Here is a 72089-nt window from a genome sequence, read left to right on the forward strand (position 1 = left end):
GAAAAGGAGCTCACTGGCATCAAAACGCCAGTAAAGGTATCATTCTGGGCATTAAACGCCAGAATAGGCAGCATTCTGGGCGTTTAACGCCAGAATTGGCAACATTTTGGGCGTTCAGAAAAATGCCCAGTGAAGAAAGATTTCAGGCGTTTAACGCCAGCCAGGGTACATGGCTGGGCGTTAAATGCCTAAAATGGCCACCAGATGGGCGTTAAACGCCAGAATGGAGAACAGCTAAAGGAGAGGTAATTTCGTTTTCAATTCAAATTTTTTCAAATTTTCATGTTTTAATTCAAAATTTTCTGCATCAAATTAGCACAAACATTCATTTTTCAAGTTCCATTCTCAAAAATTAATAATCTCATAAAATCTTTTTAATTCTTCTCCAAATCTTTTCAATTCTTTTTCAAAAATCCATTCATCTTTCCAAATCCTTTTCAAATTTTTTTCTCTAATTCATATTATCTTTTATTTTCTATAAGCATAAACAAAAATTCAGATTTAACTTCCTCATATCTTTTTCCTATCTTTTAAATTTTTTTGAAAAGAATCTCATCTTTTTCATATCATGTTTATCTTTTATCAATCATATCTTTCAATCATATCTTTTCTTTTTTTTTTTTAATTTTCGACCCCATTCCCTCCCTCCCCTTTATTTATAAATTCGGCAACCCCCTTTTGGTTCATCATTGGACTCCTTCTCTCCATCTATTCATCTTCTTTCTTTCTATTTTGCTTGAGGGCAAGCAAAGCACTAAGTTTGGTGTGATTTCCGTGATCCCTAAGCCAAAACAAACAAAGCTCATGGCTCCCAAAGGAAAACAAACCACTTCAAGAGGCAAGAAAGAAGGCAACTCAAAGCCACTTTGGATGCATGAGAAATTTTGCACCAAAGAACATGCAGACCACTACCTCAAAATACTATGCAGAAGATCAGTGATCCCGGAAGTTAGATTCAATATGAAAGAAGATGAATACCCAGAGATCCAAGAGTAGATTCAAAACAGGGGCTGGGAAGTCCTGGCTAATCCTGAGATACCTGTTGGAAGAAACATGGTCCAAGAATTCTATGCAAATTTGTGGATGACAGAGAAGCAAAGATTAGAGGGAACTGCTTTCCACACCTTCCGGACTATGGTCAGAGGGAAGATTATTTACTTCCACCTTGACAAAGTAAGAGAAGTTCTTAAACTTCCTCAACTGCAAGATGATCCAGAGTCTTTTAATAGGAGAATGGCCAAGGACAAAAAGCTGGATCAAGTTGTAGAGGACATATGTCTCCCTGGAACCAAATGGATCACCAATTCAAAAGGTGTCCCAAACCAATTAAAGAGAGGAGATCTTAAACCAGTTGCCAGAGGTTGGCTGGATTTTATTGGGCGCTCTATACTCCCAACCAGCAACCGATCTGAAGTCACTGTCAAGAGGGCAGTGATGATTCATTGTATTATGCTAGGGAAGGAGGTAGAGATTCATCAGTTGATCCCCATTGAAATTTACACAATTGCAAACAAGGAATCCACTGAGGCCAAATTAGCCTACCCAAGCTTGATTAGTCTACTATGCAAAGATGCGGGGGTACAGATGAGTGTGGATGAATTTATCCCAATTGAACGCCCAATCACCAAAAAAGTGATGGATGGACCTCAAATTCAAGATAACCCCATCAATAGGGGGACGCATGAACTCCTTCCAGAAATTTCTCAATTTGACTATTGGGCTCGCTTAGAAGCATCTGTCACCAAGCTACAAGAAGCTGTGAATCAACTCAAAGAGGAGCAGCAGAATCAAAACAGCATGCTTTGTAAAATTCTTATAGAACAAGAGAAACAAGGGCGTGAGATACAGGAGCTAAAGTGCCAGAAGTTGTCCCTTGAAGAGCCAGGCGTCCCACAAATTGAAGAAGCACTTACCTCTCCTAATGCAGGTTGTTGAGTCCTAACTCTGTGATAACTTTTGTTATTAGAGATCTATTTTAAGAGTTACATGAGCATTAGTATTAGAGTCATTTATTTTTATGTCTTTAATTTCCTTTCTTTTATTATTATTTGTCTACTTTTATGTTTATTTTATGTCTTATTTTTATTTCATGATCAATAAAATTAAGAGTCCATGTCTTAAGGTTATGAATAAATTCCATGAATCACTCACCTTTCTTAAATAAAAAATGTTTTTAATTACAAAAGAATAAGAAGTGCATGATTTCGAATTTTATCTTAAAGCTAGCTTAATTATTTTGATGTGGTAGCAATACTTTTTGTTTTCTGAATGAATGCTTGAACAGTACATATTTTTTATATTGTTGTTTATGAATGTTAAAATTGTTGGCTCTTGAAAGAATAATAAAAAAGGAGAAATGTTATTGATAATCTGAAAAATCATAAAATTGATTCTTGAAGCAAGAAAAAGCAGTGAAAAACAAAGCTTGCAAAAAAATGGCAAAAAATTCAAAAAAAAAAGAAAGAAAAAGAAAAAGCAAGCAGAAAAAGACAATAACCCTTTAAACCAAAAGGCAAGGGTAAATAGGATCCAAGGTTTTGAGCATTAATGGATAGGAGGGCCTAAAGGAATAAAATCCTAGCCTAAGCGGCTAAATCAAGCTGTCCCTAACCATGTGCTTGTGGCGTGAAGGTGTCAAGTGAAAAGCTTGAGACTGAGCGGTTAAAGTCGTGGTCCAAAGCAAAAAGAGTGTGCTTAAGAGCTCTAGACACCTCTAACTGGGGATTCTAGCAAAGCTGAGTCACAATCTGAAAAGGTTCACCCAGTTATGTGTCTGTGGCATTTATGTATCCGGTGGTAATACTGGAAAACAAAATGCTTAGGGTCACGACCAAGACTCATAAAGTAGTTGTGTTCAAGGATCAACATACTGAACTAGGAGAATCAATAACACTATATGAATTCTGAGTTCCTATAGATGCCAATCATTCTGAACTTTAAAGGATAAAGTGAGATGCCAAAACTGTTCAGAAGCAGAAAGTTACAAGCCCCGCTCATCTAATTGAAGCTAATCTTCATTGATAACTTTGAAATTCATTGTATATTCTCTTCTTTTTATCCTATTTTGTTTTTAGTTGCTTGAGGACAAGCAACAATTTAAGTTTGGTGTTGTGATGAGCGGATAATTTATACCCTTTTTGGCAGTATTTTTACATAGTTTTTAGTATATTTTAGTTACTTTTTATTATATTTTTATTAGTTTTTATTCAAAAATCACATTTCTGGACTTTACTATGAGTTTGTGTATTTTTCTATGATTTCAGGTATTTTTTGGCTGAAATTGAGGGACCTGAGCAAAATTCTGATTCAGAGGCTGAAAAAGGACTGCAGATGCTGTTGGATTATGACCTCCATGAACTCGAACTGGATTTTTTGGAGCTACAGAAGCCCAATTGGTGTGCTCTCAATTGCGTTAGAAAGTAGACATCCTGGGCTTTCCAGCAATATATAATAGTCCATACTTTGCACGAGATTTGATGGCCCAAATTGGCGTTCAAATTCAGCCAAAAAATTCTAGCGTAAAACTGGCACCAAAGCTGGCGTTTAACTCCAGAAACAGCCTAAGCACGAAAAAGCTTCAATGCTCAGCCCAAGCACACACCAAGTGGGCCTCAGAAGTAGATTTCTGTACTATATGCACTTAGCTACTCATTTTCTGTAAACTAAGTTACTAGTTTAGTATAAAAACTACTTTTAGATATTCATTCAGTACCTTATGACATTTTTACACTTCATATTATATTTCTAACGGCATGAGTCTCTAAACCCCATGGTTGGGGGTGAGGAGCTCTGCTGTGTTTCAATGGATTAATACAATTACTACTATTTTCCATTCAATCACGTTTGATTCTATTCTAAGATACTCATTCGTACTTCAATCCGGAGAAGATGATGATCCGTGACACTCACCATTACTTTCAAATCTATTAACGCGTGCCTGACAACCACTCCCATTCTATCTGAGCTCAACGTAGTCATTGGGCGACAGCTTTAGTGTGTATCTCTTGGGTCTCTGATCCACAGACCGAATCCATGATATCAGAACCTTCGTGGTAGAGGCTAGAACCAATTGACAGCATTCTTGAGATCCAGAAAGTCTAAACCTTGTCTGTGGTATTCCGAGTAGGATCTGGAAGGGGATGACTGTGACGAGCTTCAAACTCGTGAATGTTGGGCGCAGTGACAGTGTGCAAAAGGATAATGGTTCTATTCTGACGCTAGTGAGAACCGACAGATGATTAGCCGTGCGGTGATAGCGCCTGGTATTTTTCATCCGAGAGGATCATACAACCTACCATAGAAGGAAGCCATGCGTGTTGGAGAAGAAGACAGTAGGAAAGCAGAGATTCAGATGACAGAGCATCTCCGGAACCTCAGCCTGTTTCTCATTACTGAATCACAAGTACCATTTATTTTATGTTACTTAATTTTCATAAATACAATCACTCTTATCATTAATCTCCTAACTAAGATTTACAAAATAACCATAGCTTGCTTCAAGCCGACAATCTCCATGGGGTCGACCCTTACTCACGTAAGGTATTACTTGGACGACCCAGTGCACTTGCTGGTTAGTTGTGCGGAGTTGTGAAAAGTGTGATTTACAATTTCGTGCACCATTTATCTTGTGTTTAATTGAGTGGTTTTATCAAGTCTTTACCCACTTATACATATGATTTGCATGATTTTATAATTTCTTCCTAGTTTTATTCTATGGTTGAAAACTTGCTTCCTAGAGATCTTTAATTTGTGTATTTTAATTCTCCTTTATACCATTCGATGCCGTGATCCGTGTGTTAAGTGTTTCAGGCTTTATAGGGCAGGAATGACTTAGAAAATGGGGAGGAAGTTTGCAAAAATGGAAGGAACACAAGAAACTAAGGAGATGACCAGCAAGCATCGACGCGCACGCATGGCTCACGCGTGCGCGCGACATGGAGAAAATTGTAGCGACGCGTGCGCGTGCCTGACGCGTACGCGTGGATTGGAGTCTGCACAAGAGACGCGCACGCGTGGACGACACGTACGCATGACAAGGAAATTAGCCAAATGACGCGCACGCGTGAATGATGCGTACGCATGACCTGCGCGATCTGCAGAATTAACAGAAAACGCTGGGGGCAATTTCGGGCCGCGTTTTAACCCAGTTTTTGGCCCAGAAACACATAATAAAGCCAGGGAACATGCAGAGACTCAACACATATTCACACATTCTCATTAGGATAGTTTTTAGGTTTTAGATTTGAATCTAGAGAGAAATTACTCTTCCTCTAGGTTTTCTTTACATTCATAGTTTATTAGTTTATTGCTTTTGCTTTTGGATATTGAAGAGTCATCACCTCTGTTGAAGATACCATTCTAGTTTGTTTCTTTACTTACTCTTTTATTTATTCCATATTCTTAATTCTTGTTTAAAGTGGTAATTGGATTATTTTCATGGATTGTTAATGCAAAGAATTACTTTCACTTTTAATTAATTTTTAAATCCCTATTTTATTCAATTTATCATGTCTTCTTCTTATATTTCTATAAGCGTTATATTCATGTCAATGGAGTAGATTCCCTACTTGATTAAAAGGAGACACTTGAGTTGGAAGGCTTAAGTGATGATTAAACTGGAAGTTGTTGGCTAGTTCTGTATTTACTAACGCTAGACCTTCCCAAGGGAGAGGACTAGGATTTGCGAATAAGAGTTAGCTCAATCACTTGACTTTCCTTTATTTAGTAAGGGTTAACTAAGTGAAAACAACAACCTTTTTGATACTACACTTAAGAGATCCCAACAAGGATAGAACTTCCAATTAATCATTCCCCCAGTCAAGGCTTTTTATTTAGAATATTATAAATCTCTTTTAGTTTTTAATGCTTTAATTTACAATTATTTAATTGACCATTTCCCAAACTCAAGCTCTCTTGGAAACTCCTAATTAATAAATTAGCATCCTTTCTTGCAACTCGTTGGGAGACGACCTGGGACTCATACTCCCAGTATTTTTATTCTAAATTTTGTGACAACCTTTCTAAATTGATGAGACGGATTTTAGCTGGTTAAGAGCTATACTCGCAACACTGTTCTTATATTACAATCTCTTAATTGGCCTAACTTCTGCCACGCATTAAGTAGTTTGCTTTCGGGGTTAGGAACGAGGTTTTTTCTTGGTCGGGTTTATGCATTGGTATTTGATTATATCCTGAATATGCGTCCATAAAAGAGAGGTATTTTTAGCCTGAGGATGCATCGACTAGTGCGTCGATGCTTGGGAGAGGGTAGGGATCTTTTGGACAGGCTTTATTGAGATCGGTGTAGTCTACACACATTCGCCACTTTCCATTTGGCTTTTTTACCAGTATGACATTGGCCAGCCACAGCGGGTACTTAACCTCCCTTATGAATCCTACTTCCAACAAGGCCTGCACCTGTTCCTCCACGACTTGCGATCTTTCTGGACCGAGTTTCCTGTGCCTTTGTTGTATTGGTCAAGACCCGGGGTACACGGCCAGTTTGTGGCACATTAAGCTGGGATCTATGCCATGCATATCAGCAGCCTTCCAGGCAAAGAGGTCGGAGTTTTTCTTTAAGAGCCTGACTAATGGTTCCTTTAGGTCCTCCTTTAGATTTGCTCCTATGCTTGTTGTCTTGTCAGGGGTATTGCCGACTTGTACCTCCTCGGTCTCGCCTTCTGGCTGAGGTCGAAGTTCTTCACGAACTTGGGCTCCTCCGAGTTCGATAGCTTTAGCCTCTTTTCCTCTGGGATCGCCTTTTAGGTTCAGGTTTTCATTGTAGCATCGTCGTGCGAACTTCTGGTCTCCCTTGACGGTAGTTATGCCCTCCGCGGTTAGAAATTTCATGCACAAGTGTGGAGTGGAGACTACTACAGCGAGCTGGTTTAGAGTTGTCTGACCTATGAGTACGTTATACGCCGAGCTTACATCGACCACAATGTAGTCTATGCTTAGCGTCCTGGACCAGGCTCCCTTCTCAAAGGTAGTGTGTAGCGGGATGTATCCGAGAGGTTGGATTGGAGTGTCTCCCAACCCAAATAAGCTGTTGGGGTATGCTCTTAATTCTTTTGCTTCGAGCCCGAGCTTGTCAAAAGCGAATTTAAATAGGATGTCTGCCGAGCTCCCCTGGTCGACCAGCGTTCGATGGAGGATGGCGTTGGCTAATATGATAGTGATTACCATAGGATCGTCATGCCCGGGGGTGATGCCGATAGCATCTTCCTTGGTGAAAGAGATTATGGGGAGTTGGATGATTTACTCCCTTCTTCAGCGTGGTATACTTCTTTAAGGTGCCTCTTGCGGGATGACTTTGAGATTCCTCTGCCTGTGAACCCGCCATTGATCATGTGGATGTGCCTCTCTAGGGTGTGAGGGGAGCGTTCAGCCCGTCCTCCCTCTTCGTCTCTTCTTCTCTTCCTGGGGTCGTCTGATCTGTTGGGTAGGAATCGGTCTAACCTTCCTTCCCGGGCTAACTTTTCTATTACATTCTTCAGGTCCTAGCATTCGTTGGTAGGGTGCCCATAGAGTTTGTGGTATTCACAATATTTAGTACGACTTTCTCTCCTTTTGTGTTTGATTGGACGGGGTGGTGGGATCTTCTTCGTGTGGCATATTTCCCTGTAGACATCTACGAAGGATACACGGAGGGGGGTGTAGTCATGGTATTTCCTGGGTTTCTCTGCGGGTTGATCCTCTTTTTTCTTTGGCTCCTTGTCTTTGCCTTAGGAGGGGTAGGAGAAGTTGGTTTTGGAGGCTTCTCCTAACCAAGAATTTTCTTCCATGTTAATGTACTTTTCGGCCCGCTCTTGTACTTCGTTCAAGGAAGTAGAGTGCTTCTTGGATATGGACTGGCTGAAAGGTCCTTCTCGTAGGTCGTTAATAAGTCCCATGATTGGTGCTTCAGTAGGGAGATTCTGTATGTCGAGGCACGCTTTATTGAATATTTCCATATAAGTTGGGAGGCTTTCTCGGTCCACTTGCTTGATTCAGAGTAGGCTTGGAGCGTGCTTGGCTTTGTCTTTTTTAATGGAGAATCTGGCTAGGAACTTTTTGGCGATATCGTCAAAGCTGGTAATCGACCATGGGGGTAGGCTGTCGAACCACTTTATAGCTATTTTGGTAAGAGTGGTTGGGAAGGCTTTGCAGCGAGTTGCGTCGGAGGTGTCGGTGAGGTACATCCGGCTCCTAAAGTTGCTAAGATGATGGCTTGGATTGGATGCCCCGTCAATCATACGGAGTGTCGGGGGCTTTGAAATCCTTCGAGACCTTTGCCTTCATAATTTCTTCTGTGAATGGGTCTTATTCTTTGAGAGGACTAGTCTCGCGGTTGGATCGGATAGTCCAGGTCTTGAGGTCAGCTTCGAGCTTTTGGAATTTTTCGTCTAGCTCTCTGCGCTGTCTTGTTTCTCTTCGCAGGTCCCGCTCAGCCTCCCGTTGTCGCTCGCCTCTCGTTTAAGATGTTTGAGACGATCCTGTTGTTCACGGATGGCGTCTAGGATCTCCGTCTTTTGAGGTTGCTTGTCCCCCTTGGAGTGGTGCATTTCCATTGGTGATGATGGGGGGTATGAAATCTGGATTTTTCGTTGGTGTACCGTCTTCCAATCCAGAAGTATGGTCGTTGTTAGGTGGGTTGTTCGCCATGAGGGTGGGATGACTTCCAGGTTCCCCGGCAACGGCATCAATGTTCTATGGGTTACTTGAAACCTTGAGTTCGGACCGGACGTGAGTTCCGGGTCTCTTTCGAGCATTGATCTCCAATCTACTAGTGTTGGGGTGTCGCCTATCCAAGCTCCTTGCAAGGTTGGTGGGTGGTACCTACAAGAGACTCCGATGCTTAAGTTAGCATGGGCCTTGGGCAGGTTTTTAGTAGAATTGAAATATATCTTATACCTAGGTGCTCCATTGTATTTATAGTAGAGTCAGGTGACCTTTTCTAGGGAGATAAGACTTTTTATCTTATCTTATCTTTTACCTACTGATGTGTGGAAAGTGATCTAACACAAAACTCACCGATAAGTGTACCAGGTCGCATCAAGTAATAATAACTCATAGGAGTGAGGTCGATCCCACAGGGATTGAAGGATTGAGCAACTTTAGTTTAGTGGTTGATTTAGTCAAGTGAACAAGAGTTGATTTGAGTGATTTGTAATTGACAGAAGCTAAATTGCATGAATTGTAAAGGGAGAGGGAATAATTGCAGTAAATTAAAGAACTAAATAAGCAAAAGTGTTGAATATTAAAGAACAAGTAAAGTAAATAACAGAAACTTAGATTGCAAGAAATGTAAATTGCTAGAATCTTAAAGGGTTCAAGGAGCTGGGATTGCAGAATTTAAACAGGGAAAACTAAATTGCAACAAGCAGAAGAGCAGAAGATGAATTGAATTGAAGTAGATCTCAAACAGAAAAGTAAATTAGCTTGAAGAAGCATTCAGCAGATGAACTAAAATGAAAATGCAGATCTCAGGGATCAAGAGACTAGAAATCCAAGTCTAGATCTCACTGCCTTCCTTGATCCAACTCAAAGAACAATTGCAAACAAATTAAAGATCAAAACAGTAAAGAAAGTAAATTCAAGTCTCAATTTCTCAAATGGTACAGTGAAGTGAAAACAGAGAGAGATCTCAAGGTGAGATTGAGATAGAATTTCCTCAATTATCAACACCCAAGACTCAAGCAAAGTATGTAGAAAAGAAGACAAGAAAACCCAGAGGAAGAGAATTCAATTCTCTTTCCCAATTCTCCCCAAAAACTCTAAATCTCAAGAACAACAATGAAAAATAAAATTGAGCTCTCCACTGAAGTCCAGTAAAAAATCTGAAAAGAAAAGCTCCCTCAAAACTTAAATCCTAAGCTATTTATACACTCTCTTCTAATGATCATTAAGCCTTGAATTTGGGCCCTTGGCCTTGATGGAATTGGGTTGAAGATAGCCTCTGTTGATTGCTCTTGGTCTTGAGAAGAAATCCGTTTGCACTATGGACTTTGGGATCATTCACGTTTGAGTCAACGTTTGAGGAAAACGTTGACTCAAATGTCTTCGTGTAATGGCATCATGCAGAACGGGTGGTTGCTGTCACTCACGTTTGAGTTCACATTTGAGGTCAAACGTGAGCTCAAATGTGATCCTCCCCAAGGAAATCTTCATCCAACGTTTGACCTCACGTTTAAGGCAAACGTTGGCGCAGACGTGGCTCCTCCTCCAGGGTGTTCTTAAGCCAACGTTTGACCTCACGTTTGAGGCAAACGTTGGCGCAAACGTGAGCTCCTCCCAGGGTACTTCTTAAGCCAACGTTTGACCTCACGTTTAGGGCAAACGTTGGCGCAAACGTGAGCTCCTCCCAGGGTACTCCTTAGCCAACGTTTGACCTCATGTTTGAGGCAAACATTAGCACAAACGTTGAACTCCTCCAGGGTGGCTGTGCTGTTATCCACGTTTGAGTTCATGTTACGTTTGAGGAAAACGTGAACTCAAACATGATTTTCTCAATGCTGCCTTTATTTTTATTCATGCCATCCCCTTTCTTCAACCTTCCTCCAAGCCTTTTTGTAAGACCCGGTTAATTAACGGCTAATTAACCCATATATGAGAATTTATTCTAGAAAGCCAAAAATGATATTTTTATGGCTTAATATGATAGAGGAAATTGAGACGAGAATTTCGGTACCAATTTTATAGAATTCGGACCAAGATTGGACCGAACGGGCCAAACCGGGCCAACCGGACCCAAAGTGGGCCCTTGGCCCAACATAACTAAACCAAAACCCTAGTTTTCAGCACTCTCTCTCCTCACAACACACTCAAACACGCTGAAATTGAAGAGAGGGGAGGAAGAACACTCTCTCAAGTTCTTTCTCTCACTTGATCTTCAAACCACCATAACTTTTGATCTAGAGCTCCGATTGCCGCTCCGTTTGCGGCCACGCGTTCACCGCGGAGAGCTCTACAAAACCCATACAACTAATCTTGAGGTAAGCCACGTGTTTCTGTTCGAAATTCCAGCCCTTATTTTCGAGTTTCATGGGTAAAATATTGAGATTTTGGGTTCTTTGATGTTATAGGACCCAACTCTCTTGAAGGAGAAGGTTAATCTTGTCTCCTTGGACCTTGGGTGTGGTAAGATTCTCAACCCTAGTGTGATTTTGTTGTTCTATGATGTTTGGGTTTTGAGATGTTGTGTATGGGTATGATGGTTGTGGCTTAGGTTGTGTATATGTGAATATTGGAGCTTGATTGGTGACTTTGAAAAGCTTGGAAAGGGTTTGGTGGTGAAAAATCTGTTCTTGGAGGTGTTGAGGCCTTGAGAGCTTGTGGATAAGTGGTTTGGAAGTGCTCCGGGGGAGCTTGGGAAAATCGGCTAAGGTATGGTTTCGGTTTCCCGTATCTAATATGTAATGTGGTAGGAAATACTTAGGCTAGAGGCCCTAAGATAGGCATTGAATTGTTGATGTTGTTGAATGATTGAGATATATGATGTGGTCATATATGTGATGATGATTATTAAGGCCTTAGTGGTATAATGTATGAGAAATATGCATGTTGTGATATATACTTGATGATTGGCTATGGTTGAATTGTGGGTTGAACCATGTTGATGGTGAGTATGATGTTGATTGTGTACAATAATAATTTATTGGAATTGGTGTTGTTGAGAATTGGCATGAGGAATAGTATATGACATGTCAATGTGTTTGAGTTTGAGCCACTTGGGTGAAGTGGGGTAAAATGATGAGATAGTGATTTTGGTAATTTGTGGTAATGTGTGTCAATGTGTGAGTTGAGGAGGCTTGATGTTGAATTTGATATATTTTGATTGATTTCAAAAAAAAAGGGATGAACTTGGCATGTTTTGATTGGTTTGAAAAGAGTTGGAAATGGCTTGTTTTGAAATTGGCACTTTGTGGTTTTGTATGAAAATATGGTTTTTGGGCACACTTTGGCGGGACATAACTTGGACTACGGATCTCCGTTTTGTACCAAATCTGTTTAGAAATGAAATTGGATTCGGGATGTCCATGCCGTTCAAAGAACGGGTGAAAAACGATTTAAAATGAGGAAGTTATGTCCGTTGGAAGATTGGGGTTTAAATCTGTGAATTCTGCAGCTTTTAACTTGGAAAATTTTTAGCAGAATGACCCCTTGCGCGTGGGCGCACCTGGCGCGTACGCGCCGATCTTCCAGAAAGCGCCATCCACGCGTGCGCGTGATGTGCGCGGGCGCGCCGATTGTGCTGCACCCAGTGCCCAGCCATTTTCCAGAGAGTTATGCCAGAACTGTGCCAGTGTTGTGCCTGGAGCACGAGAACACCCGCGCGTACGCGTGGTTGGCGCGTGCGCGTCGATTGGCAAATCTTTAATCCACGCGTTAGCGTGCATGACGCTTGCGCGTCGATGAGTTTTTGAGGCCATCCACGCGTGCGCGTGGAGTGCGCGTACGCGTGGCCCTGTTTTCATCCCAAAGTTGATTTTTGAGTTTTAAAAGCCAAATCTCATACTTCTAAGCCTCCGATCTCACCATTTATGTCTTAAATCATTATGACATGCCTAGCTATTAAAAAGGGGCTAGTGAATGAGGTAACTTGCGAGTGAAGCAAGGGAAAAAAATGAATGATCAATGAGGATCAAGATGATTATGTGAGATGCGGAGGATGGTGGTGGAAGTGCTTGTTAAGCCATGGGCCGAAAGGCTATAATTGCTAATGAAACGGCTGGTTATGGATTTAACCGTGAGCCGGAAAGGCTGTGTATAATATGAATATTGGCTGGTTCTGGACTGAACCGTGAGCCGGATGGCTGATATGGATGTTGATCCATGGATGAGAATTCATGCATGCTTATGCTGAATTATTGATAATTGAGATTTGCACTTCCACTATCAGAGGCACGAGATCCCTGGGAGGAAGCAGTGGCTAGCCACCACGTGCTCCAGGTGGAGGCTCGAGACTCTGTTGACCCTATGTCGTAAGTGTGGCCGGGCACTGTGAAAGACCCGGATGAGCTCGCCCCCGAAATATTCACCAGTGAGGGTGATGGATATGGATCATGTTTATGATCAAGTTTATAACGAGTATAACTCGATTTGGGGATGCGCGACAGAGGGACAGTCCAATGGTTAGCTACCAGGACTTGTCGGGTTGGCTCTATAACCGACAGATGATATCATCAGCCACTAGGGACAGGCATTCATCATATGCATACTATGTGAATTGTTTGAGATTGCCTATTTGACTGCATATTACTTGCTAATTGTCTAAATGTCTTAACTGCTCCTATTTGTATATTCTTTGTCTGATATAACTGTGTTTGCTATAATATACTCCTGCTGGTGGTTGGGAGGTTTGAAGGAATTGGAAAGGGAAGTATTAGTTAGACTGAAGAATCTTTAGTCAGTTGCCACTTACGGTTTAGCTTGTTTATAAGCTTCGATATTATCTGGAGGAAGTTCTAGGATTGCCTTTGGCTTTCCTCTATTATTATGTATTATATATGTGGAAGCTGTTACCGTGCTGGGGACCTCTGGTTCTCACCCATGCGGATTTTGTGGTTTTCAGATGCAGGACGCGAGGCTTCTCGTTGAGGCATGCTGGAGACTTCTGGATTAGCGAAGATCCTTTGTTCTTGGGACTCTGTTTTGGGTTATATATCTTGTTTAGATACTTTTATCTCCATTAAATAATGCAAACTGTGACGACTCCTTCTAGAGGGGATTTTTGGAGAATAGGTTTTCTGTATTTGTGTCCCTTTGGGTTTCCTTTGGGGTTTTCTTATTTTATCATATGTATATATTGCTATGCTCGGACCGGTTATCTTCGCAACCGGGTTTTGAGTCTTGATATTCCCGTTTTTGACACTTTTTATATATATGATCTTGCGTTAGCTTATCCTTTGCTCGTTACGTTATCGATCGGAGTGTTGCGCGTTCGAGTTACGGTTTTTGTTTACCCCTTTTTCTACAAAGGCTCCTAGTTATAATTAATTATTCATACTACTATACGTACTAAATTTTTGTTTTAGAGGTCGTAATACCTTGCCATCTCTGAATTATGACTTAAGCATAAGACTCCGTATGGTAGGGTGTTACATTATGGTATCAGAGCAGTTCGTTCCTGTAGAGCCTGAGGAATGGACTGACTATGCTTCTGTGCATTCTCTGTATGTGTGTTATGTGCTGTTAGTGTATCTGCTTGATATAATTGGCATAAACGTTCATGAGCATGCATTTGGGACTTTGAAGCACTAAACTTCCGATATTGAGACTGATCAACTTAATATCGATTGTTTGGTGTGTATAGGAACCAGATGGCGCCTCGTGGACGCGGTAGAGGCCGTGGGAGGGGACATACGAATGCTCGTGCGTCGGAGACTAACCCTAACGACCCGGTGAACTTTATGGCTGCGTTGGAGAACATGGCTGCTGCTATGCAAGCCACTGCTGAGGCTCTTGGTCAACAGATGAACAACCATGGTAATGATGGAGGTGGAGTTCAGGGTCCGATGACCTTGGCAAACTTTTTGAAGGTTAATCCGCCTAAGTTCAAGGGAACTACTAGCCCGACTGAGGCTGATACATGGTTTCAGGCTATAGAGCGAGCATTACAAGCACAAGTGGTACCTGAAGGACAGCGTGTCGAGTTTTCCACTTATATGCTCACCGGTGAAGCGTCGCATTGGTGGCAAGGCATCCGACGTCTTCTGCAGCAGGGTGATGACTATATCACCTGGAATGTCTTTCAAGAAGAGTTCTATAAGAAGTACTTTCCGACTTCTGCTAGGACGGCTAAGGAACTTGAATTGTTACAGCTGAAGCAGGGGACTATGTCCATATCAGAGTATACTGACAAGTTTGAGGAGCTGTTCAGGTTCTCTCGTATGTGCCAAGGGACTCCGGTGGAATATGAGGAATGGAAGTGTGTTAAGTACGAAGGAGGACTCCGGAGTGATATCTTCAGTTCAGTAGGACCAATGGAGATTAGGACTTTCTCCGAATTAGTGAACAAGTGTAGGGTTGCTGAGGAGTGTGTGAAAAGGGCAACCGCTGAGAAAGGGAGTCACAAAGGTTCATTTTCACAGAACCGAGGGAAGGGCTTTGCACCTAGAGGTCCATCTTTCAAGAGGGGAAGCTCTTTCAGGAGGCCCAACAACAACAACAATTTCCAAGGGAAGAAGTTTGGAAAGCAACCTCAGAATGATCAAGCTTGTACTAGGTGTGGGAGTCACCATCCGGGAGCACCATGCAAGGCCGGATGGGGTTTGTGCTACAATTGCGGAAAGGCGGGGCATAAAGTCGCAAGTTGTCCGGAGAAGCAAAGGCAAGGTGTTGGGAAAGCACAACAGACTGGTCGGGTGTTCACCACCTCAGCTGTGGGTGCAGAGGGATCCGAGACACTCATTCGAGGTAACTGTGAAATGGCTGGTCAAACTTTAAATGCTTTATTTGATTCGGGAGCATCGCATTCATTTATTGCATTTGAGAAAGCCCATGAGTTAGGATTGAAGATTGTAACCTTAGGTTATGACCTAAAGGTACATAATGCTACCCATGAAGCCATGGTAACTAGGCTAGGATGCCCGAAAGTTTCGTTCAGGTTCAAGCAGCGTGATTTTGTCCATAATTTAATCTGCTTACCGATGATCGGTCTTGATCTTATCTTGGGATTGGACTGGTTATCTGAGAACCATGTCCTGCTTGATTGTTCTACAAAGTCGGTGTACTTTATGCCGGAGGATACAGAAGGGCCGGTTGTGGTGAATAATTATTACTTGAATTCGATGATGGTGAACTGTTCTGGAATCGAATGTCAGGGTATCCTATTGTTAACCGCGGGTGTTTCGGGTGATGATCAAAGGTTGGATCAGATTCCGGTAGTGTGTGAGTTTCCGGAAGTGTTTCCCGATGATATTGAGGAATTTCCACCTAACCGAGAGGTCGAGTTTGCTATTGAATTGGTGCCTGGGGTGGGACCAATCTCAAGTGCTCCTTATAGGATGTCACCGTTAGAGATGGCCGAGCTAGAGTCTCAGTTAGAGGAATTGTTGGGTAAGAACTTTATCCGACCAAGTGTTTTCCCGTGGGGTGCTCCAGTGTTACTGGTAAAGAAGAAAGATGGAAGTATGCGGCTCTGTGTGGATTACAGGCAGCTGAACAAGGTCACCATAAAGAATAAGTACCCATTGCCGAGGATTGATGATCTCATGGATCAGTTACAAGGAGCTGGGGTTTTCTCTAAGATCGATTTGCGATCTGGTTATCACCAGATAAGGGTGAGGGGTGAGGATATCCCTAAAACCGCTTTCAGGACTCGTTATGGTCATTACGAGTACACTATAATGTCCTTTGGGTTGACGAATGCTCCTGCAGTATTCATGGATTACATGAATAGAGTGTTCCGTCCGTTTCTGGATAAATTCGTGGTTGTCTTCATTGACGATATACTAATTTACTCCAAGACTGAAGAAGAGCATGCGGAACACTTGCGGACCGTGTTGCAGATTTTAAAGGAGAAGAAACTCTATGCGAAACTGTCTAAGTGTGAGTTCTGGAAGAGCGAGGTGAAGTTTTTGGGTCACGTAGTGAGTAAGAAGGGAATAGCCGTAGATCCAACCAAGGTAGAAGCTGTGATGGATTGGAAGCAACCAACCACAGTAACTGAGATAAGGAGTTTTCTGGGTTTAGCTGGCTATTACCGAAGGTTCATCAAAGGCTTTTCGCAATTAGCTTTGCCGTTGACAAAGTTAACTCGCAAAGACACTCCGTTTGTTTGGACTCCTGAGTGCGAGGAGAGCTTTCAGACATTGAAGAAAAAGTTGACCACTGCACCTGTGTTAGTGTTACCTGAGCCGAACGAGCCTTTTGAGGTGTACTGTGATGCATCGTTAAAGGGCCTAGGGTGCGTGCTGATGCAGCACCATAATGTGGTGGCATATGCCTCACGACAGTTGAGACCTCATGAAGTTAGTTACCCTACGCACGATTTGGAACTCGCTGCGGTTGTGTTTGCCTTGAAGGTGTGGAGGCATTATCTCTATGGGGTTAAGTTCCAAGTTTTCTCTGATCATAAGAGCTTGAAGTATCTCTTTGATCAGAAAGAGCTTAATATGAGGCAGAGAAGGTGGATGGAATTATTGAAGGACTACGACTTTGAGTTAAATTACCATCCTGGAAAGGCGAATATAGTGGCGGATGCGTTAAGTCGAAAGTCGTTATATGCGTCTTGGATGATGCTTCAAGAGGAGAAGTTGCTCAAGGGATTCGAGAGTCTAAAAATTGGTGCTCGAGAAGTATCTGGAACCTTGTGTTTGAGCCGATTAGAAATCTCGAGTGACTTTAAGTCCGAACTCCTAAAGGCCCATGAAAATGATGAAGCGTTATGGAAGGTGTTACCGGCTATCGAGCAAGGAAAACAGTGGAGAGTGTCGAAAGAAAAAGATGGGTTATGGAGATTCAAGGGTAGGATCATTGTGCCGGATGTTGGCACTTTGAGGCAAGATATCTTAAAGGAGGCACACAAAAGCGGATTCTCCATTCACCCGGGAAGTACTAAGATGTACCATGATTTAAAGGCGATGTTTTGGTGGCCAGGTATGAAGAATGATGTAGCGGAATATGTTTCAAAGTGCTTAACTTGTCAAAAGGTAAAGATTGAACATCAAAGACCTTCCGGGATGTTGCAGCCCTTAGAGGTTCCGCAATGGAACTGGGAAAGTATTGCAATGGACTTTGTGTCGGGATTGCCAAGGACTAGGACTGGTTTTGATGCTATCTGGGTGATCGTGGACCGACTGACGAAGTCAGCTCACTTTTTACCCGTTCGGATGACTTACACCCTTGAGGAGCTAGCTCGGTTATACATAAAGGAGATTGTGAGACTCCATGGTGTACCTGCTACTATAATCTCTGATAGAGATCCTCGTTTCACTTCGAGGTTCTGGGGTGCATTTCAGAAAGCTTTTGGAACTCGATTAAGCTTGAGTACAGCGTACCATCCTCAAACAGATGGTCAATCCGAGAGGACGATCCAAACACTAGAGGATATGTTGAGAGCTTGTGTTTTGGACCAACCGGCGAGTTGGGATCGGTATATGCCGTTAGTAGAGTTTGCATACAATAATAGTTACCATGCGAGCATCGGAATGGCTCCGTATGAGGCTTTGTATGGGAGAAAATGTCAATCTCCACTATGTTGGTATGAAGCTGGAGAGAAAGGCTTGTTGGGGCCGGAAATGATAGCTGAAACCACTGAACAAGTCAAGAAGATCCGAGATAGGATGCTTACGGCGCAAAGTCGTCAAAAGAGTTACGCCGATCAAAGGCGGAAGCCCTTAGAATTTGAGGCAGGAGATCATGTTTTCCTGAAAGTTACTCCGACCACAGGAGTAGGTAGAGCGATTAAAGCAAAGAAGTTGAATCCTCGATACATTGGTCCATTTCAGATCTTGGAGAGGATTGGGCCAGTGGCATATCGGGTGGCTTTACCACCCCATCTTTCAAACCTGCACGACGTATTTCACGTGTCGCAGCTTCGAAAGTACACTCCTGATGCTAGCCATGTGTTAGAACCCGAATCGATTCAATTAAGAGAAGATTTGACGCTTCCAGTGGCTCCAGTCAGAATTGATGATACTAGTATCAAACGGTTGCGTGAAAAAGAGGTTTCATTAGTCAAAGTGGCTTGGAGTCGAGGCGGTGTTGAGGAACACACTTGGAAACTTGAGTCGGAGATGCGAACGGATTATCCGCACTTATTCTCAGGTAATTGAATTTGAATTTGAATTTTGTGGGCAAAATTCCCAATTAGGTGGGTAGAATGTAAGACCCGGTTAATTAACGGCTAATTAACCCATATATGAGAATTTATTCTAGAAAGCCAAAAATGATATTTTTATGGCTTAATATGATAGAGGAAATTGAGACGAGAATTTCGGTACCAATTTTATAGAATTCGGACCAAGATTGGACCGAACGGGCCAAACCGGGCCAACCGGACCCAAAGTGGGCCCTTGGCCCAACATAACTAAACCAAAACCCTAGTTTTCAGCACTCTCTCTCCTCACAACACACTCAAACACGCTGAAATTGAAGAGAGGGGAGGAAGAACACTCTCTCAAGTTCTTTCTCTCACTTGATCTTCAAACCACCATAACTTTTGATCTAGAGCTCCGATTGCCGCTCCGTTTGTGGCCACGCGTTCACCGCGGAGAGCTCTACAAAACCCATACAACTAATCTTGAGGTAAGCCACGTGTTTCTGTTCGAAATTCCAGCCCTTATTTTCGAGTTTCATGGGTAAAATGTTGAGATTTTGGGTTCTTTGATGTTATAGGACCCAACTCTCTTGAAGGAGAAGGTTAATCTTGTCTCCTTGGACCTTGGGTGTGGTAAGATTCTCAACCCTAGTGTGATTTTGTTGTTCTATGATGTTTGGGTTTTGAGATGTTGTGTATGGGTATGATGGTTGTGGCTTAGGTTGTGTATATGTGAATATTGGAGCTTGATTGGTGACTTTGAAAAGCTTGGAAAGGGTTTGGTGGTGAAAAATCTGTTCTTGGAGGTGTTGAGGCCTTGAGAGCTTGTGGATAAGTGGTTTGGAAGTGCTCCGGGGGAGCTTGGGAAAATCGGCTAAGGTATGGTTTCGGTTTCCCGTATCTAATATGTAATGTGGTAGGAAATACTTAGGCTAGAGGCCCTAAGATAGGCATTGAATTGTTGATGTTGTTGAATGATTGAGATATATGATGTGGTCATATATGTGATGATGATTATTAAGGCCTTAGTGGTATGATGTATGAGAAATATGCATGTTGTGATATATACTTGATGATTGGCTATGGTTGAATTGTGGGTTGAACCATGTTGATGGTGAGTATGATGTTGATTGTGTACAATAATAATTTATTGGAATTGGTGTTGTTGAGAATTGGCATGAGGAATAGTATATGACATGTCAATGTGTTTGAGTTTGAGCCACTTGGGTGAAGTGGGGTAAAATGATGAGATAGTGATTTTGGTAATTTGTGGTAATGTGTGTCAATGTGTGAGTTGAGGAGGCTTGATGTTGAATTTGATATATTTTGATTGATTTCAAAAAAAAAGGGATGAACTTGGCATGTTTTGATTGGTTTGAAAAGAGTTGGAAATGGCTTGTTTTGAAATTGGCACTTTGTGGTTTTGTATGAAAATATGGTTTTTGGGCACACTTTGGCGGGACATAACTTGGACTACGGATCTCCGTTTTGTACCAAATCTGTTTAGAAATGAAATTGGATTCGGGATGTCCATGCCGTTCAAAGAACGGGTGAAAAACGATTTAAAATGAGGAAGTTATGTCCGTTGGAAGATTGGGGTTTAAATCTGTGAATTCTGCAGCTTTTAACTTGGAAAATTTTTAGCAGAATGACCCCTTGCGCGTGGGCGCACCTGGCGCGTACGCGCCGATCTTCCAGAAAGCGCCATCCACGCGTGCGCGTGATGTGCGCGGGCGCGCCGATTGTGCTGCACCCAGTGCCCAGCCATTTTCCAGAGAGTTATGCCAGAACTGTGCCAGTGTTGTGCCTGGGGCACGAGAACACTCGCGCGTACGCGTGGTTGGCGCGTGCGCGTCGATTGGCAAATCTTTAATCCACGCGTTAGCATGCATGACGCTTGCGCGTCGATGAGTTTTTTAGGCCATCCACGCGTGCGCGTGGAGTGCGCGTACGCGTGGCCCTGTTTTTATCCCAAAGTTGATTTTTGAGTTTTAAAAGCCAAATCTCATACTTCTAAGCCTCCGATCTCACCATTTATGTCTTAAATCATTATGACATGCCTAGCTATTAAAAAGGGGCTAGTGAATGAGGTAACTTGCGAGTGAAGCAAGGGAAAAAAATGAATGATCAATGAGGATCAAGATGATTATGTGAGATGCGGAGGATGGTGGTGGAAGTGCTTGTTAAGCCATGGGCCGAAAGGCTATAATTGCTAATGAAACGGCTGGTTATGGATTTAACCGTGAGCCGGAAAGGCTGTGTATAATATGAATATTGGCTGGTTCTGGACTGAACCGTGAGCCGGATGGCTGATATGGATGTTGATCCATGGATGAGAATTCATGCATGCTTATGCTGAATTATTGATAATTGAGATTTGCACTTCCACTATCAGAGGCACGAGATCCCTGGGAGGAAGCAGTGGCTAGCCACCACGTGCTCCAGGTGGAGGCTCGAGACTCTGTTGACCCTATGTCGTAAGTGTGGCCGGGCACTGTGAAAGACCCGGATGAGCTCGCCCCCGAAATATTCACCAGTGAGGGTGATGGATATGGATCATGTTTATGATCAAGTTTATAACGAGTATAACTCGAGTTGGGGATGCGCGACAGAGGGACAGTCCAATGGTTAGCTACCAGGACTTGTCGGGTTGGCTCTATAACCGACAGATGATATCATCAGCCACTAGGGACAGGCATTCATCATATGCATACTATGTGAATTGTTTGAGATTGCCTATTTGACTGCATATTACTTGCTAATTGTCTAAATGTCTTAACTGCTCCTATTTGTATATTCTTTGTCTGATATAACTGTGTTTGCTATAATATACTCCTGCTGGTGGTTGGGAGGTTTGAAGGAATTGGAAAGGGAAGTATTAGTTAGACTGAAGAATCTTTAGTCAGTTGCCACTTACGGTTTAGCTTGTTTATAAGCTTCGATATTATCTGGAGGAAGTTCTAGGATTGCCTTTGGCTTTCCTCTATTATTATGTATTATATATGTGGAAGCTGTTACCGTGCTGGGGACCTCTGGTTCTCACCCATGCGGATTTTGTGGTTTTCAGATGCAGGACGCGAGGCTTCTCGTTGAGGCATGCTGGAGACTTCTGGATTAGCGAAGATCCTTTGTTCTTGGGACTCTGTTTTGGGTTATATATCTTGTTTAGATACTTTTATCTCCATTAAATAATGCAAACTGTGACGACTCCTTCTAGAGGGGATTTTTGGAGAATAGGTTTTCTGTATTTGTGTCCCTTTGGGTTTCCTTTGGGGTTTTCTTATTTTATCATATGTATATATTGCTATGCTCGGACCGGTTATCTTCGCAACCGGGTTTTGAGTCTTGATATTCCCGTTTTTGACACTCTTTATATATATGATCTTGCGTTAGCTTATCCTTTGCTCGTTACGTTATCGATCGGAGTGTTGCGCGTTCGAGTTACGGTTTTTGTTTACCCCTTTTTCTACAAAGGCTCCTAGTTATAATTAATTATTCATACTACTATACGTACTAAATTTTTGTTTTAGAGGTCGTAATACCTTGCCATCTCTGAATTATGACTTAAGCATAAGACTCCGTATGGTAGGGTGTTACACTTTTGATCACCTATCATCAATTAACAAATGCATCAAAGCTACGCTAAAATCATGAAACTTCTTCTTATCCTTGACATATAAGCAATTATAGCACAAAACCTCATGAAAATGCATCAATTTACTCATGGTTGATTGAATCCAAGTACACATGAATTTCTATCCAAATGGCTTACTTGTAACTCAAGAAAGTGCATAAAACCTAATGAAACAAGTGAAAAATTACTTGAAAAACTAGCATAAGATGACTTGTCATCACCTACTTGTCAAATATTATCCTTTGATCACCGCCTTCTAGAGGGCGGTGGACTTTCGACGAGTTAGGCCTCTCTGGGCCCTTACTGTGGACTTCCGACTTCCTTCGGGAGAAGTCGACCTGTAGGTTAGGCCATCTTAAGAGGTCGGAGCTTTGGTTTCTTAAGCCTAGATCTTGTGCTCGGGAGGGGTATGAACACTTTCCAAACTTATCTTAAATGAAAAATAGGTCCGTGAAGTTTACGCCGTTCAAAGAACGGATGAAAAATGATTTTTAACAAAAAAATTATGTGCGTCGGAAGTTTGGTATGTAAAATGAAATTCTGCAATATCTAACAGATTTTTAGCATTTTGGGAAGCTCGCGTACGTGAGTGTACACGCGATGCAGCCGTTTGGTTTGGCCAGACGTGCTCGCGTACGTGGGAGTATGCTGCGTACATGATATGGTAAAAATTTATATGCTCGCGTACGCGGGCACATGCACGCGATGCAAGCAAACCATTTGGACCAAGGAGACTCGCGTACACGGACAGGTGTCGCGTACGTGAGTTGGGAAAAATCACACTTCTGCATACGTGGGACATGGTTCGCGTACGCGGGGCCGTTTTTTTCAGCAACTCGAGTTTTGTGATTTAAACGTGATTTTGAACCTCTAAACCTCTATTTTTACTCTCTAAGACCCTAGAATTGAGTTCTAATGATAGTGAAGGGAGTTGAACTAAGAAGGTGAGGTAACACGGAAGTGAAAAAAGTTTGAGATATGATGATTTATGATTGAGAAGTGCGAAAGTGCTATATAATTGATGAATTTTGGCCATAATGATATTGAATGAATGAATATGATAATTGAGACATGATTGAGGAATGATTGATGATGCGTATGTGTATATTTTCTCTCTGTTTGTAAAGTGTGTCGGACACTATATTCCATGAGTGTATCGGGAACTATATCCCAAGAGCATGGCAGGCGCTATATCCCAAGAGTGTGGGAGCACTTTACCCTGGGAAGTGTGTCGGGCACTATATCCCATGAGTGTGGCGGGCACTATATCCCAAGAGCGTGACAGGAATTATATCCTAAGAGTGTGAGAACATTTTATCCCAGAAAATACGACGGGCACTATATCCCATGAGTGTGACGGGCACTATACCCCGAGAGTGTGATGGGCACTATATCCCAAGAGTGTGGAGGCATGTCAGAGAGACAATATTCAGATTAGCTACCAGGTGTATCAGGTTCTGGCTAAGTAACCGACACGTGAGCTCATGGCCAGTAGAAAAGGCATACATCATATGCATTTGTTTGTTTTGTTTGAGTTTACATTACTTGGGTTTGCCTATTTGTATATCTATGCTTACTTGCTATATGATTTTCTTACTGTAATTGCATTCTATCTGTGTTTTCTTTGTTTGCATTGTTTGTCTGTGTAACTGAGAGGCCCTTTGTCTGGCGAAGGAGTGACGAGGGCTGTTCTACTAGAGTTCTGGAAGGTTGGAGGAAGGCGAAAAACTTAGGGAATAAGTTAGATTTAAGTTAATGTTGAGTTAGAACTTAGAGCCTTAGACCACTACCCTGCTTATGGTTTTCAATTGTAATCTCTAAGTTTTAAATCTGAGTGTCGAAGTTTTAGGACTGCTTCTGGCTTTTCCGAGACCTTATATATTATGTATGTGGGCACCACTACCACGCTGAGAACCTCCGATTCTCATTCTATACAGTGTTGTTATTTTTCAGATGCAGGTCGAGAGGCACCTCGTTAGGCGTCTAGATTTACTTTGCAGCAAAGTGGGACTTTTGGATGTGGTATTTTGCTATGTTTAGATATATTTATATGTATAGAACTCTCCCTGTATATATGTTTTACTTTTGTGCCTCAAAGAGGCTTTTGATGGAGACATATGGTCTGTTTTGAGTATTTTGGATCTTGGGATTGTATATACTTATGTAAATATTCTCCGACCAGCCTTAGCTTCGGAGGTTGAGCCTGGAACTTGAATATTTTGTATCCTTGACACTCCACTCTTATTATACACACTACAAGATTCTTACTAATTGATGGAGGTTTTATAGTGGAGGTTTTTAAAAACCTCCCCAACATTATCTATTTGTGACAATTTACAAAACTCCCAGAAATAAAATCTCAGTATTTTAAAGGCCCAAATAAACTCTCAAAGCCCATAGTAAAGATGCAAACAAGGGCCAGCTTCGAGTAAGCACTTTGAGTGAGATGGAGAGTGAGCAAGACCTAATCGAAACCGTCGCCGTCGCCATCGCCGTCGCCGTGCCGTTGCTACCGCCACTGCCACCGCCACCGCTACAGCCATTCATCTCCTTGATGCTAGCACCAATGCCACCACGTGCTTCGACAATCTATTTTCCCGTTGTCTCTTCTATCGATGCGTCTCCTTAGGTCGCGACACGGTAACTTTTGAAGAACCCATGCCTTCGAACCCCGCCAGCGGCGAAGAAAGCGATGAAAAGCAAAGCTTCTCCTCCAAAAACAAATTCTCTTCCCGCAATTCTTCTTCCAAGTATGATTTCGTTAAGGTCCATTTTGAAACCTCAATTTCAATATAGATATCAAAAATTTTCTTCATTGCATGAATGCACATAATCAATCATTTTGGAATCTGTTTTCTATTCAGTTTCAATTGGTTTATTTGCTTCTATAGTGCGAATATCGATTCCGTTGTGTTTTATGCTTATAGGTGAAGGTGCGGTTAGGTGATAATGCGGATCACTACTATATTCTATTCAGATTTTTGCTCAGTAGGATGCTAACTGTAACCAATGTATGAAAATCCACTCTTCAATTGTTCATTCTGCTTATGAGTTACTTTAGATGGATATGATTGAGATTGGATTGTGTTGAAAAGTGTTGTGCTTGCCCTTATAGACTGGATTTAATGCTACAATGTGAATTCGATTTGGTTAGTATCATTTGTGATTTGCTTGTTGGTTGCAGATTCCAAATCATGTAGCTATTAAAATTGCTCTTGAACTGAAGAAGCTGCTCATTGACAATAGCCTTCTAGATGTGTATGAATTATTCGGTAACTATTTTAGTGGGTGGATTCCAGAGTGGATAGGCCAAAAGAAAAACCTGCGATTTCTTGATTTCTCTCAAAACTTGTTCTACGAAACCATTCCTTCAAATTTAGGTGACATCATTAGAATGACTAGATATTGGCAAAAATTCATTTCTCTGTCTTTCTAATATCATCCACTGTATTCTAATGATACTAATCTTTGTTGCTGGTGGTAACTTTCTGCTTTTGGTAGGGAAATGGCCAGTGCTGGTTTATCTGGAACTCTTTCGTCCGGAATTAGAAATTTGAGCCATCTCCGAACATTGTGAGTGTCTCTCTTATTCTCTACATAAATTGCCTATACTTTTCAAACTTAATGGTGAATTGTGGTGTATTGTTGACTCAGCAGTATCTGAAAGATGCCTTGTTTATTATGCTTTTTGTTCATAAATAGTCATAATAACCTTCCACTAATTTTTAATAGATGCCAAACAATGGTAGGAGAAAAATAAGTAGTCATAAAATACAATGAACTTATTTTATCATGTGACTAAGCGAGTTTTTTCATTGCTGAACTTAGCTTATTGTAGAACAATCAGTTATCTGGTCCTATCCCGGCTGAGATAGGCAAGTTGTCAGAGCTTCAAACTCTAGACCTTTCCAGTAACCAGTTTGATAGAGAAATTCCTAGTTCTTTGGGCTTATTGTCTCAACTAAGTTACTTATGAGTGTGTCTTAACAAATAGATAGATGATGATGTTATTTTAACCCTGTTCTTTTTGTTTTTTAATTTTATTCATTAGCGTTTCTCTAATTCCATGGTTCCTAATTCAATCATGCCAAGCTTTTCAGGTGGCTCAGCAAAAATATCTGGACAGATCCCTCCACTTGTTGCTAACTTGACAGGTCTTTCATTATTGTATGTCCTCTATTCCTCTATGAAACTTTGTAATACCTTTACCTCCTCAATCAGTCAAGTACAATACCATAACCTTATATTGTTTGTAGGGACTTGTCATTTAATAATCTCAGTAGTCCCACTCCAAAAATTTTGGCTAAAAGTTACAGGTGAGTTCTTTAATTATATTAGATTTTTTTGCCTAGATATGCAACAGCTAAATTCTGATTATCCTATTAAAAAGAAGAAACACTTGTAGCACTTTTGTTTTTTTTTTTTTCTAATTTTCTTTAATCATGCATTAATTGACACTATACTTTTATCATAGTATTTCAGGAAATAACTTCCTTTGTACATCTCCTTCTGAACATTGTATGGACATTTCAAAACCACTAAACGGTAATACATTTAACTTTTTATTTTTTTAAACCCTAATAATCAGTGGACTGTGTTACAGATAATGATTCAATTACAGATACAGGATCATCTCAAAAAGTCAAGAGTCATCACCAAAGGGTGATTTCTGTTGTTGTTGACACCGAACAATTACTATTTTCTTAGGTTGCAAGTTACTCCACTTCAAATATATATATAGAATTTCATGTTTCTAGATACATGATACTAATATTATATATTTGTCATTGTAAGGAAATATTTATACTAACAAATAATATTTGTATTTATATTATTTGTCATTGTTTGTTTGTGTGGTACTTTGTGATTACTTTGAAGGTTGAAGCAAGGACTATTTGATATTGTGCCATTTCTTGGTCTTGATGAAAGGCAACTTTATCAAGGGTAGTAAAATAAGAAGATGTTATTGGTTTTTTAGATCTCATTTGTTACTTTTGTGGCTCCTAATGAATACTAGATTTACTTTTGTGGCTTCATGTTTGGTTTCTATCCTTTTTAACTCTCATTTTTCTTTTCTTCTTATATAGCTCTCTGAACTTTAAAGAAAATTGGCTATATTGATGACTATAACACAAGAAATCATTGCCACTGAGCTTAAATTATTAATTTTTTTAGTATTTTTATATATAAACAGGTCTAGCTAAGGGTGTTGCTATTGGAATATCTATAGCTGGAACAAGTGGGGTTCTGCCATTATTAATTTGTGCTTGTGTTAGATATTTCCAGAAGAAGGAAGAAGAAAAAATTAAATTGCCAACAGAAGATTTTATATCAAGTTCAACCCAAGATGGTAACTGTATTTTATTGAAATTCTAGGCTTCTTAATCTACTATTTGTTTCTTTCTAGTTGATTAAGTTATATTAACTATGACACAATGTTAAAATGTTCAATGAATTAATTATGTTGTGATAATGAATTCATAATAATAACACTTTTTGTTTCTTTCTTCCTTATCCTTGTAAAGCATCTAGCAGTGGTGAATATGAAACTTCAGGATCGACAGCTGCTAGTGCTTCTGGCCTTCTGGCAATTATGGCGGCAAAATCGGTGGAATTCTCTTATCAAGAACTATCCAAGGCTACAAATAACTTCAGCTCTGATAACAAAACTGGTCAGGGTGGATTCGGAGCTGTTTATTTTGCAGAATTGAGAGGCCAAGTAAGAACAAGCCAATTATATATTTAACAATGTTATATAATCTTCCGGAATTAAAAAGAAAAATAAATTATCTTTAACCATTTAGTTCTTTATCTGTTCTATGCAGAAAGCAGCAATTAAGAAGATGGATGTTCAAGCATCAACAGAGTTTCTTTCAGAGTTAAAGGTCTTAACACATATTCATCACTTGAATCTGGTAACTACTTTCTTCTACACACAAAAGGTCGAGTTTCTATGGCATTCAGTGAATCTCAACTTGACTCTGAACAATTTAGGTGCATTTGAATGGATATTGCGTTGAGGGATCTCTTTCCTTGTGTATGAATACATTGAAAATGGAAACTTAGGCCAATATTTGCATGGTACAGGTGAGATCACATTCATATTTTCATGTCATAACATAATATTATGTACCAAAATTAGGCATGTTTATGATCTTATGCTCTTAAGTACCAAATTTAATATTTAATCTTTGTTATCATACTAGTGACAATGTTGGTAACATGATTCCAGGGAGAGAACCTTTGGCATGGTCAACAAAAGTGCAAATTGCTCTGGATTCAGCAAGAGGACTTGAATATATACATGAACACACTGTTCTTGTTTATATCCACAATGAAATGAAACCTGCTAACATATTGATATATAAAAACTTTCGTGGAAAGGTTAGTTTATTATAATATTCTTGGCAATAATCATTATTTTGTAATTTTTGTTTTTCTTTTTTCTGATGGGACTAATATTAAAACTGTCTAATAAAGTTCTGGAAATTCACCAGGTTGCAGATTTTGGGCTAACTAAACTTAGGGAAGTTAGAAGCTCTTTATTACTTCATACTCGTCTTGTGGGAACATTTGAGACTTTTATGTAATTAATTAGATGATATTATTGAAGTTGTTTTATTTTACTTTTTAAAAAAAAACGGTAATAGTTATGTAGAACAATACCATATGCAATTATGTTTGGAACTATTGATATTGAGATTTTTTTTATATATAGAGTTATGTCTTACATTGAGGAATTATGTTATAAAAGATTTAATTTTTAAATTTTTATATTAGAAAATAAATTTCTAATTTGAGAGTATGTAAATGAGATGAGATTCATGAATGATTTGAAATTAAAAAGGAATAAATAATTATAGAATTTGTGGAGGTTTGAAAATCTCGCAAAATAGTTAATTTTTGTTAAATTAAAAAATCAATTTGTGGAGGTTTTAAACTACCACAAAAAGTGATTTAAAACTGCCACAAAATTCTAATATAAAACCCCCCACTAAACATATATAAAACCTCCACTGAATAGATTGTGGAGGTTTTTAGAAACTCCCACAAAAGACCTCGTGGCACCTCAAATTATGGGGGTTTTAGAAACTCCCACAAACCATTTGGTGGGGGTTATAAACCTCCACAAATAAGAGAAAAAACTGCCACAAATAAATAAAAACCTTGTAGTGACATATGTATCTTTACTTTTCTTCATACGCAAGTTTCCGTTTACGTGAGCATTGTGCTTCTTGTTTTGTGATTTTTGTTTAATCTTTCCTTCAAAGGCTCCTCGGTATAAATTCCTTTCAACTATTATTATATATATATATTTATTTTAGAGGTTGTAATACCACACCACCTCTGCTTTACGACTTAAGCGTAAAGCTCTGTGTGGTAGGGTGTTACACTCACTGCCACCTTTACCTTAGTAGCGGTAGCCTTCCTCTCTCCCTCCTTTCCCTTAAGTCCCCACCCTCTCTTCTTCCCTTTTTTCCTCCCCTTCCCACCTTCTCCTTCATCTCCTCTTCCCCCTCCCTTTCTCTCCCTTGCCTGTTAGATCTTTTCTGCTTTTGTTTCGATAGTTCACCACCTATTTCTCTCTTTTTTTCCCTCCCCTACTTCATATTCTCCTTTCTTTCCCTTTTTTTCTTCCTTCTTCCTTCTTCTAATTTCAATTTAAGTGTCCAGTCTTATTTTGGAGATCTAGCTTTCAATACCTCTAATGATTAATGCTCTCTCCTTTTATGGTGTCCTTTTTTATGAGCGTTTTGGTTGTACTAGTATAGGATCTTAAGATATGAGAAAAAGATAGTTAGAAGAAAATTTTTTGTCCATAAAAATATTTACAGACCAAAAAATATCTTTAGATCTACATTCAAGAAAAGACAAAATATGCAAAATATTCAACCAAGTTATAACACATCTTTGTAATTAAACATTATGTCTCCTCCCAATTTATAGTTTAACATAAAAAAAATATTTGTCTTCATTTTTAGTTATAATGTAACACCCTAACTACCAAAGTTCACACTTCCGGCTGCGCGACTCTGATAGCTCGGACATTACGACGACACTTATACTACTTAATACTAAAATATGAGCCTGTTTGAAACTTTAAACCGCAATACCGCTCCCAAAGATACTTTTGTTCGATAACGTACATCCATAAATACCATACAACTTACAAAAACTCATAAAGGGTACATACATATATACACTTATATACATAGATAATATTATAAACATTATCCAATACAATTCCTATCCCTCTTACAGAATATATCAAGATAAAGGCGAGGGTACAATAAACCATAACTAAAACAATACAGAGCATCACAACAACAATTAAATAAGCTCTTCGTAACTTCTGCGCCCACATCCTGAAAGGGGAAAAATGTAGGGGGGTGAGAACATCATCCTCGAAAGGGTTCTCAGTAGAGGGTTTTTAGGAATTACTGTAATAGGATACATGAAGATAATCGCACCAGTGATTCATGACCGTCTTATGCCTCTTTTCAAAAACAACGGTTTACAATGAAAGTAAAGTCGGAAATCTTTTCAAAAAGAAGAACCGTTCAATTCTCAAAAACTCAAAAGCCTTTCAAAACGGTTTATCTAAGCGAAACCAAAATAGCCTTTCATATTTTATTCCAAACCAGAAACACAAGACCGAAATCAACCATCAGTTCATCTCATTCCAACCACGGCCCTAGGCCCAAACAATCCAACCAACAACCAATCACCACAATCCAACAGAGTCCCAGATGCAAACACAGATAGGAAGTTCAAGCACAAACAAACAGTTATTACAAGTAGAACAGTTAGCAATTAATCACATAGGCAAACCAAGTATAATATGCACACCCAACCAATGTCACACAAATGCATATGATGCATGCCTGTCCCTAGTGGCTGATGATATCATCTGTCGGTTATAGAGCCAACCCGACAAGTCCTGGTAGCTAACCATTGGACTGTCCCTCTGTCGTGCATCCCCAACTCGAGTTATACTCATCATAAACTTGATCCATATCCATCACCCTCACTGGTGAATATTTATGGGGGCGAGCTCATCCGGGCCTTTCACAGTGCCCGGCCACACTTACGACATAGGGTCAACAGAGTATCAAGTCTCGACCTGGAGCACGTGGTGGCTAGCCACTGCTACTACCCAGGGAAACTCGTATCTCAGATAGTGGAAGTGCAACATTCACATTTATCAATGATTCAGCATAAACATGCATTCAATCTCATCCATGGATCAACATCCATCTCAGCCATCCGGCTCACGGTTCAGTCCAGAACCAGCCAATATTCATATCATACACAGCCATTCTGGCTCACGGTTCAATCCAAAACCAACCAATATGTATAATCATACACAGCCATTCTGGCTCACAACAAAACAGCACTTCCACCATTCAACATCGTTAAATTCATAAAGTCGGCATTTAAGCCATAAATCATTTTCTCAATTCATTTCACTTTGAAATCGAGTTTCAACTCTTTTCAGCCTTGGCTTTAAAGATCTCATTTCTCAAATCATCTCAGGCTCATAAGCCACTTTTACTCAAGGTAAATTCCCCTTTGAAAACAATGCCACTCTCGGCATCCTCTTTCCAAACTTCCATAACCATGGCAAGTTAAAGATTTATTTTGAAACATTCAAAATCATCCATTCAACAATGGGATTTTATAACAAAGTTTCTCGGCAGAGTCCCAAGTCTTTAGGGGAGAATAACATATCTCATTTCGCCAAATTAATTTAAAATCATTAAAATATTGGCTTTCTGATTTGAGTAAGAAAATAGGATCTAAGCCAAACCGAGTCACGTAATCTTTACTTCTTTCAAAACCATTTCCTTTACTTAAACAAAACCGGCTTCAATTCCATAATTAAATCTGAAGCGTTTCAAACTGATAAGAGAATCATTTTTGTTGTGTTAAACTAGAGTTCAAAAGATACTTTGAATCTTATTTAAAACGTCAAAATAATGAGGCTCATCAATCGAAATCCAATTCCTTTTAAAATCACGAAAACTCTCCCAAGGGACAATCTTTGTGTTTAATAGAGAAAAACATAAACCCGTTTTACCTTTTAAAACAGCCTCAAAGCAAAATTCTCTTTCGAATGACTTGTACCCAAAGACATACTGTTCTTCTTGGAAAATAAGGAGAAATCATGATTCTCTTTTCAATAATTCTTTCAAAGCATAACTTCATTGCTTTCTTAATTGTTCTAAGTAAAGGTAATAAAAGAAGCCATAATTTCACAATCCTCAAAATAGATAGGAAAGGCATTAAACTCAACATTCCCCAATTAACATTTCAAATAAGGACTCGGATTCTATAGAAATTTCGGCAGCACCTCCCCTAAAACTTGGACTTTTGCCACCCGGTTCGGGTCCCAACTAAACCGTTTCTCATTCCTTTTCAACAGCTCAAAACCAGAAATCAATTCAAAAGCAAGCTAAATCCAACAGTCGCCTCAGTGGCATATCTCAAGGAAGCCATTTCAAAAATCAACTCAATATCAACCGATTTAACTCATTTCTAAAGCTCTAAAGAATCGGTTCAGCAATAAATCATTTATCAAAACCAAATCAATTAAAGCAACCCAGGCTGAATTTCAAGAGTATTCTATCTTTCACATCATCAAAATAATTGACTCAATTCAAACCAATCTTCAACGGATTAAACTCATTTCAAATCTTTAAAGAATCAACTTCAAACATTACATTTCACAAGCCACACAACAATTCGGCCAAACCAACATCCATAGTCATTCGAGTCAATCAAATAATACATAAGGCAGATACAATCACCAAATACACAATATCTCACATCAGTACCCATATGTAATAATTCCAATAATAAACTATAGTTTTTGGAAAGCGCCCCTACCTCAAAACGCAATTCCATAATCCAAACGCCTCATCAAGCCCGTTTCCGCCTCAACTCAAAATCACCGGCAACCAAAACCTCGGCTCTACTTGTTACAAAATCAGAAACAGCTACAAGCGGCATAAGCAAACCGGATTCTAACTCCTAACACAATAATACCGCAAGACCTTAATATACATAACAAGACATTAACGCGGAGGTTTCGAAACGTAAAATACTCACTGAATTAACAAAACAGCCGCAGCTCCATATCAACCTGGTAGCGGCTGCGTCAGCCGCCTCAAGCGGCAGCGGCAATATAAGACTCCGACAACCGCGACTGCACAACAACGTCATGACGATAAAGACCCATGAATAGAAAGGAATGAAGACCAAATGCAAGGACCCTTACCGGCAGTGGTTTTCCGGTGGCTAAGCTGCATTCTCCGGCAGCAGAAACGGCAAAAGCCTCGGCGGTGGTTTTAGCAGCGGTGGTAAGAACAGCAACCCAGGGGTGACGGCGACGCGGCTCCACCACCAGTGACCGAGGAGCGTGACAGAGGCGTTTCCCCCACTCAATGGCGTCCTCTCCTTCAAACCGGATCGGGGAAGACCTCCAGTAGTGGCGAGGCAGCAGCTTCGAACAGCAAGCCACGGTGATGGAGGACTTCGGCGATGGTGGAAGGGCAGCGGAGGACCCGCGACGGCGGAGGCACGGCCGCAGAATAGGGACCCCCTTTTCTGACGTTCTCTCTCTCTCTTCTGCTCGGGCTTCTCTCTTCGGCCCTCCATGGATGGCGAGGACTCAGACTTCGCGGTGAGGAGGACGACGGCGTGAGCATCACAGCGGCGGCGGCGAGCTAGTCCGCGACGAGGAGGACGGCGAAAGCCCCACGCTCAGCCTCTCCCTCTCTCCGACGCTACCCTCTGCGAACATCCTCTCGTCGCAGAACGGCGGCAGCAGTGCGGATGGCCACTCGTAGGGCCGGTGACGGCGACGCGATGGCAGTGATGAAGCCCAACGCGCCGGCGCGGCCTCCTTTCTCCTCTCCTCTTCTTCTCCTTCGGACATCGTGCACCGTGGGTGTTGTGCTTCTGATTCCCCCTCATCTTCTTTTCTGTTTCTATTTTCCTTTTCCATCATGGAGAAACGCTGCTGCTGAGTTAGGAAGAAGGGGGTTTCGGCTGCAGCTGGGGCATGGGAAAAACAATGGGTTACCGGGTCATGGGTTAGGGTTTTAGGGTTAGGGGTAAATTGGTAATTTCACTTAAAATTGGGAATAATATAGTAATTGAAACCCAAATTAAATCCAATACTAATTATATATAGAAAATACTATTTGCTCACCAATTTCACAAATTATTTTCAATAAAATGCCCAAATCAAAAAATTAGAAATAGTATACTTAATTTCTTCATTTTCCAAAATAGCAGTAATAATATTTAAAATATTATTTATCTAATCCAAATCATATAAAATCCTTATTATTTCATAACTATCAACCTTATACTTTAAATATAGAAAATAATCCAATAATTATAAAATTGGATAATAATCATAACTTATCTCAAATCCAATAAATCAAAACTTGCCTTAATTATCTTTAGTAAAATAATCTCTGAAATTAAGGCTATAAATAACTGTAGGATTTGAGACTTGATCATAATAAGACTTTTCAAATATTCTGGGTCTTACATTCTACCCACCTTATAAAAATTTTCGCCCTCGAAAATTGATACAAAATGAAAGAAATTCCATAACAGTTCATCCTTGAACATTTTTAAGGAAGAAGCAAAAATATCTCAAAATATAATCATATATACGACTTTCAAATACTTTGATTGTCATAAGCATAAGGATGTAAAGGTAGGAGTGTGATTGCAAAGCAAACGTTACAAGGTAGGCTCAATGCAAAAGATAACATGGTTCAATCATGTGATAGAAGCGCAAGGCATCAAAGGCTATCGAACAGGATGGAGTTAAAACGACGTGCTCAACCTCCGCACACTAATCTCATATCAACCTTAAAGTTTCAACTTTCCAACTCCATCAAGCACTTTACAAACCCCAAATTTGACCACAAGCCTGACAACCACAACCCGTTCGCAAGGAACAAAACACCCACAACTCATAACGTTGCACCCCTACCGCTTCAACTTCCGTATACACATATCACGTCTTAAAGAACTAACGCATCGCGCTACTACGTCTACAAGTCACACGTGATATCAAAACAATTCTCGAGTCTACTCAGGAGGATACAAGATTTAAAAAGGAGAGTCAAATGTCAAGGATAGTACTCAAAGATTTGAGAGAATGTATCCAATCCTAGATAACCAAGGATACTCAAGCAATGAAGTTTACTAGACACAATTCAATTGACAACCTCAAAGATAATCCTTGAATCAAAGAAATCCAATAAGTTCAACAAGGAGAAGGATCAGCGCATTAGTTTGAAACAAATTCAAGGTGAGTCGAAGAAGTATGAAGTTTATAGAGGAGAATCTCTCAAACCCAAGACAAAGCTCACAGAACTCAAGAGCATAATTGAAATACTTCCGAATACATTGTTCTTAAAAGAATCGAAAACTTGTAAAAATATCACTTCGCAGTCTGAAAGAGAAGTTAAACAACAAACATCCTTCAAGGGAGTAACAAAAGCATAAACGTGGCTTTACTTTAATACAATTTCATGTTGAAGTAGATTTTGTAGAGTTCCAAAAACAAAATGCACACAACTTTGGCTAAGAGCTAAAATATTTCCTCAAATATTTTAGAAGGATAATTAGAGCACAACTTAACCAAAAGCAGTTCATAAAAACTCGGAAGTGATCAAATGCTTGTTCAAAAATTCTAAAAATTCATATTCAAACAAGCGTGTATAACACTTATAGCAAGTACGAAAGAGGAAGTTAAACTCTTTTTAGAAAAGAAATTTCGAGCTAAAAATTTGCTTTTAATTTGGTAAAGAAAATAAGTGGTGCATCAGAACAAACCAATTTCCACTAAACAAGGGAGCTCTCCAAAACCTCATTTAAAATAGCGCATGCCAACTTTAAGAGCAATTTTTGTCAAAATCGAATAATGGTTTCACTCTCAATCAAGCAACAGAAAATAAATTCCGTTTAAAACTTCTTACAAGAGAGTTCGAAACTTCTTTAAAAAGTTCAAAACAAGACTCCAAAAGTGTTCTTGAAATCACCATCTCAGAAGAACATTCAAGAAGTTTAAGATGTACTAAAAAGGAGTCAAGCCATACTAGAAAAGATCTTAAATCAAAGTAGTTTAAACAAGATCCACTAGACATGAAACATCAAACAAGTTTTAAATTGATCCAAAAGAATACAAAAGTCATAGAAAAAGACAACTCAATCATTTGTAATTTTTTCAATGATAAATCTTTAACTAAAAACTCTTGTAGAGATAATGGGAGAATAAACAATGCACTATCTTGAAACGAATCAAGCTGACCCACATAAGGATGAGATTCACAAGAGGGGACAAACCAAGATCAATGGTAATGTTCACAAGATGTAAAAGATTAGTTAAAAACAGAATCACGTATGACATTCATAGAGGTGAAAAGCTTAAGAAGGAACCAGTCCGTTCATAAGAAGAAAGCTATGAATCCAACATTTTCAAAAGAACAACAATGGCATAAACCATGTAGTATGCTAAACCAAACTCAATTCAAAATAGTTAAGTAAAGCTTATCAAACGAAACTCAACCGGAATAAAAGCGAAAAATCCTTTCTTTCCAGTATTTCGGAAAATATCCAAATACACAATCAAATAAAGATGTCCATTGGAACTATAGTAAAGTTACTAGAAAGTCAATTTGTATTTTAAGTAGGTGCAGTTCTATAAACCAGTAAAAGTACTGTCGAGGTAATAGGAGTAAATAATTGTTAAACTGTATAAGAAATCTTCAAAGTTCGTATATAGATAAGTATGTATCTAATCAACAGCAATTTTTATAAAAATCTCAAAATTAGCTGTAATCACTGTCAAATAAGAGGAAAACTGAATCAACAAGTTCTCTAAGAATGAACACAGAACCCGGAGTTAAAAGTCACAGCACATTAAGACAAGTTCAAGACTATATCAAAGAATACTTGAATCAAGAAGAACTCCAACAGAGAAAGATAGATACAACAAGGAGTTCAACCAAGCATATGCACTTAAGATCAAACAAGAATGCATATGAATAGAGGAATAGAGTCGAGAAAATCAAACTACTTTTCAAGAAGATTAGCAAACAAGAACTTCAGGTTAGGGTATAAAAGAACAGATCGACTCGAATAAAATTCAAGACACACAACTGAATAGCCTCGAGAAATAGTTTTTAACGTTCCCAAAGCCCGCGATTCGATTTACTCAAAACTCGTATTTCATCTATGATAACCCATCAGTGCTTTCATATACATAATTCACTAGTATTAAGCCGGCCAAACTTAATACAAAGAATTTTGCAATGCAAGACTAACATCGTTAATCAATAGACCGTCATGTGCATCAAGCTCTAATTCTCGTCATTCGACAAGACCTAATACATGACAAACGCTCAGAGTATGCAATTGAAGCATAGTTGGTCCATTCCTCAGGCTCTACAGGAAGGACTGCTCTGATACCATAATGTAACACCCTAACTACCAAAGTTCACACTTCCGGCTGCGCGACTCTGATAGCTCGGACATTACGACGACACTTATACTACTTAATACTAAAATATGAGCCTGTTTGAAACTTTAAACCGCAATACCGCTCCCAAAGATACTTTCGTTCGATAACGTACATCCATAAATACCATACAACTTACAAAAACTCATAAAGGGTACATACATATATACACTTATATACATAGATAATATTATAAACATTATCCAATACAATTCCTATCCCTCTTACAGAATATATCAAGATAAAGGCGAGGGTACAATAAACCATAACTAAAACAATACAGAGCATCACAACAACAATTAAATAAGCTCTTCGTAACTTCTGCGCCCACATCCTGAAAGGGGAAAAATGTAGGGGGTGAGAACATCATCCTCGAAAGGGTTCTCAGTAGAGGGTTTTTAGGAATTACTGTAATAGGATACATGAAGATAATCGCACCAGTGATTCATGACCGTCTTATGCCTCTTTTCAAAAACAACGGTTTACAATGAAAGTAAAGTCGGAAATCTTTTCAGAAAGAAGAACCGTTCAATTCTCAAAAACTCAAAAGCCTTTCAAAACGGTTTATCTAAGCGAAACCAAAATAGCCTTTCATATTTTATTCCAAACCAGAAACACAAGACCGAAATCAACCATCAGTTCATCTCATTCCAACCACGGCCCTAGGCCCAAACAATCCAACCAACAACCAATCACCACAATCCAACAGAGTCCCAGATGCAAACACAGATAGGAAGTTCAAGCACAAACAAACAGTTATTACAAGTAGAACAGTTAGCAATTAATCACATAGGCAAACCAAGTATAATATGCACACCCAACCAATGTCACACAAATGCATATGATGCATGCCTGTCCCTAGTGGCTGATGATATCATCTGTCGGTTATAGAGCCAACCCGACAAGTCCTGGTAGCTAACCATTGGACTGTCCCTCTGTCGTGCATCCCCAACTCGAGTTATACTCATCATAAACTTGATCATAATCATGATCCATATCCATCACCCTCACTGGTGAATATTTATGGGGGCGAGCTCATCCGGGCCTTTCACAGTGCCCGGCCACACTTACGACATAGGGTCAACAGAGTATCAAGTCTCGACCTGGAGCACGTGGTGGCTAGCCACTGCTACTACCCAGGGAAACTCGTATCTCAGATAGTGGAAGTGCAACATTCACATTTATCAATGATTCAGCATAAACATGCATTCAATCTCATCCATGGATCAACATCCATCTCAGCCATCCGGCTCACGGTTCAGTCCAGAACCAGCCAATATTCATATCATACACAGCCATTCTGGCTCACGGTTCAATCCAAAACCAACCAATATGTATAATCATACACAGCCATTCTGGCTCACAACAAAACAGCACTTCCACCATTCAACATCGTTAAATTCATAAAGTCGGCATTTAAGCCATAAATCATTTTCTCAATTCATTTCACTTTGAAATCGAGTTTCAACTCTTTTCAGCCTTGGCTTTAAAGATCTCATTTCTCAAATCATCTCAGGCTCATAAGCCACTTTTACTCAAGGTAAATTCCCCTTTGAAAACAATGCCACTCTCGGCATCCTCTTTCCAAACTTCCATAACCATGGCAAGTTAAAGATTTATTTTGAAACATTCAAAATCATCCATTCAACAATGGGATTTTATAACAAAGTTTCTCGGCAGAGTCCCAAGTCTTTAGGGGAGAATAACATATCTCATTTCGCCAAATTAATTTAAAATCATTAAAATATTGGCTTTCTGATTTGAGTAAGAAAATAGGATCTAAGCCAAACCGAGTCACGTAATCTTTACTTCTTTCAAAACCATTTCCTTTACTTAAACAAAACCGGCTTCAATTCCATAATTAAATCTGAAGCGTTTCAAACTGATAAGAGAATCATTTTTGTTGTGTTAAACTAGAGTTCAAAAGATACTTTGAATCTTATTTAAAACGTCAAAATAATGAGGCTCATCAATCGAAATCCAATTCCTTTTAAAATCACGAAAACTCTCCCAAGGGACAATCTTTGTGTTTAATAGAGAAAAACATAAACCCGTTTTACCTTTTAAAACAGCCTCAAAGCAAAATTCTCTTTCGAATGACTTGTACCCAAAGACATACTGTTCTTCTTGGAAAATAAGGAGAAATCATGATTCTCTTTTCAATAATTCTTTCAAAGCATAACTTCATTGCTTTCTTAATTGTTCTAAGTAAAGGTAATAAAAGAAGCCATAATTTCACAATCCTCAAAATAGATAGGAAAGGCATTAAACTCAACATTCCCCAATTAACATTTCAAATAAGGACTCGGATTCTATAGAAATTTCGGCAGCACCTCCCCTAAAACTTGGACTTTTGCCACCCGGTTCGGGTCCCAACTAAACCGTTTCTCATTCCTTTTCAACAGCTCAAAACCAGAAATCAATTCAAAAGCAAGCTAAATCCAACAGTCGCCTCAGTGGCATATCTCAAGGAAGCCATTTCAAAAATCAACTCAATATCAACCGATTTAACTCATTTCTAAAGCTCTAAAGAATCGGTTCAGCAATAAATCATTTATCAAAACCAAATCAATTAAAGCAACCCAGGCTGAATTTCAAGAGTATTCTATCTTTCACATCATCAAAATAATTGACTCAATTCAAACCAATCTTCAACGGATTAAACTCATTTCAAATCTTTAAAGAATCAACTTCAAACATTACATTTCACAAGCCACACAACAATTCGGCCAAACCAACATCCATAGTCATTCGAGTCAATCAAATAATACATAAGGCAGATACAATCACCAAATACACAATATCTCACATCAGTACCCATATGTAATAATTCCAATAATAAACTATAGTTTTTGGAAAGCGCCCCTACCTCAAAACGCAATTCCATAATCCAAACGCCTCATCAAGCCCGTTTCCGCCTCAACTCAAAATCACCGGCAACCAAAACCTCGGCTCTACTTGTTACAAAATCAGAAACAGCTACAAGCGGCATAAGCAAACCGGATTCTAACTCCTAACACAATAATACCGCAAGACCTTAATATACATAACAAGACATTAACGCGGAGGTTTCGAAACGTAAAATACTCACTGAATTAACAAAACAGCCGCAGCTCCATATCAACCTGGTAGCGGCTGCGTCAGCCGCCTCAAGCGGCAGCGGCAATATAAGACTCCGACAACCGCGACTGCACAACAACGTCATGACGATAAAGACCCATGAATAGAAAGGAATGAAGACCAAATGCAAGGACCCTTACCGGCAGTGGTTTTCCGGTGGCTAAGCTGCATTCTCCGGCAGCAGAAACGGCAAAAGCCTCGGTGGTGGTTTTAGCAGCGGTGGTAAGAACAGCAACCCAGGGGTGACGGCGACGCGGCTCCACCACCAGTGACCGAGGAGCGTGACAGAGGCGTTTCCCCCACTCAATGGCGTCCTCTCCTTCAAACCGGATCGGGGCAGACCTCCAGTAGTGGAGAGGCAGCAGCTTCGAACAGCAAGCCACGGTGATGGAGGACTTCGGCGATGGTGGAAGGGCAGCGGAGGACCCGCGACGGCGGAGGCACGGCCGCAGAATAGGGACCCCCTTTTCTGACGTTCTCTCTCTCTCTTCTGCTCGAGCTTCTCTCTTCGGCCCTCCATGGATGGCGAGGACTCAGACTTCGCGGTGAGGAGGACGACGGCGTGAGCATCACAGCGGCGGCGGCGAGCTAGTCCGCGACGAGGAGGACGGCGAAAGCCCCACGCTCAGCCTCTCCCTCTCTCCGACGCTACCCTCTGCGAACATCCTCTCGTCGCAGAACGGCGGCAGCAGTGCGGATGGCCACTCGTAGGGCCGGTGACGGCGACGCGATGGCAGTGATGAAGCCCAACGCGCCGGCGCGGCCTCCTTTTTCCTCTCCTCTTCTTCTCCTTCGGACATCGTGCACCGTGGGTGTTGTGCTTCTGATTCCCCCTCATCTTCTTTTCTGTTTCTATTTTCCTTTTCCATCATGGAGAAACGCTGCTGCTGAGTTAGGAAGAAGGGGGTTTCGGCTGCAGTTGGGGCATGGGAAAAACAATGGGTTACCGGGTCATGGGTTAGGGTTTTAGGGTTAGGGGTAAATTGGTAATTTCACTTAAAATTGGGAATAATATAGTAATTGAAATCCAAATTAAATCCAATACTAATTATATATAGAAAATACTATTTGCTCACCAATTTCACAAATTATTTTCAATAAAATGCCCAAATCAAAAAATTAGAAATAGTATACTTAATTTCTTCATTTTCCAAAATAGCAGTAATAATATTTAAAATATTATTTATCTAATCCAAATCATATAAAATCCTTATTATTTCATAACTATCAACCTTATACTTTAAATATAGAAAATAATCCAATAATTATAAAATTGGATAATAATCATAACTTATCTCAAATCCAATAAATCAAAACTTGCCTTAATTATCTTTAGTAAAATAATCTCTGAAATTAAGGCTATAAATAACTGTAGGATTTGAGACTTGATCATAATAAGACTTTTCAAATATTCTGGGTCTTACATATAAAACTAATATTTTTTGTTATCTGTAAATATCGTTTAACTATTTCTATGAAATTTTTTTTCAAGGACAAAAAAACACACTCATAATTGTTCTACTTTTTGGGTCATCAAATTCTAACAGTTTTACTTTAGACCAAAACCACAAAAATTTTTTCCTTGGGTCGAAAGTCCAAACTATATTTTGAAGCCTTTTCTCCCAACAGATCTGAAACTATCCTTGACCCACACAACAGAGAAAAAAAAGAGCAAAAACACAACAATTAGCACAAAACAAGAAAAGAAAACAAAAACAGGCACAGATTCGGTGAGCCGTGCGTCTTTGGCTGACCAGTGTGCATAACACTTCACTTTCGTTGACCAATGCGCATCTTGATGAGGGCCGTTGGATCAATTTTGTTTTTTAATCCAACGGTAGAGATCACCCTGTTACTTATCTTCTTTTATTAGTTAGTAAATACCTTTTACTGCTTTTGTGTCAGAGGGGTTATTTTAAAAAATTTATTTTCCTACTGGTTGTTTTTGTTAGATCTGAAAACTATCTGGGTTTATGTAGAAAAAGTTTATAATTTTGTAAGTTGAAATTAATTACAGTTAATTATTGTGTATTACGTTAACTAATAGATGATGGAGTTGGGCTAGGAAGGAAGGAGATGCGTCATGGACGTCATTTGATGCATACAAGAAATGAATTGATGTTTACGCTTCTGTCACTCTCCATCATGCTGTGTATATAGTTCATGTTGCTGGAAGTAACCGCAAAAATTTTCCACTCGCTGAATCTCGCATCTGCGTCAATGCATGCGTTCGGAGGATTACGCAATGGTCGTGTCATCGCCGGAACAAGACTCGATCCCCATGGATGACATGGAGTAGTGGTTCAGGCAGAGGATTCGCTTTGCCAGAGAAGATCAAAGACGAAGGATGGAAGCAGCATGGAGAAGCTGGAGAGGTAGAAGACCGATGAAGGAAAAGGAGAATAGATTTCGGGTTTTGGCGGGTTATTTTTGCACCGAATTTAGTTGGGCTGTGTTGCAGCCAATACGAATGTGAAAAAAATAATGAAGCTGTATACTTTTAGTTTTTTAGTGGACCTAGAGCTATATATTTTCTGTGAGACGAATGTTGGGCTAATGGATTGGGTTATTAATAGTGTTGTTAAAACTATACCAATCCTATAGTATAGCCCTCTTTACTGTATGAATACATTCTGACTTCACGTCACCAAAAAAATAAAACCTCACGTGCCTGAATATAGAAGAGAAAAACCAAAATAGTTATTGCATGAATAATTAGTAGTTTGACGTTAGGATTTTTGCCAGTAAAGAATTTTATAAAAACAGTCGCGTTGTAGATATAGTCTCTAAACCAACAGAAATCCCTTCGTACAAACGTTTTGGTTGTCACAAGTAACAAACCCCTTAAAAATTGATAACCAAAGTATTTAACCCTCGGGTCATCTTCTCAAGGAACTGCAGGAAAGTATGTTCTTATTATTGGTTATGGAGATTGTAAATCGGGGTTTTGAAGATGAGGAACAAGTAATTTAAATCGCAATTAAAATAAGTAAAAGACAGTAAAGTAAATAAATGACTGTAAAATTAACTTTTGGCAAGGTATGAGAAATTAGAAGTCCTATCCTAGTTATCCTTATCAATGATGATGAAGATTGAATCTTAATTCCACTCAGTTAGTCTTTACTTAAAGTAAGGAAAGGTCAAGTGACTAATTAGTTTGATCTTCAAATCCTAGTTAATCCCTAAGGAAAGATTGGGATTATTGAAGTTCAATTCAATTAGCAAAGATAACAATTATCAAACATATTTGAGTTTGATAATTCCTGAGTTACAGATTTCTTAACCAAGACCAAAAGGGAGAAAAATAAATTTACTGGAATAAAAATGTCTTCAAATTGGGAATAACAGTAACATAAATAAAAGAAAGCAATCATAAACTGAAATACCTCAAATAACATTAATTCAAAAGAGTAATCTGTAACATAGAAGAATTCATAAATTAAATTGAGAAAATAATAAAAAGGAATATTGAATCTGATAAAAAGAGATAATCCTGAAAGCGAATAAAATCCCAAATCTAAATCCTAATCCTAAAGAGAGAAGAGAGAATCTCCCTCTCAAACTAAATCTAAATCATGAAAACTAACTAAAATTGGAGACTCTCTTCTGAATGGATGCATTCCCACACTTCATAACCTCTGATCTGTGCCTTCTGGACTTGGATTTGGGGCAAAAAGGGCTTCAGAAATCGCTGGGAGCGTTTTCTGTAATTTCTGGTGCGTGGCCTCTGTCACGCGTCTGCGTGGGTCACGCGGTCGCGTCATTTGGAGTTTTCCTTGTCACGCGGTCGCGTCAGTCATGCGTCCGCGTCATATGCGTTTCGCTCAAGGTGCGCGATCGCGTCAATCACGCGGTCGCGTCATTGCCAGTTTCTTCAAAAACTCAGTTTTGTGCTTTCCTTCCAATTTTGTATGTTTTCTTTCCATCCTTTAAGTCATTTCTACCTTAGAAGATCTGAAACTACTCAACACACGAATCACGGCATCGAATGGAAGTAAAGGGTAATTAAAATAATTATTTTTAAAGCATAGGAAACATGTTTTTCACATACATCACATAATAAGGAAGGAAAAGTAAAACCATGCAATTTATATGAATAAGTGAGTAAAGGATTGAATAAATTACTTAAATTAGGCACAAAATATATCATAAAATATGGGTTTATCAACCTCCCCACACTTAAACAATAGCATGTCCTCATGCTAAATCCAAGATAAAGAGTAAGGTAAGGTTGAAGTGGTGGAATCTCATGCAATACAATCTATTCTAAATGCAACTACCTAAATGCGTCATGCAATTCTAATTGTTTTTATTCACTTGTATATAAAGCTTACATTTAGTTGAATTAATTCACATTCTCAAGGAATCATATATATAGCCAAACCTTAGATAATGATAAAGCACTTTTACAATTGAGATGGGAAAGAAAAATATTTTATAGACTTGCAAGACAATTAATAATTCAAGCAGAGATATATGTTAATGAGCTATTGAACCCTCACTGGATTTTGTGTTTACTCTCTAGTCACTCAGTGTTATTGGGTTAATCACTCTATTCTCCTTTTTATCCTTACTTTCTATAACTTTGTTCTTCATCTAACCAATTAACAATTATAGAATATAGGCATACAAAAGTCATGAGGTCTTTAATTAAGGTTGTAATGGGGCCAAAGTAAAGGTAAGGGTATATGTATAAGGCTAAGTGAGCTAATTAAGCGAATCCTTAATTAGTCTAAGATCTCACCTAACATACATACTTTGTAAAGCAAAGCTTCTTTACCTATTTTATCCATATTTTTCCACTTTTGATGTTACATGCTCATATTTCAATTTTTTTATTTTTATCCCATGTGCATTGCTTTATTTTGCATTTGGAGAATTCTTTTGTATTCCCCTTTATTCAAAAAAATAAATATTATTTTTATTTTTTTTTATTTTTTTATTTTTTTAATGCATATGGTAATTCAATTATTTTGATTTCACATGAGCATGCTTCCCAAAAATTTTTATTTTGAATTATTTTATTTTTTTCAACTTTCTACCCTTTGTTTTTATCATCCATGTTCCCAATAGGTTTCCCACACTTAAACAATTACACAATTTCTATCTTAAGCTAACCAAGGATTCAACTTGGGATTTTTATTTTGTTTTTCTGCTTAAGGCTAGTAATGTGGTTTGTAGAATAAGAGGGGATTTAAAGGCTCAAGGGGGCTAACAAGGGTGATGTAAAAGGTAGGCTAATTTGGGATAAGTGAGCTAAAATCAAACAATGGCGTCTTGGTATGTATTTCTATTCTATAATCGGACATATAGATTAAAACAAAGTAAAGAACACCAGAATAAAAAAGAAGGGTGGAACACACAGAAATAAAAATTATGGTTTGAATGTAACCATATAATTAAGCTCAAAACTCACAGGCTGTGTGTTCTCTAAGTCAAAAATTATATATCAGTTATGTATGTCATGCAAGTAAAATTAAGAGTTCCCATTATTCTCAATGTAATTCTTAAGGTGGCTCTAAAGTTCTAGTGTTCCTCCTTGATGAAATGTTGCTAACTAACTAACATGTGATGCTATATACACAAGGTGTGTGGATTATTTCTATTATGTTCAAGTCTCTAGTTTACTTCCTTTTATATTTTCAATTTAAACTAAGCTATCTTATGCTAAAAAGGGTAAACTATACTAATTAATCCACAATTTCTATAACTAATAAGTTAGAATTGCAACTAAACTAAATGGCTAAAATATGAACTAAGAGTGCAACATGCAGAAATAGAGTAAAAATACATGAAAATAGCAATGTATAAGTACTAAGAAAATAAAAATAAAAATAAAAGAGAAAAATACAGAAAAATAGCAAAATAAAATGAAGGAGTCTGTAGTGGTTCACTAAAAAAATACGCCAGAGATGGCGACCTCCCCACACTTAAAATGAAGCATCGTCCCTGATGCTCACTCAAGCAGGGTGTGAAGGGGTGTCATCACTGAAAGGATGGGTAGCTGGAGTCTCTGTGGTGGTGGTCTGAGGATCTGCCTGCTGCAGAGGAGGTGCTGTGGTGGTAGCAGGGGTAGCTGGGGTAGCTGTAGAGGAAGAGGGGCCAGCAGATGGTGTGGCTGTCTCATCAGTAGGAGTGAGGAATGGAGGTCTGTAGCTCAAAGCCAGAAAGTTCCTGTTGTGAGGGATAATCTTCTTGCATTCTGCAGCAGGTGGCTTTTCATCAGCATCCTCCCAAGGCACGTCAGCTCGACGGCCAAGCTGTGTAATCAGATATGGAAAGGGGAGGGTGCCTCGGACGTGGACCCTGGCCATGTAGTACTGAATGAAGCGTGGCAGGTATAGGTCCTTACCCTCCATCACACACCATAGGAGGGTGATCATAGCGGCAAGTATCTCCGTCTCGTGAGTACTTGGCATAATAAAGTTGCTAAGTATCTGATGCCATAGCCGAGCCTCATCATTTAAGTAAATCCGCTTGATTCCCTTTGGCATGGTGGTGTTCTGACCCATGATCCATGGAACGGTCGGGTCAAGGGCTATCCTGGCCTTGACTGCATCCCAATCAAACTTCATGAAGCGCATATCCTCCTCAGCTTTTTGATAACCATCCAACTGATCGGATTTAGGCAGAAGCTTCAGAATATCTTCTATGGCCTCTTCAGTGACCAGTATCTGCTTCCCTCTTAGGTTCACTGCATCTAGGGAAGTTTTGAAGTAATTGCAGTAAAATTCCCTTACCCAAGATGCATTGACCTCAGTCAGGTTTCTCTCCAGGAAGAACCAGCCTCTTTGTTTGATCTGAGCAGAGGTGTATTGCTGGAGTTCTTCTGGGATTTTCAAAGTCCTCTCCAGGTATAGGTTCCTGGAGATTGCAAACACCGGATACTTCAGCTCGCAGTAACGGTTTACAAATCTAATGGGATCAGTAGCAGGGAGTAGCTGGTCAGCCTTCTCCTACGGGGTAAAGTGTTTCTCCCGCCAGGAGTCATCGTGCATGATGTCCAGTATGGACATAGAGGATTCTCCTCTTTTCTGTTTGCCAGTTGTTGCCTTTACTTTTCCCTTTCTCTGGGTGTCAGACATCCTGAAAAACAGAAAACCAGGATATAATAAAAATAGAAAAGCAGGTAGGCAATATCGAAAGAAGCATATAATGGCAAAGGAGCAATAGAATAATGAAAAGGAGTTAAGTAAATGTGCATTAAGGATTGTATAGGAGTTAAAAGTCCGAGAAAAAATTCACAATCCAAAATGTAAAAGGATTCATGTTAAGTAGGAAACACGTCCGTCATGCCTTGGTTAGAATGTTAGAGAGAATAGTGAAAAACCAGAAGAGATGTTTTGAAAGGTAAGTGGGTTAGGAATGAAAAAGAGGTAAGGAAGTTAAAATTAGTGAATTAGTAAAAAGTGGGTCAGAGTAAGTGGCATGATGAGTATTTTCTAAATAACGAGAATTCACAAATTAAAGCAACAGATAACTCAAATTCAAACAAGGAAGTTAAGGATGAATCAAATGAAAATAGCAAAAAGTGGAATTGAATCATCCAAGATGCATCTTATAAACCAGGAAATTGAAAAGAATAAGAAAGCGTGCCCTGACATTCATGAATTGGTTTGGTAAAAGCAGAGTAAAGCAGAGTTCAAAGTTTGCCAAAACCAAAACAAGAATGAAAATCAAAACAATTTATAGAAATTTGGACAGCATTCCGGCTAAAATTGGATGTTCCCGGAAAATAATCAGCAATCAGAATAGTTCATATGAATGAAAAAGATAGCGGCAATTACATATGGGGACTATGAACATGAAAAAGCAGTGTAAAGAGCAGCATGAAACAAGAAATTACATCATATAAATAATACTAACATCACAGCAACAGCAGAATTGCGAAATTAATAAAGCAAGAAACACGAACAGCGCAAGTAATCAGGCCTAAATCCACTAACCACATCCTAGGCTACCTAACAACCTAGAATCCACTACAACATGCATATCTAACTAGCCTAAATATGAACATAAACAGAAAAATATGTAATTAACTAGGAATTGAAAGAAAGGTGGCGTTTGGCGGAACCTAGAAGGCGTATGAAAGAAGGTGGGGCAGAGAGGTGGCTGGGGGATGGTGGTGGTGGCGGCTGACGCAGTGGTTGATGGTGGTTGTGCGGCGGTGAGGGCTGTTTGGAGGCAGGGGGTTTGGTGGGGTTTGGGGGGGTAATATGGGTAGGGGTAAGGAAGGGAAGGGGGCGTAGGTGGTGGTTGGAGGCGCGGCGGTGACGGCGGCGCGGTGGGTGTGGCGGTTGCGGAGGTGGGCAGTGGTGGTGGAGGGAAGAAGAGGAAAGAAGAAGAAGAAAGAGGGGGGAGGAAGGGGGTGGCGTGGCGGTGGGTTCTGGGTGGTCGACGGGGTTGGCGGTGGTCGGTGGTGGTGGCTGGGTGGTGGTGGTTGTTTGGAGAGAAGAGAGGAAGGAGAAGGGGGTTGGGGGCGCGAATGGGTAGGGTTCGCGTGACTGGGGGGTGTTAGTAAATTTGAATCCACGCGATCGCGTGGGGCACACGGTCGTGTGGCTGGGGTGGAATGAGGGTTGACGCGATCGCGTGGGACACGTGATCGCAAGGAATGGATAAAGGAGTAAATGACGCGGTCACGTGAGGCATGCGACCGCGTTGCTGGAATTTGTGCTAAACGCACAATTCCAGCGTCGTTTCAGTGCAACTCTCTGTCTCCTTTGGGGTGTTGTGCAATCCATGCGACGCGATCGCGTCGCTCACGCTGTCGCGTGGGATTGGTGTTGTGCAAGTGACGCAATCGCGTGGGTGGCACGATCGCGTGGGTCGTTTTGTGCGAAACGCACAATGGCCGCACGATTCCAGCCTAACTCTCTGGACGTTGGGGATTTTGCGCCGATCTCCAGATCACGTGGCCGCGTGAATGACGCAGACGCGTGGGGGTTGTTTTTCGCAACTGACGCGATCGCATGAGTGATGCGGTCGCGTCGCACGCCTACTTTTTTTTTATGCAGGTATGCAATTATGTAGTATGTAATGCAAATGAATAATATTCAGGTTCGATTGATAAGGAAAACAAAAATAAATAACACGAAATAAAACTGAAAAAGAAACGACCATACCATGGTGGGTTGTCTCCCACCTAGCACTTTTAGTTAAAGTCCTTAAGTTGGACATTGGATGAGCTTCCTGTTATGGCGGCTTGCGCTTAAATTCATCCAGAAATCTCCACCAATGCTTGGAATGCCAATAGCCTCTGAGGTCCCAAACTAGGCATGTAAAGCTTCTAAGCAGCTTCAAACAGATTCTCAGGCTCCCGGGGTGACGAATGTCATAATAGATTCTAGGATCCCAAACTTTGCTTTTAAATCCGCCTTCGTCTTGATCTATATCTTTCCATCCGGGCAGTTTAGAAATTAGATTCTCACCAAGGTGACCAAACGTTTTCCTAGATCCATTCGATTGATCATGATGCCAATCCGTGCACTTCGAGTTGACGTGTAGAACCTTATTGAACCTTGTGCACCAGCTCTGAGTACGAGACATTTCCCTCTTACTCTTAAAGCCGCAGAGAGCTCTAAGCTGGCCATCTGTTTCAAGCAAACCATATTCAAGTGGAAAAGTAAAGATAAAGGTTAAGGATTGTACCCGCTTGAAGCTTGTATTGGGTGGTAATGGCCTTGGGATAGGTGTTTCCAGTGGTTCTGTGAGTTCTACTCCCTTGTGCTCTTTGGTGAATTTCTTCACTTCCTTGCCGACTTCTTCAATTGCATCCATGTCCTGATCAAAGCCTTCTATGTCTTCCTCGTCGCTTAAGTCATAAATGGGAGGTTGAGAGAAATCTACCTCCGCATCATCTTCGTAATCACTTGGGGAAGATTCTTCAATCTCAGAGAATTCACTTGCTGATGCAAGTTCACTACTGGGAGAACTTAACTTGAGATTATCATCATCAAGGAAACTTGCTTCTTGGATTATTCCGTCTAGTTCTTCATAAAATACTCGCTTTGGGAGTTGTGCACTATCCTCCTTAGCATCAATTGTAACGTTTTTGACAGAATTCTGCATAACTCTGGATTCCCATGGAAGTTCAGCGTCTCCTAAGTCTTCAACCAACTCTTCTTCTTTTATAATGACAGCTTCCTCTACTTGTTCTAGTATGAAGTCATGCTCTGTCTTGTCCACTGGAGTTTCTAGTATCTCCTTCATGCTACGCTCTTCATCAAATTGTCCACATGGGGCTCTGGGAGGCCCTTGAATGTTCGAACGTCTAGAAGATAATAGACTTACAGCTTGCTCCAGTTGATAAAGGGTTGTTTGGAGTTGATCTACTGTTTCCTTGAGGCGAACCTCTGATTCTCGGGGTGATAGATTTGGACGTGGTACATTGGGAAGTGGTGGTGTTTGGGAGTAATTGGATTGGAATCGGGGTAAATGAGGATCATATGGTGGCGAATGGTGAAAAGAAGCTTGTGAGTGTGGTGGTTCAAAGTTATGTTGAGAGGATGGCCTATAAGCACAGGGTAGGGCTTGTTGGTAACTATAAGGTTGTCCACCATGTCTATTGGCTTGATATGCATTGTAGAATGGTCTTTGTCCATGATATCTTGGAGGGTGTTGTTGCCTAAAGGGTTGATCAGATCCTCTTGGTTCCATCCATCTTTGATTGCTCAGACCTTGATGCATGTTCCTGTTATAGCTTTCACTCCTTTCAACAATATTAGAACCAAAGTCAAAGCGAGAGGGGTGAGAATTCATAGTAGCCAATGGAAGTAAAAGGAGAAAATAAAGACAAATAAACAAGTAAAATAAAAATATTTACAATAACCAATAATAAGGCACAAGATTGCAGTTCCCCGGCAAAGGCGCCATTTTCACGTTAGGATTTTTGCCAGTAAAGAATTTTATAAAAACAGTCGCGTTGTAGATATAGTCTCTAACCCAACAGAAATCCCTTCGTACAAACATTTTGGTTGTCACAAGTAACAAACCCCTTAAAAATTGATAACCGAAGTATTTAAACCTCGGGTTGTCTTCTCAAGGAACTGCAGGGAAGTATGTTCTTATTATTGGTTATGGAGATTGTAAATCGGGGTTTTGAAGATGAGGAACAAGTAATTTAAATCGCAATTAAAATAAGTAAAAGACTGTAAAGTAAATAAATGACTGTAAAATTAACTTTTGGCAAGGTATGAGAAATTAGAAGTCCTATCCTAGTTATCCTTATTAATGATGATGAAGATTGAATCTTAATTCCACTCAGTTGGTCTTTACTTAAAGTAAGGAAAGGTCAAGTGACTAATTAGTTTGATCTTCAAATCCTAGTTAATCCCTAAGGAAAGATTGGGATTATTGAAGTTCAATTCAATTAGCAAAGATAACAATTATCAATCATGTTTGAGTTTGATAACTCCTGAGTTACTAATTTCTTAACCAAGACCAAAAGGGAGAAAAATAAATCTACTGGAATAAATATGTCTTTAGATTGGGAATAACAGTAACATAAATAAAAGAAAGCAATCATAAACTGAAATACCTCAAATAACATTAATTCAAAAGAGTAATCTGTAACATAGAAGAATTCATAAATTAAATTGAGAAAATAATAAAAAAGAATATTGAATCTGATAAAAAGAGATAATCCTGAAAGCGAATAAAACCCCAAATCTAAATCCTAATCCTAAAGAGAGAAGAGAGAATCTCCCTCTCAAACTAAATCTAAATCATGAAAACTAACTAAAATTGGAGACTCTCTTCTGAATGGATGCATTCCCACACTTCATAACCTCTGATCTGTGCCTTCTGGACTTGGATTTGGGGCAAAAAGGGCTTCAGAAATCGCTGGGAGCGTTTTCTGTAATTTCTGGTGCGTGGCCTCTGTCACGCGTCCGCGTGGGTCACGCGGTCGCGTCATTTGGAGTTTTCCTTGTCACGCGGTCGCGTCAGTCATGCGTCCGCGTCATATGCGTTTCGCTCAAGGTGCGCGATCGCGTCAATCACGCGGTCGCGTCATTGCCAGTTTCTTCAAAAACTCAGTTTTGTGCTTTCCTTCCAATTTTGTATGTTTCCTTTCCATCCTTTAAGTCATTCCTGCCTTAGAAGATCTGAAACTACTCAACACACGAATCACGGCATCGAATGGAAGTAAAGGGTAATTAAAATAATTATTTTTAAAGCATAGGAAACATGTTTTTCACATACATCACATAATAAGGAAGGGAAAGTAAAACCATGCAATTTATATGAATAAGTGAGTGAAGGATTGAATAAATCACTTAAATTAGGTACAAAATATATCATAAAATATGGGTTTATCATAGTTAAACAATTTAACAGAAGTATTAAATTACTACAGGATATAATCATTAAAATATTCTGTAAAATCAACTTAGCTGATTAATGTAAGATTTTATTAGATGTGCACTAAAAATTGATGATGGTATATAAAATGAATAGAAAAGTTGAATAATGAACATGTATATATGTACCAATTGAGTATGGGATTGTATTCGTACAATATAATTGGTTTAGAGATTTTCTACTTGTCCTTTAAAATTCAGCCTTTGGTAAGGATTTTTAAGGATTTATTATTATTATTTAATTAATTTGAATATCCAGTTTTACGTATCAATTGTTCAAAAAATCAGAGAAGTTACTTATTTTTTGTTTTATCTTTCTTTTAAAGGCTGAATAAAGGACAATATTTAAAGAATATGTAATTGCACTAGTTGGTTTATTATAACCTCGGAGAGAAGTACTTTGAAATTTGTTTAAACCACTCCCTTCGTATTCTATGTTCATCCAAGCAATTTAATTCGAAACATTTGTCTCTCTTATAATTTGACATAATATTACGATATGCTGAAAATGATAATATGATAACATTTCTTTATTTTTTTATCTAGTGTAAAATGAGGGTATGTTAAAAAATATAATATTATAATTTTCATTGGAAGAAACCCATAATTATTCTTGAGAATCAAACGCTTTGTTTGTGCTAATATAGGACACAACACAATGTTAACAATTAACCGCTTCTGGATTAAACAATATGAATATTTATTTTACATAATTACACGATTTGTTTTCCACATTAAAAATAAGGTTATATTGGATGTAATAACATTCCATACTTAAAATAGTTAACTTTTATATAAAAAAAAAAAGGATGGGGGAGGGGGCGTATCATATGCTTGCCTATCCCTCGCTACCGCCACCCGCATGGTAAACATACAAAATGGAGATGACATTTATATAGAACTGCTCCCAAAGCCGAATATATACTGACTACTCAACATAGAATATTAATCTTCCGAATCAATATGAAAATCACTCAGAAAGTTTCTTCTTGTGGTGTAATACTTCTTTGCCCAAAAAGGGCAAATCCATAACTAGGTTTTTGTTAACATACACATAATTAGTTGCCGATATGTTCAGGGGTCATGATTTGGGTATGGTAATTGGCACCAGCACAACATAAATCCTTAATTATGTGTCAACTCCTTACATGATTTTAGACGTGTGTGTTATATTGGTTGAGTTATAAGTAGAGTGTCTGGGTTATGAGTAATTTAAAACAATTTAAGATAAAGACACTTTAAGAATGAACTGAAAGTAGATATAATTAGAGTGTCTGAGTTATAAGTAGCATTCCTAAAAATCAAAAGAGCGACTAAACAAACCAAGCAAATAAATCGTTCATACAGGCCTCAATGAAAAACAACATAACATAACATATCAATATATGCACCAAGTCAAATACCTCCAGCACCGTCTTCATTCTGCTTGGCAGGCTCCTGTTCGTTACAGCCATGTGCTGTTTGCTCCGCTTCAACATCAGCACCACTGAGCAAGACTTTATGCTCGTCCTTTAAAGCAGCGACGCTGTGTGCCAGTTCATGCCACTTTGCCACGTCATATTGTTCTTATTGTTGAAGCTTTTCGATCTGCGCCATTAATGCATTTGCTTTGTTATCCATTTGGAGAACTGTGATTTCATTCTTGTGCCGCGCAATCCGCAACATCATTTCTAGCCGCCGCAGTGCCTTTTCCCCTTCCTCCACTTCCATCTCCTTGGCCTTCAACCTGACATCGGCGGTCAACTATGCCACCTTTGCCACCCTTAGTTGTTCTCAGTACATATGAAGTTGAGCCTTCAAATTCTCCTCCTTTTTGACTAATGTAGCCTCAACCATGTCACAGTCTACACATTTTTCCTCTCTATGGATGATGTCAATCAGATCAGCAATTGATAGTTCCGTGAGGTCGTCCGCACTAATGGTCTGACTTAGGTCTGTGATGGATTCCTGCGACATCCTCTCAGATAGTTGGGTGTGGTTTTTCTTTCGCCAGTATATTCACAAGAAGCTTAGCGTGGTAAGTGTGGCAGGGGTGCAAAAGATTGGTATATGTTGAACAAAACAACTGCTGCATATTGGTATTCAGTGAAACTTTTAGCCTTCTATCACAAGTTTTGTTCTGTCATCATGATCTGTATGCCAGTGATGCAGAATTTACAAACCACAAGACACCAGAAAGTGCACCGGGTCATACCAAGTAATAACTCACAGTGAGTGAGTGTCGATCCCACGAGGATTAACAGATTAAGCAAGAAAAATCAACCGATTAATCTAGCCAGACAATCAATTTAGGGTTTTGAAAAGTATTAACAAAAACCAACCAGAAGCAAAAATAGAGCAACCGTGAGTGTGATAAAGATGTATGATTAAGAAAGTTAAGCTTTTGGAGATGTTAACTCTTTCGGATTAATACTGTTCACTTTCCACCTTGATCATGCAAAGATACAATCATGGCAAAATAATCAAACTCCAATCCCTTGGTGATTTTATTCCCTTTAACCTAATTAATCACTAATCCCTTAGCCAATTACTTAAGAAAAGAGTTGAAGAACGTTCATTGATTCATAAACCACACAATTCATAAGAATCTCCCCTAGTTTATTTTATGTCACTTATCAAATCCAGTTTTAAAACGTATCAATTATGAGAATCGGTTTTGAAACTTAATTCAATTAATCAACTTTTCCAAGAAGTTAAAAGAATTCAAATCAAAGAAGAATTGTTTTCCAATACATTCAAACCCTTTAAGATGAAGAACAAAAACCTATTCTTGAAAAGAAATCAATGCATTAATCAAAGATGTAAAAAGCTTAGAACATTAATCCACAGAATCAACAGAGCTCCTAACATTAATAGAGGGGAATTAAAAACTCATATTCTTCCTTGAAATCCTTGAAAAATAAAACTGCCGAAGTAGCCGAGAGCCTCCTTCCGAGATAGTCCCCATCTGCCTTAAATACTAATGCTAATTTAAATTTAAATTCAAATTAAACCGAATCAAAACTAAAACAGAATCAAATCTATCTAATTAATGATTACCTCTAGTATAATTTCCAATCTTTATCTCCTTGTAGTCTTCAATTAATTCTAAGATTAGTGGACTTTCAGTTGAGCCTTGAATTGATGAAGAATTGAACAATTGAGTGACTTGAATTGAGGCCCTAGGAGCAGCACCAAAGCCCACGTGGTACGTGGCTTGTGTCACGTTATACGTGAAGCAAATTCTTGGCATGGAATACATTCTGTTAAGCTCATGTACAACGTGAAATAGGCTACGTTGTATGTGAGCCACTTTCTTCAATTGTTGTCTCCTTTTTCTCCCTCGCGTTATACTACATGAAAAGGGTGAATGATATGTGCTTGTGCATACGCACACACAGATCCATTTTCTTCCCTCACGTGGTACGTGATGGAGTTCACGTTTTACGTCCTTCATCTTATCCTTCTAGTGAGCTTTCTATCCTTCACAAAAAGCATTCTGCTTGTTATTGTTTGTCACAGGGAGCATTCTATTTGTTGCTCTTCATCCTCCTTTTTGTTATGTTTCTTTTTATTTTTTTCTAAAACTTTCTGTAATCAATGGAATTCAACTAATCAAGGTAATGTTCACTCTAACCTTAAATTCATTGATTATTCCACAGAAATTCTTAGTAAATCAATTGAAATCTCGAAGGAAAAACACTAAAGATACGGATACATCAACCACCATCATGATCGCACACGTGGACAACCGATTCGGAATCCAATGATATGGCCTATACAGTTATTGTGCGTTACTAGTTTTTGAAATTCTCATTCCATTCGTTACTAGTGGAAAGTTGTTTTAATATAGGGTAAATAATTTATTTAAGTATGTTTTGAAAAAATAAAAGGTTAATTTAAACTACTTTGGTGAACCAAAAAAAAAAAAACCAAAACATAAAATATGAACAATAGAACATTAATATTGGTTTAAGCCACTTAGTAGATGAACAATCGAACAGAAGCATTAAATTTTTGCATGATATAATAATTAAAATATTTTATAAAACCAAAGTAGTTGAAGTATATTAAAATTGGTTTAAACCATTCCCTTCGTATTATGTGTTCATGAAAGCAGTTCAATAGGATAGATAAGACTCATTTTTAATTTAATATAATATTATAGTATGATTTAAATTATAATAATATAATATTCTATGCTTTTAATATCCGGTCTTACCTAGAAGCATCAATAAAGAAAGAAAAATTCTAGGGAAACGTATGCGGCACTAAACCCCCTAATGCCAGTATATTAAATTTTTAAAAAGATATAATAGGGACAAACAAAACGCATCGTGGGTGGTCATCTCTCATCTTGATATTCTCCAATAATCCCCCACAAAGTTCTTGCAAATGGCTGGTGTAACAATCAAAATTTCAGTATGTCTAGATCATATTAGAAACTGAGCGTCACCAACTTGTCTTCCTAATTATTATCTATTATTTAATTATATGAGCCTGATTCATTGTTAAAAGCGTAGTTATTTTGTGAGGTACTTTTTTTTTTGAAAACATTTGGATTAATAAACAGAATAATTCATAATCATTTCACAAATAATAACAAATAAAACAGTTATAAACAACCACACTTATATACATCTCAAACAGTTAACAACATTTAGTTATCCAGCCTTTATTAGAGTAAAGATTTTTAGTTAGATCACCCCTAGATATAGCTAGATAATAACTATATACATATATATACATACAACATCCCAGGCCCTGACCTATTCAAAAAGTCCCTAAGCTGGCACCCAGACTAGCTTAGGCTCTATACTCACCTAGTCCCTCAAAACTACTAAAGCGAGGGAAAATATTCTAGGTCTTCAAAACTCGACTCAGGTCGAATGTCATCAAAAGGTGGAAGATCATCTACTACTCCTCTGCACAATCTTACATTGCCATATGACGTCCCACTGGTACTCCATCAAGTAGCCACATAACAGGAGTCTCGTACACATGATTTAGGCTAAAGTGCGCATACGAACGGGGTGCAGATGTTGGGTGGTTTCACAGTATATATATATATATATATATATATATATATATAAAGAGAACGAGATTCACCCTAGTCTCAGAAGACTACCTAGAGCGGAATCCTCTTTGCGAAACGGTCATTAGTAGATTACGGGAGGGTACTCATGCTTCCATCTGAATGGGAAAGGGAGAGAAAAGGGGTAAGAACTGGGGAGTTCTTAGTAGGGCCGGGGTTATTAGTTACGTTCATTAATTCTATGTTGTTTAGCAGACTAATAGCAAAATATCAAGAAGCAGTAAACAGAAGAAATAGATAAATAGAAAAAATAGAAAAAACAGAAAGCGAAACACGAACAAAAGAATACAAGAAAATAAAACACAGACACAGAGAATAGAATACAAACAAACAAAGCATACATTCATTCAACAATCATAACAGAGGGAATGCACAACCAAATATGATGCATGTCTGTCCTATGCAGGCCATGAGCTCACGTGTCGGTTTACACCCTGTAGCCCGACATTACTTAGGAACTAGTCCTAGATATGGCTTTATCTCTGTAGGTGAACTTCGGCCTACAGGAAAAGCACTCTTGTAAGTGAACTTCGGCTTACAAGAATAGTCTAAAGACAACACAACAACTTTCTATAGGTGAACTTTGGCCTACAGAAATGGCACCCCTATAAGTGAACTTCGGCTTACAGAAATAGCACCCCTGTAAGTGAACTTCGGCTTACAGAAATGGCGCCCCTGTAAGTGAACTTTGGCTTACATGAATCACAACTCTCTGTAGGTGAACTTCAGCCTATAGGAGCAACACCCTGATCTACACAATTGATATTCGCTTTAGGTGAACTTCGACCTACAGGAATCACAACTTACTGTAGGTGAACTTGGGCCTACAGGACCTTTAGGGCCAACGGAAAAGCAACAGATGAATATACAACAGAATATCATGCCACAAGATTTAACTCTTTATTTTTATACTCTTTTCCTCTATTCTCTTGGTTATATTACTCTTTTCTCTTTGTCTCTTTACTCTGCTCTGATTAATCTTTTCTCTTTGTCTCTTTACTTTGCTATGGTTTCTCTGTTTAACGTATGTATTTATAGCTTATGTAAATTTCGGTATGAATAGTTAGCATGTCCCAAGTATAGGTTCATTAAGTATATATTGAAACAGTTTAACTTTTCATATTATACCTAACCCTAGGCGCAACTCAAGAACTAACAATGTAGCTCCTAGTTCGTTCTCTAGTCTCTATTGTTTTCTATCATTAAAACTTTGCCGACTTTTTCTTCGATTTTTATCTCTTCTTTAACTTTTTATCTTTCCTTTATCTTTGCCTCATTAATATGTTATTACCACTCCCTAGGTGTTTTATGAAGGTAATTATGAGATTCTGAACTTAAAGTTGTCTTTCTAAAACTTTTACGAAAAACTATCTTTTTTGCATTATTTTATTATTTTTAATAAAATATTTTATTATTATTTATTATTTTATTATTAAATTTTCGAAAGTTACCTTATCTTTACCTTTTAACCTTTAAAATTCACTTTTTACCACCCGTAACTTTTAATATTTCTACTTTAACCACCCTAACTTTTCGAAATTACAAAATAATCCCTAAACACCAAAATAATTACTTCCTTGCCCTTTTATGGATCAAAAAGGTGTTCTTCATTGTTCTTCACCACACTCAAAGTGTTCTTCGTGTTCTTCGTAAATTTTTCAGATTTTTTCTTTGTTTTCACCTATTTGTCAATCTTTTCAGCAACCAATTTTTACCATAATTCATAATAAATTTGCAGCCACCAAAGCCCTATATTTTACACTTGATTTCAACACAAATTCAAACCCAATTTAAAGGTTAGGGTTCTAAATTCCAGCAGCCACAAGAACATGCATTCATAGCTTGAATATCATCAAATTTTATCAAATTTTCACCAAAATTTCAACAAGAATCACTCATATAAACAATCAATTTCAAGAATAACCAAACCATATCATAATCACACAACTCAAACACAATTAATCAAGATTAATTTTACCAAACCCTACCTTGATTTGCTGCTCCAAATCCGGTTACTCTTTGAAGTGTTCTTAAAGCACTTTTTCCTTCTAAATCACATCAAGAACAACTTTAAATCCACAAACCCTCAACTGACCGAATCTCATTCAGAATATTAGGAAGGGATTTCTCACCTTAAACCTTCTAGAAATTAACATTTCTTGGCCCTCAAGTCAAGTTAAACATGATTCCTAAGGAAGAACATCAAGAAAACACATGTTTAAGCATGTTTTCTTGAAAACCGAATTCAAAGGGGAAAGAAATAGCCATCTCACCTTATTTCTAGCCTTGATAAGTTACATGGTTATGTAGAGGAAGAAGAAAAGATCATTTTGGTGAAATCAGAGTTTTGATTTGAGTTTTAGTTCAGAAGAAATCAAGCTTTGAAGATTTAAGTGTCATGAAAGTTTCTCTCTTTTCTCTCTTGTAATTTTCGGCCAAAATAAAGAAATGAGACAGCCTTGGAGGTCTTGGGGGTTTAAGGTGAGTTGTGATTGGTTGGCTTTGAGGTGGATTAAAATAATATTAAAATATCTCAGGTATATAACTACTAAAACTAGATGTATCGGAACACTCGTAAAAACATCTCTAAAAATACTTTTCTGAGCTACTAGAATAAATGACACTAGTAACATATTTAATATGAGAGTAGAACATGTATGATGAGGCATTAGCATTGCTAAAGTCATCAGAGAGTGTTGGTGCTAAGCTGCACCAGTAAACTGTGAACCCGGTTAAACCGATCTCCTGTTTTTAACTGAAACAGACCAGGTAACATTATAATATCATACAAGAAGCTTATAATACTAATATAATGATAATATTATACTATTATCTTTCTTCTCTCATGAATCGAGTCCGGTTCATCAAACTGAGACTATTTACGAAAACCAGAATCAAAACTCCTAACCGATACGGTTCAAAAACTAGGTTCTTCGTGATTGCGTTGTCGAGCGTGCCTCAAATGAGGTCCTGGCTTAAAGATGACATAATGACAATGAGGATTGAGATGATTGATGATACAGTAGAGGTGTTCCCTTCACTGATCTTCTGGAGAACTTCGTGTCTTCAGAAAAGATCTCACATACTCGAAAACTGGGTTGTTACAACTGGAACATCCAAGAAGAATAGAAAGAAAAAGAACGTAGCCGTTGAGTACAAATGTCTGATTAATCTTCTTCCTCGTGACATATGGGTGAGCATTGCCACAAAAGTTGCATCGAATTCGATTCAGCATCTGTTCAACATGCAGGTGACTTGCAAGGTATTTTTGGATGTAGCGACTTCCAACGCTGTCTACAAGCATGCGTCAATCTTGAAGCTATCGATTTTGTCCTTTTTATATTATTTTGATCAGCCTGCAAAGAGGTTCTTATATTGCTGCACGAAAGCAGGAAATCCAACTGCTCTACTCCAGGTGGGGATGATTAATTTCTTCTGGATTGGCCACTGATCGGCGGGATGGAGACTCTAACTAGGGCTGCAACGGAGGGAGACGCTAAAATCGGTTACGTGTGTGCGATGCTGCTACTATGTAATAAGGAAGACGAAGAGCACATGCGAAGAGGAGTTGCATTTTTCAAAATTGTACGTGCTTTTGGGGCAGTCAAAAGGTGCAGAGAGGTTTTCAAACAGATATTCGAGCATCGGTGGGTGGAGGAGAAATAGTTGGATCCTAGATAGCCCGTGGTTTGTCGATCCATCAGTTGCCCTACCCGCGGCACCATGGGTGTTGTCGAAGATGTGTCCCGTGTGTGAACTTTCTGGCTAATTACGAGGTGCGGGTGTTCTTGGAAAGGTTTAAATTTGAATGAAAATTTCTATTTAGTGATTTCTATTGTTCAAACTTGTTGTTTATGCTTCTCATATCTGGTGTTACAGTAGCTAGCATTGTCTCCTATTTTGTTTAGAATTTACGAATGATTATCTATATATGGAATATTTTGTTATTATGTTTCTTTTTTTGTATGTGGAGAAATCTAAGTTTGATTTGGGATGAAAGATTTGTTGGATGATGATATAATTTATGTAAATAATTATAAATAAAATATTACAACCAGGCAGGGACCCAGGTTCAGGAGGAGGGGGGACACTTGCCCCCACTAAGGTTGAAAAAAGTAATAATGTTATATAAATTAATATATTTATTTCAATGCAATTATACTTTTATCCCAACACAAATTTATTAAATTTTATTTTGAGATTCATGTTAAAATTACTCAACTAGTTAAATTACCAAACTAAATCTCAGTTCTCTAAATATTAGTATAGTCAAAACTATGCTTTTTTCAAATAATTAAGCCAAATAATTATTAATAAAGATAATTCAATAAATTTATTTATTTTTACCATTTATAATTTTATTTTAAATCAAATTAGAAACTTACAGATATACAATATTTCTACAAGTATCTAATCCTATCTTTTGATGATTCCTTCTCCATTGTATTCAATTTCCTTAATTAAAAAATTTGAAAACAATGAAAATGTCATTGACATTTTTCATTTTCGAATTCCAAGAAAAAGTTACAAAGTGAAAACGGCATTGCCATTTTGCAAAGGAAACATTTTTTAATAAATTTTTAAGTAATAGTATCTATTAATTATTTGGTCTTATCCAAAACAATCGGTAAAGAAACGTATGAGAAATTGAACCATAGTTAATGCCAGTATACTAAAATTAAAAAGGATATAATAGCAACACATAATGCAGCTTGGGTGGTCGTCTCTCCTCTTGATATTCTCTAATAATCCCCAAAGTTCTTGCAAATGGTTGGAACATCCAAGAAGAACAGAAATAAAAGAAGCATTTTCATTGAGTACGAATGTCCACTTTTTCTTCCTCGTGACATATGGGTGAGGATTGCCACGAAGGTTGTATTGAATTCAATTCAGGATCTGTTCAACATGCAAGCGACTTACAAGGTGCTTCAGGATGCAGCTAGGTCAGACAATGTATACAACCATCCAATGATATGGCATATATCGTTAGTGTCCTTTTTATTTTACTTTGACCAACCTGAAAGGAGGTTTGTTGATTATTGTGTGGAAGCAAGAAATCTGGATGCTATACTCCGGCATAGGATGACGGAGTATTTTTGGATTGTCCACCGTGACCTTGGAATGGATCTTCTGACTAGGGCTACAACGGAGGGCAGCATTGAAGCCGGTTACTTGTGTGCCATGCTGCTACTGTGTAATCACGAAGACGAAGTGTACAAGAGACGAAATGTTAAATTGTTTGAAGTTATACGTACTTCTGGGGAGGTCAAAAGGTGTAGGGAGGTCTTCACAAAAATTTTCGAGGAGTGGTCGGTGGATGAAGGACCTTCGGATCCTGAACATCCCATGGCTTGTTGGTCCACTAGTTGCCCTACCCGCGGCACCATAGGTGACGTGCAAGATGCGTCCAGTATCTCGTATGTGCACTGCTTCGATGATTACGAGGCGAGGGTCTTCTTGGAAATGTTTACATTTTAATGAACATGACTTTTTACCAATTTCTGCAATCTGCCAGTGTGTTGTTGGGAATTTATGCTTATGTTATCTGCCAATACAGTAGTTAACAATGTATCCTATTTTGTTATGAACGATTATCTTTCCTTAACATGTGGACTATGTTTTAATTGTGTTTCTACTTTTGTATGTGGAAAAATCTCATTTTGATCCAATAAATTGACATAATTAAAATACATGCTTGTTCATGGTCAATCGAAATAAATCTTTTATAATTTAGTTTTAATTAGTAACCACCCATAAACTTATTATTGAAATAATTAATATAATTTACATATACTAACTTATTAACTTAAATTTGAGATTCTACCCTATTTACTTTATACTAATTAATAGCGTTATAAATATTTAAGCCATGATTTAAAATTTCTTTGTTCAAAGTATATCAAGTTTCAGTGATAGCATAATGCAAGCAATAAATGCATATCCTAGACCTAATTATGCCTTCATGTGAGATGTGTGCCTGTGGGGTGGGATTTGACATCAACTTTTTCATTACCGAAGTGATTGAGATTGCTGGTCGAATAGACCAAAGAGTGTTGATTTAACGTTTTGAAATCTTTTTGTACTTCATATTATGGGGATTGTGCAATAATTTAGGATGTCACAGTAATAGTAGATAAAACTGGTAACTTGGTAAGATAATGGGCAGTGACGGAAAGGGATAATTTAGGCACTCGAAAAAAATTTATAAAAAGGATTTAATATAAAATCAGAAAAACACATGAATTACAATTTTTAGGGAAAAAATATGTTAGTATTAATAACTATTATCTGTATGCATACTATTAATATATTAACATTTCTATTCTGCGATACACAAAATGCTTTTCAAATGAAAATTTTATGTTCTACTCAAAATACGTGTTTTATGTATGTTTAAAAATATATAACATATTTTATACAAACGAAAATACTGTACCATAATTTATGTTTACCTGGTAGTGTTCAAGTGGAAAAAAAGTAGCAAACATCGCATGCATGGCTTACATTGTGTTCGGACGAAGAAAAATAGCAAACATTCCATGCATGACTTTGGTCAACTTTTCAAATTCTCCCGGTGGTCAACCTTTTTAGAGATTTATTATTATTTAATGAATTTGAATAGCCACTTTGGTTGATATTAAATATATAAAAATTTAGTAATTCATTTCATTTTACTATTAAACAACATACCAATTATTTAATGAAAATTAAAGAGAGAAATAATCAATTGGCATAAAGCTTGTCTGATGATATATAAAATTTCAGAATATATATTGAAAAAATACGAGTAATCTTGCTTGACAGAAATGAAAGCGGAACCTAACCCTAAAAGAGGTTGACAAACAGTATCAACTCATAGTCGGTGCGGCAATGTATGCATGGAACATCCATGGCGGTGATAGTTGTATATAGCACCCATCTTGCAATGGCTTGGACATATATTCAAAACACAAACTTGATTCTCTCCATTTAGTATAGGCACATTACATTGACAGGGTCACGAACATGTGATAACCTGTTTGAACCCCACTTTGTAGATTGTTAGTGCATCAGATGCCTCAAGCGCACAAAATGTTTCGATTCCCTTGTTTTTTGCCTCATCGTCGTCATTACGAAGCATCAGCATCATTGACAGTGCGTACTGGGCGGCCACATGGTCGTGGGCTGTGGCAGTTTGCAGCATTTCCATTCCCACATCATGGCGTTGTCAGATGAAGAGCTCTCGCACACTGGCCCAAAATAGAAGGTCCGGGTGTCCCTTCTACATGCACTGCTTAAAGAATATTCTTGCCTGCCAGTCCCGATGATCCTATGCCCACCAAATTTGCTGTGTATATGAAATCGAGGCATGTTGGTACACAATATCCTCCTCCCTTGCATTGCACGCAGCAGTACAAGACATTCTGAGACTGCACAAGTCTTGGAGGAGTTTGTTGCGGCTTTCAAGACAATTAGCACCCAAACATCATGGGGAAGGTGTATGGTGTCTGTCGAACACTCCATTATCACTTTCCAGATGATGAATGCTTGGAAAAGAGAAATGGGTATAATGAGGTGAATATACAAGGGACCAATTAGTACCGCCAAGCAGGGGTGTTTGCGGTGCGGTTTGGTTCCATTTTTAAGGGAAAAGTCATCCGATCCGATCATCTAATTAAACTGCGGTTCGGTTTGGTTCGCTTTTTTTATCGAAGCCATCCTAACCAAACCAAACCAATTAAAATCGGTTTGGTTTGGTTCGGTTTGTTCGGTTTTTTTAATCAATTCAAAAAAAATACTAACGTACTATTTCACAAAGTCATAACATTGAAATCCACCAACATAAATACACAATAGCTAACAAAGTCTTGGTCTAATGAAATTTAACAACAAAAGGAATTCAAATACAACAATTAAAGAAGTTTAAAAGTTCACAAAATTTTCCCTCGGCCTCTACTAGCAAGCTTCCTTGTGTTTCTATGAGGAGCTGGCACAGTAGGAAATGCACTTGGAGATCTGATGCTAGTTGATTCATTTGGCAGAGGAACTGGCGACAATCCAGTGTCGCCCATATTTTCACTTAAACTGACATCAAACTGCATAAACGAATCAATAACCAGCAATGAATCAATAACCACTTAGCCAGCAACAATATCAAGTAAGCAAACAATTCAACAAACAGAACAAAATCAGCAAGTCAGCATCAATAACCAGCAACAATAATTTAACCAGCAACAATACCTAACAAAATAAATCATTAACTAGCAACAATACCAAGTCAGCAAACAATTCAACAAACAGAACAAAATCAGCAAGTCAGCATCAATAACAAGCAACAATAATTTATCCAGCAACAATACCTAGCAAAATAAATCAATAACCAGCAACAATACCAAGTTAGCAAACAATTCAACAAACAGAACAAAATCAGCAAGTCAGCATCAATAGCAAGCAACAATAATTTATCCAGCAACAATACCTAGCAAAATAAATCAATAACCAGCAACAATACCAAGTCAGTAAACAATTCAACAAACAGAACAAAATCAGCAAGTCAGCATCAATAACAAGCAACAATAACTTATCCAACAACAATACCTAGCAAAATAAATCAATAACCAGCAACAATACCAAGTCAGCAAACAATTCAACAAACAGAACAAAATCATCTAGTCAGCATCAATAACCAGCAATAATAATTTAACCAGCAACAATACCTAACAAAATAACTCAATAAACAGCAACAATACCAAGTCAGCATCAATGATTAAAATAATTCAACAAACAGAACATTGCCTAACAAACAGCAAACAATGAATCAACAAACAGCAAGTCAGTAACAAAATCGGGTTAAAAATACCAATTATGAATAATTTAACCAAATTAACAATGAATCAGCAAGTCAGCAATAAAGTAAACAATACCAATGCTGAGTATAATTTAACCAGATTAACAATGAATCAACAAGTCAGCAAGTCAGCAATAAAGTAAACAATACCTGACTCAGTGGCTCGGGCTCCATGCCTAACTTGAATCGGTGGCTGGGTGGGAGACTGAGAGGAACATGGGTGCTATGTTGAATCGGTGACTAGTGGGTGGCTGGGTGCTGTGTTTAATCAGTGGGTGGGAGACTTGAATCGGTGACTGGTGGTGCTGGGTGTCAGGGATGAGGGTCGCACTCTGCTACTACTGGCGCTGGGTGCAAGGGATGAGGGTCGCGCTCTGCTAGGCTGCTACTGCTGTGTGCGAGGGTCGTCCAGGCTGTGGCTGGGGCTTCGTGGTGCTTTGTCCGCGAAGAACGTGGTGGCAGACTGGGAGGAACGTGGGTTTGCCGCCGAGAGAGGAGAGCGCTACTATAGAGAGGAGAGCGCGACTCTGAGAGGAGAGTGCGACTCTGAGAGGAGAGCGGCAGAGCGCGATTGTGAGAGGCTGAGACTGAGGGTTTTTGATTGGGGGTGGGAGGCGTGGGGTTAGGGCTCAGGACTCGCGCTCAAGGCAAGGGAATTGGGATTTGGCTGTTTGGTGGTAGGGGAGTGGGGTTGGTTTTTTAGGGCATTTTTATACCACCGGTTTGGTTTGGTTCGGTTAGGGTTTTCCTGGTCAGAATCGAAAACCAAACCGAACCGCAAAAAAACTGCAAAATACATTTTTTCGGTTTTTTCAGTTATCGGTTTATTCAGTTTTCGGTTTTTTCGGTTCGGTTGACCGGTTTAGCTCAGTCCGGATCGGTTTTGAACACCCCTACCGCCAGGTGTTGTTGTTTATGGTATTTTTAAAGGGACTCGGTGCCGTATCGGAAGGAGTCCCATCGGTTCTACACCATCACGTCGTCACTCCCCCTCATACGTGGCTTCTTTATCAAGCATGCATCTCTGTATTTCTTAACATTATGTGTATATATGTATTACTGTAACTGGTATGACTAAAAGTAGTATGCTTTTGCCTTAATAGTTAAAGAAAGAAGTCAAGTAAGTGAACTATAACATAAGCCAATTCAACCCAATCATTAGTATTTTTAGTTTTGAAATTCAAAAAATTTTGGGAAAATTCTATCCAATCCTCCATCAAATAAAGGATGAATTACCCTCTGTGATAAATCTAATAGTTATTGGATGAAATGAATTATTTTTTTAAGATGATTAACATTAACTTAAGTTTTGACAACCAAACTAAGTAATGATAGTAAAACCACTTGAACTTCATACCTACAAAATAAATAACTCTTATATTAACTTCATTAACAATTGTGACATTCACTCTTACTCAATGAACGTCTTTCTACTTTTTTATTTTGAATTTGTGATTTAGCCTTTTGGTATCTTTTTTCATTTGTTCACTTTAGTTTTCTAGTTTTTGTTATTTTTGTATTGTTATATCTAATTAGTATAAGTATGAATTTAAACAAAAGGTTGTTTGTTTGTTTTTTCTTTTTATAATTGGGATTTGGTTGTTTTCATATTTATCTACCTAAAATTGGTAACATAATTAAATCGTTGTCAACTATTTTAATCCTAAAAAAAATTAGATGACAAACGAAAAAAGAATATACCATAAAAAATGAACAAACATAGTATTAATTTACTATAAACAACATAACATTCATGATACTAAATTTAAAAAAGGTAAAAAATTTCCAGCAGCATAAAACTTGTCTGTTCATATACCAGTTCAAAATATATGTTAAAAATATAGCCTGATTCAAGTGATATACAAACCCAACTCAAGGGAGGTTGACAAATAGTATTAACTCGTAGTCAACGCGACACTGGATGCAGGGAATATGGCTAGCACCTCTGTAACCGTAGTTGCAGTCCCACTCCGCTCCTCACCGGTGATGGATATAAAGAAGACCCATGCGATCCTGGGTCGAGCACGTCACTGAATCACACACCAAATGCACTCCTTCTATTTCAGGCAGTTAGAATTCAAAGGGTCATGAAATTGAGATAACCTGAAAACACATCACTTTACACATGGTGAGTATACTAGACACCTCAGGCGTACGGAATATTTTGATCCCATTCTTTTTTACCTACTTGACATCGTTACGAAGGAGCAACATCATTGACAGTATGTACTTGGCATCGTCATGGCCTTTGATTGCGGCATTGTGCAGCATTTGTATCCCAACATCATGGTGACTTCGAATAAAGAGCTCTCATATCCCGTCCCGAAATAGAAGCTCCAGGTGGCCTCTCTCCCTGCACCGGTGAAAGAATCTCGTTGCGGCTGGGTCGTGGTAGCAACGCCACCTAATGGCATATGGCCCTGGTATAGAAGCACTGGTGTGCACGATATCCTCACCTCCTACCACGCGCATAGCTTTACATGTCATTCTGAGACTGCACAAGTTCTGAAAGGAGCATAACACGACTCTAATGGTAATGGCTACCCACACATCGTGAAAAAGACAGACGATCTCTGTAAAATGCTCCATTATCACTTTCTGGAGGATGACTGCTTGGAAGGAGATATGTATATACTGATTTGCATATAGTGTAGAGCAAGTAATTGTGTTGATATATTTATAAGCCCATTGCGCCTTTTTGTATCTTGTTCAACCAGTCGTGAATCGTCGCATCTTATCCCTCTGGTTTTCCACTTTGCTTGTTCCAAAATATACATTTAATAATCGATTTCAATTACAAGACAACAAAATCTGAAAAGGCAAGAAGAATAACTAAAAGGGTGCAAATAGGTTTCTTGGTAACATTATTCTTTATTAAACTTTTTGAAGAAAGAGAAAAAAAAAGCAGGTACTTTTGCTAAAGAGCTTTTAGAAGAAAGACAAAAAAAGGCAAGTACTTTTGCCAAAGAAAATCGGTAGTTATATTAATTAAATAATAATATATCATTTAAAATAGGAGACATAATTAGTTAAAGAATTACAATAACAAAAAATTAGGTATTCCTTAAATTTATTCTTTTAATAGCCTTTTATTACACGAAATTTTAAAAATTAAACTGACCACATCCAAATGGATTTAATGTTTTCTAAAAAATTAAAAAGTTAGAGATTAACAAAATTATTACAATTAAATGATTTGATTTAAAGGATATCTAAAGGATTTATATTTCAAAGGATGAATATCTTTTTTCATGAAATAATAAATTTTCAAATTTAAAGGCTAACCAAAAACTGAATTTTAAAAGCCAATTAACATTTCTTATGCTAAAAAAATAACAAACGGCACCAACAATTTAAAATCCTAAGAATTTTTTTCAACCTATCTAGAAAACGAAAACGTCATTGGGGGAGTAAATCCTAACCAAAAATGTTAACACCCAAATGAAAATCATATTTGACATGTCACATCAGTAGATCTGTTTTTTCATCCGTTCCTTTCTTGATAAACGAGATATGTAGCAAAATTCTTCAGAAATTAACACCAAAAAGAAGCAGGCAATTACATAGGTTCTAATAGTGAACAAGTTTTTTGAACCATGTTTGTTGCAGTGTACTGTGTACACTAAGTATATATTACAATTTACAAAATACCACTGTTAAAAACAGGGATTATAATTAGAGCAAAATGAAAATGGCCATTATAGGTGACCATGCATCCACTACCAGCATGTGGGAATTAAGTATGCTTCTTTGGTTTCTTGCTCCAGGCATCTGCCTTGCTCAACACATGCTCCTTAAATTTGTTGAAAGGTCTATTAGTCAGATTCACCGCAGTTGTTGTCTTGATCTCGTTCTCTCGTAACTATAGAACGAATGACATTTGCATTTAATATGTCCAGTTGCTGTAACAGTTGAAATCTTATTTTTTAATTAATTGATACTTACAATCCCATCCATGATGGGGTCGAAATTGTCCCTAATGTTAAGCCACCCTATGATCCAAATCCCAGAGTTTATGCTGCATACTGATCTGACGAATAGTCTACTACTGTGATTACTAAGGAGAACTCATGAAAGGCATAAATTCATGCATGCATATCATATTATACTGCTTACCTTTGTCCAAAATTTGGTATCCCAACGGGACTTCATATCGGGAATTGTTTGAAATCACTTGGTGGATTCATTAACTCCTTGTCGTAGACTACTTGCGTCAATTGGGACAAAACCTTTGTCTACACATGACATAAAATAAGTCAGTCCATAGATATATACATCGTATTGTATGTTATGCCGATGTGTTGATCAAGCTAAAAATTATGGGGTTACCGTTTTCCAAATACGGTCTTCGCGGTGTGGCAACTCAAACTGATTAGGTAATGAATCAAGATTGTAAATTGCACGGTATTTGAATGACACGAGCATCAGAAACTAGTGGCCCAAAGCGTCCATCATGCGAACATATATCTTCAAAAAAATGAACGCTTATTTGTTTAGTCAGGTGAGACACTTGTGCGTGGGTAGTATGCGATTAAAAATGTTCCTTGGTTAACGAACAAGTTCGATGAATTTGGATAGCCTCATCCATTGTTCCATGTATTGATTGACCATTAGTTCTATCGGCTTTCCGTTCAAAATATCCTCCAACAACGACAACGTTGACGAATAAAATCAGTTATCATATTCGAGTAGGGACAACTGAGAATAAACATTAAAGGCGCTATTGATTCATTTCGAGGACCACTATCAGACATAGTTAACTTATTGCGACCGACGGAGG

At 38.6% G+C, this 72089-nt stretch overlaps 1 protein-coding gene and 1 pseudogene across 1 annotated transcript; both read left to right on the forward strand.

The window, feature by feature from the left end:
* The first annotated feature begins 24822 nt into the window (after positions 1–24822).
* LOC107615268 (lysM domain receptor-like kinase 3) lies at positions 24823–28966 on the forward strand (annotated as a pseudogene).
* A 34283-nt stretch (positions 28967–63249) lies between these two features.
* Positions 63250–63960, forward strand: LOC110266800 (putative F-box protein At1g67623). The gene has a single exon (XM_021111818.1). It carries the CDS (start codon positions 63250–63252, stop codon positions 63958–63960), a length of 711 nt encoding a protein of 236 aa, XP_020967477.1.
* Positions 63961–72089: the final 8129 nt, after the last annotated feature.

The sequence above is a fragment of the Arachis ipaensis genome, chromosome B9, assembly GCF_059453495.1.
Source record: "Arachis ipaensis isolate K30076 ecotype BB chromosome B9, ASM5945349v1, whole genome shotgun sequence".
NCBI lineage: Eukaryota > Viridiplantae > Streptophyta > Magnoliopsida > Fabales > Fabaceae > Arachis > Arachis ipaensis.

Bases quoted from the DNA above. Each gene is read 5' to 3' on its own strand.
- LOC110266800 (XM_021111818.1), top strand. From the start codon at position 63,250: ATGGTTGGAACATCCAAGAAGAACAGAAATAAAAGAAGCATTTTCATT.